Below are 70,773 nucleotides of genomic sequence, written 5' to 3'. Positions count from 1 at the left end.
GGTCCTTACAGCATACTCCTTTGGTGGGAAGCGGGGCTGAAGGGGTTTTTGTTGTTATCGCCTCATTTTGAAATAATTAGAAATGCATAGAAAAGCATAATGTAATGTCCAGGGATGTCCCCAGAGCTCTTGCCAACGATGCTCAGTCATTGCCATGTGTCCCAGTGTGCTTTTCATTGCTGTGAGGATGCCTGCGACCCAAAGGGACTTGGGGAGGAAAGGGTTGATCTGGCTTAGAGTTCCCACTCCCAGCCTGGCACTGAGGGAAGTGAAGGCTAGACCACATGGCAGCCACTGGAATGGAGGAATGGAGAAACATTGCCTACTGATTGGCTTCTCATGCCTTGTTCAATTTGCTTCCTGTATCACCCAGGACCACCTTCCCACAGGTGGCGCTGCCTACAGAGGGCTGGGCCCTCCTACATCTATCATTAATCAAGAAAATGCCTCCACAGACTTGCCCATAGGCAACTTGATAGAGGCACTTCTCTCAATTGAGATTCCCTCTTGCCATGCGAATTGACCTTGTCAAGATAGCAACATACATACATACACAAATACATACATACATACATACATACATACATACATACATATGAAAACAAAACTAACCAGCATACCATGGTACAGTCAAAACTAGAAATGGACACTTGTACAATCTCGAGTATATCTTGATTTTACAGGACATACATGCCTGTTCACTTCATTCTCTGTCTGTCTGTCTCTCTCTGTGTGTGCACCTCATTCTCTGTCTCTGTCTCTCTGCTCTCTTTCTCTCTGTCTCTCTCTCTCTCTGTGTCTCTCTCTGTCTCTGCCTCTCTCTCTCTCTCTCTCTCTCTCTCTCTCTCTCTCTCTCTCTCTCTCTCTCTCTCTCTCTCTCTGTGATTTTTTTTAAATATGTTCGCTCGATGTAGTCCTGGCTGGCCTGGATATGCTTGCTTAGGCTGACTTCAATCTTCAGAATCCTCCCAACTACTATGATATAGCTAGCTCTTAGCAGTTCTATAATATGCATAGGTTTGTCTTTGATCCTTTTAAACAGGGCCTTTTGCAGACTGGTTTCCATCTTTAGAAGTGTGTGTATTCATGTGTATGTTGACAAAGAGGAGGAAGGAAGGAGGAGTGAGCAGGGGAGTCAGGTCACCATCACCAACTGGACCAGTCTCCAGGTTGGCAGTGGGATTCAGAAGCACAGGGTGATGGCCCCTGTGTCTCCCTGCCGAAGTGCAAGCTCTGTCTCTCTCTTTCTCCATCTCTGTCTGTCTGTCTCTGGGTTCCTATTTTGTTCTCTTCACTAGGATAACCGGAGGGAGTGATGTCACCATTCACCCAGACTGGCCACCAGTAAAAATCCACTTCCCTAAGTGGCAAGTACTGCTTAGCCCAGGAGAATCCCTTCTAATGCTAGACCAAGGAACACTCTGCTGGGAACTGCAGATCTCAGCTAGACCACATATAAAGGATACAGAAAATAGGGTTCAGGAAAGAGGGAAGGCAAATCCAGGCCTCATGATTGTTGCCTGACTTTTCTATTGCTTTGACAAAACACAATGCCTGAGGCAACTTATAACATAAAGCATTTAGTTTGGGGTCTCATGGTTTTAGAAGATTAGAGTCCATGTCCATCATGGCAGGGAACATGGCAGCAGGAAGGCAGGCTCAGTTGCTGGAGCAGTAGCTGAGAGCTTGTATCTGATTTACTAGCAGGAGGCAGAAAGGGAGAGGTAAGTGGGAAGACCATGGGCTTTAGAAACCTCAAGGCCACCCCAGTACCATACCTCCTTCAACACGGCCACGCCCCCTAATCCTTCCCAAACAGTTTCAGCAGCTGAAGACCAAGTATTCAAGCACAAGCGTCCATGGGGGGCCATGCTCATTCAGCCTGCCAGGAGCATTCTATTTTGCTTTCTATTGCTGTAAGAAAGACTATGACCAAGACAATTTTGGGAGGAAAGGGTTTTATTGTTGTTGTTTTGTGTTGTTTTTTCACCTCCTAGATTATAGTCTAGCACTGAGGGAAGTCAGGACAGGAACCCAGAGGCAGGATCTGAAGCTGAAGCCATGAAGGATTCCCTGCTTACTGGCTTTCTCCCCATGGCATGTTCAACCTGCTCTTATACCATCCAGGACTACCTGCCTTGGGGATTTCCCTGTTCACAGTGGGCTCCTTGCCCCCAACCAATCTTTAATCAAGAAAATATCCTACAGGCTTGCTCACAGGCTAATATGATAGAGGCATTTTTCTCAGTTGAGGTTTTGCCTCCCAGAAAACCCAGGGTGATGGTTTGAATGATAAAGGCTTCCATAGTCTCATATATTTGAAAGCTTGGTCCCCAGGTGGTGGAACTGTTTAGAAAGAATTAGAAGGCATGGTCTTGTTGGAGATGTGTCACTCTGAGGTTTCAAAAGCCCACACCAAATCCAGTCTCTCTCTGTCTCTGTCTCTCTGTCTCTCCCTCTCTCTGCCTGCCTGTGTATCAGAGCTCTCAGCTACTGTTCCAGTGTCATGTCTGTCTGTTTTCTACCATGAGGATCTTGTTCTAACCCTCTAAAACTATAAACAAGACCCAAATCTTCTATAAGAGTTGTCTTGGCCATGGTGTCTCTTCACAGTAATAGAACAGTAACTAAGACACTATAGCTTGTATCCAGTTGAAAAATAAAACAAAACAAAACAAAACAAAACAAAACAACCCTACCAGGATAATGAGCATTTGTGAGACTGCTCATTGGCAAAATGCTTAGGAAACTTCTGTCATTGATGAGAATCCACTGACACACATCAGCTGTACTAAGCAAGAACCTACTGTAGAGAATGGGCTCCTCTGGATAAATGTTGGTTGTTATGAGAGAAACCCAAAGCTTCCCAGATTTTATCCCCATCACAGCACACAGAGATGATGACAGTAATTGTAAAGCTCACTGAGTGTGCTGGCTAGTTTCTATGTCAACTTGACACAGCTAAGGTCATATGGGCAGAAGGAATCTTAATTGAGAAAAGTCCTTCATGGGACTGGCAGGTAGGCATGTCAGTGGGGGCATCTTCTTGATTTGTAAAGGATGTAGGAGGGCCCAGATTGCTGAGTGGCGCCATCTCTGGGATGGTGGTCCTGGATGGTATCACAAGATCACAAGCAAGCAAGCCAGTAAGCAGCAGTGCAGCAGCCCTCCACAGCCTCAGCCTCAGCTCCCACCTTGAGTTCCCTCCCTGACTACCCTGGATGAGGAACTATAAGCTGTAAAATGAAATTAACCCATTCCTTCTCAAGATGCTTGGGCAATAGAAGTGCTAAGACACTGTAATAAAGAACACAGGTGTGTCTTAGTCTATTAGAGCGGCTTAAAAAAACAAACAAACAAACAACTCTATAATAGAAGGTTATTTCTGACAGTCCTGGAAGCTGAGGAGTCCCATTGAGAACTGGGATGTAGTGCAGGGGTAGTGCACTTGGTTAGCTTTCAGGAATCCCTGGATTCAATCCCTAGCATTTTGAGAACAAAACGATGCCAGCGTTATCGGGAGGAGGGAGGAGAAGGGAGGAAGAGGAGGAGGAAGAGGAGGAGGAGAAAGAAGTAGGAGGGGGAAGAGGAAGCAGCAACAGAAGAAGGAGAAGAAGGAGGGGGAGAGGAAGGGGAAGAAGAAGAAGAAGAAGAAGAAGAAGAAGAAGAAGAAGAAGAAGAAGAAGAAGAAGAAGAAGAAGAAGAAGAAGAAGAAGAAGAAGAAGAAGGAGGAGGAGGAGGAGGAGGAGGAGGGGGAGGGGGGAAGGGGGAGGGGGGAAGGGGGAGGGGGAGGGGGAGGGGGAGGGGGGAGGGGGGAGGGGGAGGGGGAGGGGGGAGGGGGAGGGGGAGGGGGGAGGGGGAGGGGGAGGGGAAGGGGGAGGGGAAGGGGAAGGGGAAGGGGAAGGGGAAGGGGAAGGGGAAGGGGAAGGGGAAGGGGAAGGGGAAGGGGAAGGGCAGTGTACTATTGTATCAGCGGCTTTGGAGCCTGCTGAGGACCTGCTTTCTAGTTCATGGATGGCATCTTATTGCTGCATCCTCAGATGGTGAAAGAGGGAACATCTGGCCCCTTCACGCACACCCCTAGAAATACACTAAATCATTCATGAATGCTCTCCTCTCATCTCCTAATCACATCACGTCGGTTTTAGCACACGAATGTGAAAGAGACACAAACACAAACAAAAATCTCTATGGTAAGCTGCTGGAGTGTAGACCACTAGCCCAGGACAGAGGATACAGTTTCACACATCTGTAGCACACCACAGAGGCTCCAATTTGGCTTTGAAGGGCTGGCTTAATTAATATGGAGATTTACTTACCTTTCATATAGAAATCTGACCTATTACTCTGCCCTGCTCTATGATGTCATCAAAGGTCCAGACTCGGACCATGTTGTTGCTCCTCCATCTCCAGCATATTATCCTCATCTTTAAGAGGCAAGATGGCCCAAGACATATCATCCATCCATCCAGAGGGCAAAAGGGAAGGGATGGGCCACCCAGTCCTTCCAGAACACACATCAGTTGTCCTATTAGATCAAATATTAGCAAAACTTACTTGTTAAAACCGATAAGCACGCCGTTTCTGTGGGTCAGGAATCTGAACGCATCCAGGATGACTGCCTTTAGCATGCGTGACTGGGGTGTGAGCTTTGCTTTTAAAGTGCTGGCTGAGGCAGAAAACCTCAATCCCTTGTACATGGGCCAGGCAGTAGGACTGCTTCAGAGATGTCATGACTTTCCAAGTGGCTCTTTCCAGGTGACAGTAAGCTGTCACAGTCATGATGCTATTCAACCTGCATGTTTTTTATCCACCCATACTCTATGAGCAATCCCCAAACTACCAGGGATCAGAAGTATGTTTTTATCTCTGTGGTAGTTTGAATGAGTACAGCTCTCCATAGGCTCATCTGTTTGAATGCTTGATCCCTAGTGAGTCAGATGTAAGCTCTTAGCTACTGCTCAGCACAATGCCTGCCTGCCTGCTACCATACTTCCTGCCATGATGGTCATGGACTCATCCTCGGAAACTGTAAGCCAGCCTCTAATGAAATGCTTCCTTTTACAAGTCACCTTGGCCATGGTGTTTTTCCACAGCTAGAACAGTGACTAAGACACTCTCCTAGAGGGTAAACCCTACTCTACCTGACTTTTCTCTCCTTCCACCTTCCCCTTTTCCCCACCCTTCTAGCACAGCTATATTTTTTCTTCTTCTGAGGCAGCAAGTACAATCATGTCTCATTTTCTCTCACATAGAACAGACTTTTAGCCAGGCTTACACCATGTAATAGATAACTGTCCTAGATTCATTTCTGTGTCTATGAACCTGTCAGCTCCAAGGCATGCTAAGTGCAAGGGAGTCAGGAGGGGCAGGGTTAGACAGGGCCTGGTTAGACAGGATAAACCAGCCGACACAGTAGCGAGGCATGAAATTACAGCTGGGAGCTGGAGTGATGGCTCAGAGGTTAAGAGCACTTGCTGCTCTTTCAGAGAATGGGAGTTCAGTTCATAACGCCCACATGAGGTGGCTCACAACCGCCTGTAACTCCAGCTCCAGGGAATCTAATGTCTTCTTTTCTCTCCTGTGGGCAACTCCCCCCACCCATCACATATACATATATAAAAGATAAGAATAAATTAAAAAAAAAGAAGAAGAAGGAAGAAAGAGTTGGGGAGGGGCCATAGTAGGACCATGAGAACTGAAGTAGAGGCTGGAGGGCCAAGCCGAAAGCAGAGTGAGCCTAGTGGTACCCAGAGGAGGCATGGGCCTACACCAGGAAAGGCTTAATCTCAGTACTCAGGCAGAGTCCTGGTCCTGATTCTAAGGCCCTCTAAGGTCTGGGGGGTAGGGTGTTTCCAGAAAGTTCTCTTGGCCTCAGTGATAAAATCTAACGAAGATATTGACCGTAGTCGCCTACTCAGAAAGGAGCAGTAAGGGGTTTAGGGGCTGGGGGTGTAGCTTATTCAGTTGAGCACATGTGACTCTCTGAATTAGATTCCAAGTACCAGATAAAGTACCAAACCCAGTACTCAGAAGGTCAAGACAGATCAGAAGTTCAAGGTCAACTCTGGCTACATATCAAGTTCAAGGTCAGCCTGGGATAGGAGAGACTCAGTCTCAAAAAAAAGGATTAAAAGAAAGTGGTTGATTAGTGATGCCTGCCAGGGCATGGGCGGATGATGTGGTAGGTGAGCAGCACACAATGTCTGGAACTCTTCCTTTTTCCACAAGTGATTCACCTCCATCTCCTTTTTCCCCACTTGGATGCCCCATATAGAAGAAAAATTTATCCACGACTCCACCCTTGTCATTTTGGCTGACCCACTGCTAGACTATACACCAGGAGCTTTTTTTTTTTTTAAGCAGCTGTAATCAAAAGGTAGGTCTTAATTGTAAATGCTTTTTCCACTTGGCAAGACAGCACAGGTCTTTCCTATGATTGTTCCTTAATGTGATTTTTTTTTTAAAGCAACACAATCCCATAATAGAGAACTAATAAAGAAGAAGAAACCACTTTAGGGGCTGGGGAAGCAGCTCACTTTGCTCAGTGAAGCCCTGGGTTTGATCACTAGGTCCCATAAACAGGGTGTGATGGCAATATACCTGCACCCCAGGCTGGTACTTGGGAGGCAGAAGCATAAAGGTTGAGAGTTCAAGGTCGTCCTCAGCTGCAAGGTAAGACCGTCCTGAGCTGTGTGAGAGTTTCTCAGAAAGTAAACCAAACCTTGGAGACACTTTCCTTCTAAAGTCTATCAGGGAACGTGTCAGGCAGGAGAAAACCAGGAGCATTCTCCTGCTAGAGCAACAGTTCTGGAACTTTCCTTAAGTGTCAGAATTATCTGTAACCTCATTTTAAAAGCCACTCCCCCCCTTTCAAAAAGACAGGCAAAAGCTATGAGCAAGGCCAGGGACAGAAACGGAAGTTTAAGTGCTCAGTAAGCACCAGAGAATGTTCTATTACTCAGAAAAATAGGAGTTGAAACAACAAGGTGTTGGTCCCATTCCCTGGTGTGGGAAGCCACATGTGCCATTGCAGAGTGGCGCAGGCTACTGCTGGCCACCACGCATAAGTTTGGGCAAACAACCAATGCTTACTTATGCAGTAAAGTTTTTCGCCAAAACACTGCCTGGCCCGGGCATGATAATGAGGCTCTGCAAAGTACTGAGAGAATAACCAATCAGATGTGAGACATGCAAATGAGGTATGTTAATGAGGTACTGTGAGATACTGAGAAAGAGTAGCCAATCAGATGAAGAACATGCAAATGAGGCATAGTGCATAACCAATCCGGGTGTGAGACACGCCTCTCCTAGGCCTATATAAGCAGCACCAGTTCTGGGCTCGGGGTCTCTTCGCCTCTACAATCAAGCTCTCCCAATAAACGTGTGCAGAAGAATCCTGTCGCAGCATCATTCTTGCTGGTCGAGTCAGGCGCACGCAAGACCCTGGAAGACTGGCAAAAATCCAAGTGTGATAAGGTCTAGATACAGCGAGGCACAATGGCGACAACCTCTTGGGAGACTCATCTGGGGTTGTTGATGAACATTTAGCATGTTCTGTGCCGACAATCCAGACACAGCCCACGTCCAGGTAAAACACTGGAACACGAAGACACGGGAACTCATTTGTTCAGTGGATACTTGTTAATCAGCACTATGAGCCACACACATTTGGATGCCAGGGAGACAGCAGAGAACAAAACAAACCCAAATCCTGACTCCAGACAAGTTTACCTAGTAGGAGGAAACATTGGCGAATTACCGAATCACGGGAGTAGATGGGGGCGGGACTTAAGTGTGTGAGGGAAAGCCTACTGGAGAAAACCCGTGTTGGGTACTTTTTTCGTTGCTACGACAAAAGTAACTTAAGGGTCATAATTTTAGCTCCAGCATCAACCTGACACTAATCTAGGGTCGCCAGGAAAGAGAGACTCAAATAAAAAACGGACCTATGAGCATTTTCTTGATTGCTAATTGGTGTAGGGTGGCCGAGGTGGGTGTTACTATTCATGGATAGGTGGGGCTAGGCTGCGTAAGGAAGAAAGCCGATTGTGGAGCTAAAGCAAAACAGTAAGCTGGGTTCCTTCATGCTCTCTGTGCCAGCTTCTTACCTGGCTTCCCTCCGTGATGCATTGCTACCTCTAATATGAACGACGCCATTTCCTCCCCACGTTGCTTTTGGTCATGGTGTTTATCACAGTAACAAAAAGCAAACTAAGAGAGGAAGGGGGTGTATTGGGGGCTACAACTTGAGGGCACAGTCCGTCACCATAGGGAAGGCTTGGAGGCAGGGATGTGAGGCAGCCAATCACACTGAGTTCACATTCAGAAATCTGAGCGAGAGGGATGCTGCTTCTCAGCCCACTTCTCCTCTTCATTCATTTTAGCATCTCAGCCCAGGGGATGGTGCTGCCCACTTTCAAGGTGGATCTTCATCCCTAGTTAACCCTCCCTGGAGATGCTTTCAGAACTACACCCAGAGATGTGTCTTCTGTGTGATTCTAAAATCCATCTGGCTGACAAGATTCAACATCACAAAAAGCACTTAATCAGAGATTAGAAGATGAGGGAGCTAGCTAGCCACTGGAACATCGGAGGCTGTCTTGGTTAGTGCTTCTATTGCTGTGATAAACCACCATGACCATAATCTACTTGAGGGGGGAAAGGGTTTATTCCGAATGGTCATTTCTTAGTCACACTCCATTGTTGAGGGAAGTGAGGGCAAGGCAGGAGCTGATGCAAAAGATGTGGAGGATGGCTGCTCCCCGAGGCTGGCTCATCCTGCTCTCTTTTAGCATCTGAGTTCTGCAGGCCAGGCGTGTCATTGCTCACAGTGAGCTGAGCTCTCCCACACCAATAATCAATCATGAAAACGCACTGCAGACTTGCCTACAGGCCAGTCTGACGGACTCCCTCTTCTCAGATGACTCTAGCTTGTGTCAAGTGAACATAAAACTGACCAGCACAGAGCATCCCGAACAATAAGGACAGATAATGCAAAAGCTTACAGGTAACCTGGGACTCGGGCGTCAAAAAAAGCATACAGTGGAGGAGACTGGAGCTCGGTTGCTAGAGCGCTTGCCCAGCGTGTGCGAACACCGCCTCTGTCAGATCCTCAGCACCATATAAACCAGGTATGGTAGGGAAAGACTGCAATCTCAGCACTTGGCAGGCAGAGGAAAGGGGATCAGAAACTTGTGGTAATCCTTGGATATAGTCAGAGTTCAGGGCCAGCCTGGGCAACAGGAGACCTTATCTTAAAACACACACACACACACACACACACACACACGGGGGGGGGGGGGAGAGGGGGGGAGAGAGAGAAAGAGGTGATATTAGCATATGATAAGTGTTAGGAAGGACAAGAAGCAAATGGCCCAGGGCCCTGGGGGAATCACAGTAAAGACACAGCTTTACTCTGAATATATCCAGGCAGTGTCTGGGATGGGATTCAGAGCCAAGTTAAAGGAGTTGAGCTCCTTCACACATCAGAAGGAGAGGGAAGGCCGGGAGGCCGCAGATCCACAGAAGGACTTCCATCCCAGTGGGTGGGCACCGTGTTCTTCCCTCCAGGAGGGAAGCCGAAAGGGCTCTGAGAGCAAGAGGGCAGCAGGTGACAGCCTGGGGCAGCTGCACATGGCAGCTGTCTCTCTGGAACAATGCGATGCCCTGTGTCCTTTCTTGCTTTCCAGAGGCCTCTCACCCAGGGCCAGGACAAAGCAGGTCCCTTTGTTAATTAAGTCTCCACCAGGGCAAACCAGTGCTCACTGACCAGGGCTCCAGCCAGAGGAAGCAGCAAGGCGACTAGTTCACACGCTGGCTCCCGGGAACACAACTTGGAAGAGGAAGACCGTCCCCCTGACTTAAGGGTTGGGCCAGAGGAAGGACACAGGCCTGGGAGGGGCTGGGGAGAGGCCAGGCCAGATGAGGCCAGCGTTGAGTGGAAAAGCAGACGGAGCAAAATGCCTCTTCCTTCCTTGCTGGGGTGCCTGGCAGGGCAAGCACAATTTGTGAACTTAGGGCGAGGAGTCGGCAGATGCTACCTAATGAGATACATGAAGCAAGACTTTACCTTCCTGTTTCCCCGAGGGTGAAACTGAGGCTCAGACAGGGTCTAATTTGCCCAGGGTCACCCAAACCACTAGGCCTCTGACACCCATGACATCCCACAGCTGCCAACATCTACACACTTAGGGGGCCTAGGCTGTGAGAGTGAGGCAGGACCCAAACAAGGTAAAATGGTTCCAGATGGAGGAAGAGGAAGAGATAGAGGCCTGGCCCTGAGGAGGGTGGGCACCTGGGGGGGGGGGGGTGGCTGTGGTGGGAAGAGCTCCAACCAGGTTGCAGGAGGAAGTTAAGTTAGGGGAGAAGGTAGGCCTGGAGATCAGCCTCTGGCCCTAGGAAGAATGGCTGCCTCTCCCCTGCCCCCCAACCCCCCATCTCACCCTCGGAGCAGTTTTGGACTGAAGAAGAACAATACTTCCTGTGTTTCCCTTTGCTGTGCTGAGACGGTTTCTAGGGGCTCCTTCGTTTTGTGTCTAGAATGTAACATACTCCATCCTCTGCCATGAATCTCCACCATGGCTCTGGAGAACAACCAAGGCCAGGAGTGAGGTGGGCAGGATCCTATAGGCACATGGCTCAGCCCCCTACCATGGCAGAGAGCAGGGGGTGACTTGGCTTTCAGGCCCTGAGCCTCTCCCCACGCTATGGGGAGACAAGCCAGGTGCATTTCTTCTTCCTGCCTAGTCTGCCTGGCTGAGACAGAAAGAGAGACTCATAAGTCACTGTGCTGTGAACAAGGAGAGGGTCCAGGAAGGCCCAGAGAGTATGAAGGTGAGGTCTAGCCTCTAAGGAGGTGGCTTTCTTTTAAAATTATCCTATTTAAAAAAAAAATTATTAGGAAGATGGGCTTTTTGTTTTGTTTTGAGTCAAGGTTTTTCTATGCAGCGCTGGCTGTCCTGGAACTGACTCTGTAGACCAGGCTGGCCCTGAACTCAGAGATCTGCCTGTATATGTCTCCTGAGTACTGGGATTAAAGGCATGTACCACCACTATCTTAACAAGAGGTTTTTTTTTTGTTGTTGTTGTTTTTTTCTCTCCCTCCACCAGGTGCAACTCAGGGATGCAATTCAGGTCAAGCTTGACCTGCTAAGCCATTCACTGGTCTGGTGAACTCTTCCTTTTTGTTTTAACATCTCTAGATACCCTCCCTTTCCCTCCCTCTCCCTCCCTTCCCCTTTCCCCCACCCTCCTCCTCTTTCTTTGTCTCTCTTTGTCTCTGTGTCTGTCTCTATCCTCTCCCTCCTCCTCCCCCTCTTCTTCCTTGTCCAAACCACAGGAGCGAACAAGCTGCCTCTTGAGAAGTGGTGGCCTCTGACACCATGGCTTACTAGTGCCATGTTGGGAGTTTTAATGAGTCCAGAACAAGAAAAAGACATTTAAAAGATCTGGATGGGACATCAATTGGCTTAGGAGGGGGATCCCAGAGGTCATGAGGATCCCACTTATGCTCAAGAGGGTCAGTCACCATGGTCTGACTAGGATGAAACCAGCCCCTCGGGATCCCGGAAGGACCTAGATTGGTCTCATGACACCGGAGCCTCTTCTGGATGTCTTCTCACTTTCCAGAGGGCCATGGTGTCTCCCAAGGGACCCTTATCCCTTTCGTCTCCATGTGTGCTCCCACAAAGGGCTCGATGGGAGAGGTGCCGACAGGGATAGTCACTAACACAGCTGTAGCATTAGAATGCTGCAGGAGAGCTGCAACCTCTTGGCCAGCTGCTTCCTCAGATTTGGCTCCCGGGTCTCGCCCCACAAACCAAGGAAGGTAACCCTGAAAGATCACTCCAGAGCTGAGCTGCCAGGACCAGCAGTACCAAGTGTCCCATGGGATCTGAAGACATGATGCTAGGCAAGTACCCTAACCACTGAGCACCATCCCCAGCCTCACAGGAGAGTTTGTTTGTGAAAAGATTGTCTGCTTATGTAGGCTTGAGGGGTGCTCTGTTCACAAAGTCAAAGGTCTCTCCTGCAGGACTTTCAGAGCCTTAGTGAAGGGCTGTGGTCCCAGGAGATTGGACCATGGAGTCTTATAGTCTTAAAAGGCCTAAGTCATCTTAGTGCTGCTTGCCAAATACAGTATTTGGCTTCTTGGCTTTATCTCACACCCTGAACAGGCACTGAGATCTTTGTGAACGCGTGCTCTGACTTTTATTTTGAAAATAAGGAACGGCATTACTGTTCTAGGTGTTCAAAAGGAAACATTGAGATGCCTGTATTTAGTGGCTGGAAGCATCTCGTGGGTACGTCTCCAAGGCCCAGGCTTGTCTCTAACTCACTGCCCAGCCTAGGATGACCTTGGACTTCTGTTCCTCTTTCCTCCCCACGCTGGGGAGATGGGATTACAAGCAGGAACTACCTCATCAGTGTTATGTGTTGCTGGGGGCCTAACCCCAGGCATCATGGGTGCTAGACAAACACTCTACCAAATGAGCTCTCTCCCAGACCCTTACACCTTTGTTACTATTTCCAGAAAAGTATGTGTGGGGGCTTTAGAGATAGCTTAGTGGTTAGGGAAGCTTACTGTGCAAGCATGAGGGCTGAAATTTGGACCCCAGCACCCATAAAATGTTGAGCATGGCCTGGTGTGCCTTGAACACCAGCACTGAGTGGGACAGACAGGAAGACATTGGGACTGAAAGTTCCAGGTTCACAGGGAGGCCCTGCAATAAAGAAACAATGTGGACAGTGGTATAGAACATGCAACTCTCTCCTCAGGGCTCCCCACACACCTGCACATACACATTTACCATGCACACATACATATACACACATGTACACATATACTGTGTACATATGCATACATGAACATATATACATGCACAGAGGCACATGTGTACACACACACTCACACACATACATACACACACACCACACACGTGTGGTTCATATTCCATGCCTGTGTGTGTATGTAAGGGGAATTTTCTGGGAACTTCTGGTTGTATGGCTGGAAATGCAATTCCAGAAGATGAAAGCATACTTACTGTCTGTGGGCCAGATGGCTTTAAAGATGGTTTGAGGCATGGTCTTGCGTGTTGGGGAGGGGTATCCTTTGCCCTGTCCTTTCCTTTCCTCTGTGGTCCATCTGCTACCTCTGAACCAGTCCTCGGGTACAGGGTACCCAGGGATGAGACTGTTGCTGATCCAGAGAGAGTATCAATCCTCCTGGCACAAGACCCGGGACCCCACTCAGATGAGGCAGAGGACTAGCCATGCTAGCTACCCTCCAACACCTCACGGCCCATCCACTGGTCACCATACATTATAGTTCTAGTGATGTGGGTCTGAAAGGAACATCAGAATGAAGGAAAAGACAAGCAGCTGAAAGACAACCTAGGGTGAGTCAGAGCCCAGAAACGCATCGTCAGGAGAGTTACAACTGCTGGAAATACAATAAATGGGGACATCAAGATGATGCTCTGCTCGCTGCGATTCGTGAGTGTTGTAAACTGTATCGCAAACAGCAAAAGCTAAAGGCTTTCCACGCTGCTCCCTTGTATGGGCCCTGTTTCTGGGGCACAAGGTAGAGAAGGACTTGGCCAGGAGAGGTAGCTGAAGAAGAGGACACAGGAAGCTGATTGAAGAGACCAAAGGCAGAGATTTTGAGATGTTGGTCCCCTGAGAATTGTCGGGGATCTGGGATTTGAGTGGGCTGTGCCTGTTTCCCTAGGACACTGGGTGGGGTGATGTTTTTATCTGTATGTGAAAGGAGGCTTGTATCCCGTGACAGAAGGGGGTGCACCTAGGTCATCCTGCTGCATGAGTCCAACCCCTCAGCCCCAGGGGCTGGCTCAAGAAGACTAGAATTCCCGGGGGAGCCAGAGACCCGGCGGCAGACAGTGCACAGAGTTAGAACTGAAAGGAACTGTTTCCAGTGTCGCAAGCACAGGGCTCCAGAAAGGGACCTTGTTCTGTGGGAAACCACAGAAAAAGAGACGGGTGTGATTGAGGAGGAAGGACTGTTGGTCTTGGGATGGGACTCCACACTCCAGCCAGAATGGGAGCAATAGACTGGGTAGAGGGTATAGACTTCAGCGATGTCGGAGCAGCCGGCAGCATGCCTGTCCCTTTTATCCCTTCTCGTAAAGATTTCTTTTCTTTGAAATTATGTGTCTCTGTGTGGGTATGCGTGTGTGAGTATGGATGCCTGCAGACACCCTGGATTCCCTGATTTTGAAGTTACAGGCTGCTGTGAGTTGCCCAGTGTGGGTACTGAGAACCTAACTTGGGTCTTCTGCAAGAACAGCAAGTGCTCCTAACCACAGTCATCTCTCCAAGCCCAGCAGGCCTGTCCTAACCTACGCAGTTGTACCCCATCTGTGGCCAGGACCACAGGCAAGTGCTTGTGCCCTGTTCTCCTGCAGCAACTAGGACGGCCCTAGCCGTGGCTCTGTTACTCAGTGTCTGGTCCTGGAGCTGAGTGTGACAAAGGGACGCCCACTATCAGAACACCTCAGGTCCACGGTACTCTCCCCCCATGCACTCCCTGACACCCCAACAGTCCTTCCCTATTTAAGTGTAGTTTCTTCCCCTCTCCTTTCTCTATCCTAGAATGACCCACAAAATAAAGACAAGTAACAAGGCCACCCAAAAACATTGTGCTGGGACTGGGAAGGACTTGAGAACAGAGGGCTTGGAGCCAGGCCATCCTGATTCAAGGACTGTCTCTGCCGATGACTGACCCTGTCAGTCCCTCATCCTGGGGCCTTGTTTCCCTCATCTGGAAAATGACATTAATAGTGATCATTAATTAATAGTGATTGGTCTCACATAACTTGTGGTGGGCGCTAAGTGAAGGGTGAAACAGAGATAGTGTCTCCTGTGTGAACTGGGCCAGCCAGCCTGAGGCCATGGTGGGGAAATCCCTCGACAACATGGAGACTGAAGGACTCCCCGTGCCTCCCTCACAATCCCCAGCTAGTGACCGCCCAGTGTCCTGCTCACCCCCGAGTCCATTCACCACACACGAGCCCTTTATATGTTGCCGCTTTTACTTCAATTTGAAGCAGATGGTTGCACACAGATGTGAACAGCTTTGGCCTCTGGAGCACAAGGAGCAGGCCTTGGCTTTGAATGTGCCCCTTCCCCCACATCCTGGCCCATTCCCCTGGTCCCTTCCTCCCTAAGTCCTCCTGCCTGTCCTGTCCACAGGCAGCTGCTCTCCAGCAGAGTGCTAACTTAAGTGTTAGCCTGAACCTGACCACTGGTGAGGCCCACCTGCTGGGCAGGGGCTGGGAGCAAGGACCTTCAGAAGATTTCCTTGGGGCATGTCCCAGGTGGGGTATGGGGCAATATTGCTTCTTTAGTCCCCCCCCCCCTTTCCTCCTCTCTCAGGAGGCTTGGTGTCCAAGAAGGAGCCAGGACCCAAAGAGTATCGGGAACAGGAGTCAGAGGTCTGGGTAGCTGATGGGAAGGGCCAAGGATCTCGGGCCCCACCTTCCACCAGCAGCCTGCTTGTCGTGGCTCTAGGAAGCTTAGGGCCCAGCACAGAGCGAGCACTGGCTTGGAGGGTTAAGTGCTTCTGATGGTCACCAGATGCCCACTGCTTGCATGGGTTCCTAGCAGAAGTGCTAATCCATCTTTGGCTTGAGGTGGACTTGGTAGGGCAGCAATGGTGTGGTTTTGTGCTGTTGGGGCTTCATCCATAATTTCCTTGGACGATCTCTGTAGAATCTTTGGCAATAGCCCGCCCCACCAGGCAGAAGGCAAAATCTGAAGTAACCCTGGATGGCAGGAGACGGAGAGGGAGGCCGGCGGCCCTTGTGCTGGTCCTAAGTGACCCTGAGAGATGGTGCACGGGCTGAGTATCTGGCAGCATCTTGAGGAAGACAAGGAATGAGGCTGGTCGTCTCCTGGTGGTCCCAGCTTTCTCCTCAGGCCCAACTGGGAAGAGACTCACAGTGGTGTCTGTGGTCTAGCCTGTGGCAGGTCACTCCTGAAAAGAAAAATATATCAGCATTATTCCTGTTCCTCCTGAGTTGGATGCTAACACTCACAGGACATTCTCTCAATTGTCATGGCTGCCCACAACGGGACATTAGATTTATATTGCCCAGCCAATGTTTCAGTCAAACAATAGGGCCAGATTTAGACCCAAGACTAGCAATCCCCATAGCATACACTGTCCTCTTTCTCCCCACTGAATTCTGCTGCCTTGAGGATACCAAACCCCTTTAATCCCAGGGACACCTGATGCTGATATCATGAACTCCAGAGTCACACCTCCAAGGTATATCAAAGTCAGCTCTCTACTGGGGGGTGCTGGAATGGGGGGAACAGCAGGGCTTCCCTGCAGGTTGGTTGGTTCCCATGGAATAATTGCCTGTTTGTCACTTTTACCATCTCCTCACCCTGTTCAGACAAGAGCACGTCATCACAAGTTCTGAGGCCTACTATAGCGGTGGCCTGTCACCTGCCAGCTGGGACACCTGGCACAGTCACATCTTAGGTGTCTTCCTCTGACAAGATGGCTCAGATGAAGGAAACCAATGATTCAATCCCTCCTTCATCAGAAATGAGAACGGGTCTGTAGAATCCTCACCCAGAAAACAACAGAATTCTGTGTATCTGAACATCACGAGGTGGAGACACAGAGGGCCCGGAGTCCCTACTGTGTTGCCTTCCCTGAGACATCTTGAGAATGGTGAGTTAGTGGGTCAGGCCGTCTCTATGTTCCAAGCTTCCAAGAAGGGACAGGCGAAGACGGCAAGCCAAGGGCACGCTGGGGGACCAGCCCTAGAGGATGGGGGATGGTCAGAATGAGTGCGGAGACTCATGAGGGATCCAAGGATCCATGCCAAAAGTACTCATAGACCTCGGTACCGCACACCCCTTGGTTCTGCAAGAATCCCGAGCAAGCCGTTCCTGTTGATGCTAAAGCAAAGCAGCTTTCAGGCACCGCTGTCATGCCAGGGCCCTTCTCACACGTCAAGGGTGAGCCACTGGAGGCAAAGTGGGAAGTGAGTGCTTCACACCGGCAATGCCAGGAGTTGAACCCAGATCATCCCTGCTTCTCCTGCCCACAGAAGCTGCTCCTGCTGAAGACTGCCTTTAAACAGCAAGGGAGCAGGAGCCAAACCATGAGGCTGGAGGGCTGCTAACCACAGACCTTTGTATGTCTGGCCTTGGAGGCCCCATGACACTGACAGGAGCATAGCCAAGATGTGGTCCAAGATCCAAAATAAGAGGTTGGAGCCAGGCTGCATACAGGGTCCAAGCAGGGTAAGTGAGCCAGGCCATGGGGGAGGAAGGCTGGTCCTGCTAATAGTGGCTAAGCAGGGGGAAAGGAAAAGTGAGAGGCCAGCAGGATCTTGATGTGGTTAATCCCAGGCTTATATTCTCCTGGCCCATTGGACATGGCTGGCCCCCACAGAGATCTGCTTTTTGTTACTGAGTCTGAGAAGAAGGATTAAGAAGCAGAAGGCAGGCCCCCGGGGATGGCACTGGGTCTGTGGTCCACAGCATGGTTTACAGCCACGTCATCCAGCTGACTGCCTGGGTGGACCCTGCCATGGACCGGAGCTGGAGCTCCTTCCTCATCTAGCTTGACTATGGTCTGGAGAAGGAGTGGAAGGCCGGGACCATTCTCCTGGCCCACACTGTGAAGGTGGCCAGGGCAGTCTGGCTCCAGCTACAAATCCAGCCAGTTCTCAAGACTGAGCTCACAATTGATGCCCAGCTCCCGGTATGCCCCAGACCAGCAAAGGAAGCTGACACTAGCTAGCTTCAGTGTTTAGTTGGTTTCTTCCTCTGGACCAATCAGTTGAGGCAGAAGGCAAGAAAGCAAATGCAATGGCATATTGTTGCTTTTGGCTCTTCTGGCAGGCCTGGTTTGATTGTTGTGATCCGATCAGTATAGCAGAATGAATGAGATCATCACAAACAAAGGTTACCCTTCCACCTGTCTCCTCATCTGGGGTCAGAACACCAGCCCCACGGGGGCCAGTGGATGCTCTGTTCACTGCTGTAGCCCAGAGCCCAGCACAACTCCAGCTGCGCTCTGTATTGACTGAGAACAACCCTCCTCAGTTGCACACGTCAGCTCACTGCAGCTCTCTCTTACCACAGGACATTCCTCCACTCTGGGGTGGAACTGTGTAACTGTGTAACTGTGTAACTGTGTAACTGTGACTGTCCTTTAGATAGGTTTCCCCCTGTGACCCTGAGCAACCTCAGCCTGCTCACTTGTCCCCTTTGTTGGCTTCTCCTTCTCCCCTCCTCTGACCGTGCATCTCTGCCCTTAAGTCCTTTCCTCTCTTCTCTTGACCACTAGTGTCAGGACCACTTTGGGGACATTAAAAATTAACTAAGCCAGGGAGATGGCACAAAGAAAAAAGGGGCTTGCCACCAAGCCTCGTGACCAACTTAAGTCTATCCCTGAAACCACACAGTGGAAAGAGCAGTGACTTTCGCAGGTTGTCCTCTGACCTTCATGTATGCACCTTTGCACACACATGTACACACATGTCTGCACACAAAATAAATAATTCCTATGTGAACATTTTGCCTGCATGCATGTTGGTGCACCACATGCATGCCTGGTGCTTACAGAGGCCAGAAGGAGGCACCGTTGCAGACTGGAGTTGCAGACTGTTGTGGTGCTAAGAACCAAACGCAGGTCCTCTGTGGGGGCATCCAGTGCTCTTAACCACGGAGCCATCTCTCCCGTCTCCATCTACCTCCTAAGTTTAAAAAGAATTCATTGTTCATCTTCTATGTCTACTTTAACCTACGTAATCTTCCCCCCCAACACACACTCTTTTCAACCTGTCCATTTTCCTAGCAATCTAGACAGTCTTCAACAGTCGAGAAAAGAGAGACCTAGGGAGTTTGAAATCTGGTCTGTGATTTTTTTTTTTAATTATTATACCTCCAAAACAGCAGGCAGGTTTCAGGCATCTTTTAAAAACTAAAATGCAATAGAAAAGCGGAGAGGTGAGAGAATTCCCTTGAGAGCTACCCTGGTCTGGCCCCCAGCCTTCCATGTTGGCTGCTGCTGCTGGAGTCAGGTGGACTGCAGGGCCTGGGCAGGCCAGTTAAGCTCTCCAACTAAGCCTCGCTTTCCTCATTTACAAATGTTACTTATTTGTGTGGGGGAGGCAGGGAGGGGGTGCACCACAGGGCCCGGGTGGCAGCCAGAAGACAACTTGCAGAAGCTGGGTCTCTCCTTCCTCCTGCGGTGGAACCTGGGTTCTAAGGCTTAGAGGCAACCCACCGGGAATGCTGAGCCATCTCGCTCGCTGCAGAAGTCAGAGAGCAACTGTTGCTGAGCCGGGACTTACAGATTTGTTCTCAGTCCAGGAGCTTCTGGCCTCCAAATTTCCCAGGGAACTGGAAACAGGCAAGAGTCAACCCATCTCCAGCCACTCTGTCCTACCCAACCTGGGCACCATGAAGCAGACAGAGAATTCAGGAGCAGGATGTGACACAGGACGCCTATCACGTCTGTGTGAAGGGGCACTGCCTGAGACGCCCTGATCTTCCCATGGCCTGGCAGGGAAGTGGGGGATTGAGGCTCAGTGCTGTCATTTTGAGAAAAGTGGCCATGTGCCAGGAACCTCACTTCATTCCATTGCTCACACTGACAAGAGACAAGCCTTGGGAAGTGTGTGTCACTGCATCCATTCGGCAGACGAAGACACAGAAGCCTGCATGGTCCACCCTGTGCTGTGGACAGAGCCTAGCCACTGGCCGCTCTGACATGCCAGTTTCCGACACTTGCCATCTTTGGGCCAATTAAGCAGCTAGTGACAGTGACGAACAGAAAGAGACTTATTAAAGGTGCAAAGAGGAATGAAAAACAGGTTCCGTGGCCCCCAAAGGGCCCTGACATGAAGTTTGGGTTTAAATAGAGAGGGCTGGGGGTGAACATAACAGATCAGTCCTGTGCAATCTGTGGTCCAGTCATCACCGTTACCTCAGCTCTATTCTCTCTTGGAAAAGTGCTCTGACAAGCTGTCAGAACTATGTGAAATCTCTTCCTGGGAGACAAGACTCCAGCCTTTTCCTTCTCCTGGCTGGGAGCTCAAGAGGCCTGGCACACCCAAAGTTAGGACCAGAGCCTACCAGGAGCCCCCAGGGCCCGCAGAGGACAGCCACGCCACGCTGACGTCTCTTCTCTGGCTGCCGATCTGTTGCTCTCTCAGAGCTCTGCCTGTGTCTCCTGAGCCAATTCTTTCTTGGCTTCTTCTATGTTTGTCTCTCTGTGTCTGTCAGTCTATCTGTCTTTCTTGGTACGGTGCCCTGCAAGGGCAGGGCTGGTCCAGGCAAGGCTATGGGGCCTAGCAGCTGCAGCTTCCCACTTTTCTCCAGTCCTGCAGCCCCCATCAGGACTGTTCCCTGAGGCACCAGGCTGGAGAGAAGCAGAGCTGGGTGGACAGAGCCCAGACTAGCGGGAAAGCCCCAGTCCTCAGTCTCCCCAAGTGGGCCTGACCCCACAGACACTCCATATACCTATGTACACCCTAATCCCTTTCTTTCTCCCAGTGGGAGACAACTGGGGAAATTCCAATTTCATGGGACTCAGTATTTTTACAGTCTGCCAGATAAAGGGAGGGTTACGGTGTCTCCTTGGAGACAGCCATCACTGTCAGATCAGTTACTTCTCTTGCCTCACATCATGGTTCTAGGGTACAGCAGACCCTAAGCCTGACCTACAGACACTCATCTCTTCACTAGTGAGCAGGACGTCAGGTCCCTGAGCCATCTGCCTGAGATGGCAATTACTGTGACTGCATCTCTCAACACCTCCCCTTCATAATCCTTCTCGCCAAGTGTCAGCAGGGGCAAGGAGGCAACGCCAGATAAACCAATCCATGCTGGCCAGAAGGCCTCTGCAAAGATCTCAGTCTGTACCCAAAAGATGCATGAGGGAGCCTGCCAGGCATAAAGCAGCACCAATGGGGCATGCATGTGTGCTTCTGCCAGTGTGTGTGTGTGTGTGTGCACCAGTGTGTTCGTGCCTGTGTGTGCATGTGTGTCTCTGTGTGTGTGTTGCAGTTGGGAAAAGCCAGGATCCCCAAGCAGCCCAAATAATCAGATGATTTCAGCAGAAGCAGTTGGAGTTCCATGCAAACACAGGGGGTTTGTTTGGGGCGGGCGAGGAGTCACTTCCTTAATTATTTAGTTTTTGAGACAGGCTCTCTCACTAATAGTCTTTGGTAGCCTCAAACTTGCTATATAGCAGAGAATGGCACTGAACTTTTGTTCCTCCTGCCTCTATCTCCCAATTGCAGGTATGAGTCAAGACTCCTTTTTCTGTGATGCTGGGTGTCAAACTCGGAGTTTTCTGCATGTTAGACAAACACTACTGACCGAACTACCCCTAGCTTGAAAATGCAGTTTTAACAAGATACCCTTTTTCTTGTCTCGTCTAAATACACCCACGCCTTAGCGAGAATCTGGAGCCGCTGTGGGATGTGGGTACCGGTAGGGTCATCTTCTCATTAAGGCTTTTTATTCCCTGACTCTTTATCAATTACACCGTAAAAGGAGGCTCCAACGACACTAAGGAAAGGTTGAGAATGAGATGAGGGAAGTGACTCTTTCCTTCCTTTCATAGATGTCCGTGTGTGTGTGTGTGTGTGTGTGTGTGTGTGTGTGTGTGTGTGTCAGAGAGCAGGGGAGGGGGAGGGACCTGCCCAGCAGGCAATACAATATAGAGGTTAACGGTGCCAAGCAGTGGCATCAGAAAGTCTGTGTTTGAATTCTGAGATCCATTCGACTACCTGTACCTAAGCAAGTCAGCTGACTCTTCCTGGGCAAGTCAAGGTCAAGGCCATGAGCATCACCCGTCTGCACAGGTCCCTTGGTCCCTGCCCCTTATGGGACTCTTTGCCCTAACACTAAACGGACTCTGCTTCTGGGCTCTTCACCATTACCATTCTCCTTCTTCCCTGGCTGTGTGGCCCTGGTCACCTCTGTCCCTGCTCCCAGAGCTGGCCTTGCTGCAACAGGTTGTTTCTGTGTCACTGCATCAATCCCAGGCACCTGGGAGTCCAGGTCACAAGGTCTGCATCTACGACAAACTCCTGTCCAGGAGAGCCCTCCTCTGCATTGTTAGATATCACTTTTGTGTCATTTAGCTCTGATCGCCAGGGTGGGGCCTCTGTTTTTTTGTTTTTTGTTTTTTGTTTTTTAATTCACTGAAGTATTCCTAGAACCAAACCCAGCAGAGCAGGGCACTTACTTAGGTTTAAATAAAGTGCAGGGCCCTTTTGGTCATCTTCATCATTCTCTACATAGGGATCTAATAAGACTGAAGTAAAAATTTTATGGGCTGGTCCTATAGCTCAGTAAGCAAGCGCTTGCCTAGCATGTACAAAGCCCCAGTCCCATGCCCAGCATGGCAGAAACCGGCTGGATTGGAACTGTCTGTAATCTCAGCTCTAGGGAGACGAAGACAGGAGGTCATACTCCACCAGACAGCAAGTTTGGAGTTACATGGTTCAAAATGTAAATACGTATAAGTTAAAATTAACACGTGCAGGTGGAGGAAGGTACAAAGTGGTCCACCCTTTGCAAAGAATCCTTCTGGTACCAACCCATGTCCTTCCTGTTCAGGGTGTTAGGGGCCAGGAGAGCATCAGCACCTGGGGTGGTGGGAGGGGGACTCCCAGAAGTGGCTGTCACCACTCCAAGGTGGGCTCTGAATGCCTTGTTCCTTGTGGTGGCACTCATGTGTCTCTGTCCTCCCTGCCACCGTGCAGCCATTTCTAAGGCCCCTGATGGACGGAGGGCTTATAAAACCATCAGTCAGGAAACCTCCATCTGATCCTGACAGATGTGCCGCACATCTGGCATGGACACACACACACACACACAGAGAGAGAGAGAGAGAGAGAGAGAGAGAGAGAGAGAGAGAGAGAGAGAGAGAGTGCACTATCACACTATCAACAAAGAGAAAGTTGGACTTGAGTTTTCTTCCTCTATCAGAATCAAGTTCTTGGGAAACACCCCAGGCTAGTCTGACACTTGGCTTCTGGTCACTTTTCAGATGGAGCAGCCATGCCCTCCAGGGCCCCTTCTGATTTGCATTTCAGAAAATCTTTTTCACAGCCCTTGTGCCCTCCTGGCCCCCTGGTCTCTGGGCAGCTGTATCTGCATTTTGGGAGGAAGGTGCTGCCTGCTGAAGGCAAGAACCAGAGCTCAGGGCATGCACAAACAGCTGTGCTGAAATACAGGCTCCTAGCCCCGGAACGAACACTGCTAGGTGGTCCAAAGAGAGGAGTGTATCAAGGGTGGCAGTAACCTGGTGTAGCACCCTGCGTAAGTCCTGCCCAGCCCTACCCTGTGGAGACCACGGGGAAGATTGTGTCATCTTGAGCCTGCAAACAATAGAAATCTCAAAGGGTGGTGGGACTTAAAAAAATGTGAGAGGATTTGGCAAACTGTAAACAAGTATCACTATCTGTAAAGAGCCACGAGGTCCCTGGGGAGCTGGCCACCCACGTTTGAGGGACCTGAATGTCACCAGCGGAAAATGGGGCTGTGGCACCAGCTTTGTAAGGACACAGGTAAGATTAAAGAAGCCAGGGAAACAGTTTTCTGTCACTGTGGCCGGGACTGTAACACTGGTTGGCTCCACAAAGAAGAAAAACACCCTGTCACAACTGGAGTCAACTCTCCTGGGCTGGGCTATGTGGGGTCTGCTCGGCTGCCCTCCCAGCAGACAAGTCCGGATGCTTTTCTCAGGTTCAATGGGAACAACTCCTCAGGGAAGGAGGGATCTATCTAGGACAGACTGCACTAATGAAAAGAAGCCGTCATTCTGGTCCTGTTGAGAATGAAGTGCCTTGAAACTATGGCAGCCACTGTGTAAGTCATGGGGAGCAAAGGAAAAGAAGCCTGGATTCCCAGAGCAGGACAGGCTGTTCTCCAGGACTCATGAAGAAACTGGAGGAGAGGTGGGGGGGGGGGCTTCCCAGAGGAACTGAGCCTTCCTCAATGGGTCAAAGTAAGGCAGAGTGAGATCAAATGGCTGGGAACACAGTTATAATAAACAAGCAAGCATGTGCACGAAGCAGGAGCTCTTGGCCAGGCGCTCTGTGAACACTGAGATACAAGGGACAGCCAGGTGGCTGTGTCTGGGTCAACAGGGGTCAGGGTATGGACAGTAGGGTGTTCTGTTGAGTCTGACCTATGCCTATGGAGAATATGTGGGGGCTGTGGATTGAACCCTGGCCCTCTGGAAGATGAGCCAGTGCTCTTAACCTCTGAAACCACTCTCCAGCCAAGCCTGAGACTCTTGAACAAGATCTCATGGTCCCCAAAGCACCACTGAGACCCCGACACCCCCTCCCCCAGAAGCCACACAGGGAGGGCCCAAGGGCTGGCGCCAAGCCTCTCTGGACATGAGATTAATGACCCTGAAATTATGATAAAATAAACGTTTGGTCCTGCCCTGTCTGCCCAAGTGAAGGTGGGTGGAAAACAGTGGGAAAGACAGGAAGAAAGGGGTGAGGGCTTTGAAGAAAGCACAGAAGAAATGGGACCCAAATGGGAGGTTTGGGGAAAGCAAGCCACTGGCAGTCACTTCGTACTGCTAAGTGAGGGGCCTGCTAGCTCTGGGGTCTGAAGGGACAGCAGGAAGGGAGCTAATGACAGAGAAATGCAGGGACCTGAGGAAGGAAAACCCTGTCCCCTGTCCCCTGTCCCCTGCCCCAAACCCATCACAGCACTAATACCAGAAGCACACTCTGGCCATCCACTCTGAGGCAGTCTTGACCCCATTCCCTGTCCCGAGGGGTACCAGAAAGACAGGAATCCCTCCTTGCTTCTCTTTCTTTTTATCCCAGCTGCCAGTTCTGCCCCAGGATCCCACAGCCCAGGACAGGCCACCTGGTGACTGTTCCCAGAAGGTGCCCAGATTCTGAGCAGACATGTCCCAGAAGCCTTTGGCGACAGTGGCGGCAGCCGGTTCTTTAAAAAGGCCTCACGTCATGCCTCAGTCAGCTGTGGGGGCCCAGGCACTGGGGTGTTTACGGCTACCACTGTTCTCCCAAAAGCTCCTCTGTGCCGCCCCTCTGATGAGCCAATGGATGTGTCTCTGTCTCTCCCTCCTCTGTCTTCTGCAGGTCTCACCCCAGCCCCTGCAGACACAGTGCTTGCTTCTTCTGGAAGCTGGGGTCAGTCAGGGTAACAGTGGGATGACTTTGCAGCTCAATGCTACTATTTGGTTAGAACTCCAACCATGACAAGTTAGGACCAGGCCACACTTTTGAAGATGACCTCAGCAATTACAGGTCAGGACCTGGCCACGCTGATCCAGACACACATCCAGACAGACACACGTGCACGTACACAAAGACAAAAGTTAACATTAGAGTATCTTCCTCACTTACCTCTGGACAATATTTCCTTTCTTTTTGAGACAGGGTTTCTCCCTGAACCTTGTCATTTCATTGTCACATGCTGCCACACTCAGTTTTTTATGAGTCTACTGGGGTGGGAACGCTGGTCCTCACCTTTTCATAGCAAGCCCTTTACCCATTGAACCACCTCCTTAGCTACTGTCCTCCCATTAGACTCCCTGACCCTCTTGCTTGCCTGTCTCTTCCAGCTCAGAGGAAAACAGTCCACTATTCCCAGGATTAACAGCTTTGAGCTTTAAAAAAAAAAAAGCTGTCAGTATCCTAAGAACTAATTAGGTGGCCTTCAGGTACTCCAAAGAAGTAAGAAATGACACCTGGTGTCAAAAGAGGAAGAAACAAACACTGAAAGCAAACAAGGGGGTGGCGGTGGGGGTGGGGGTGGGATAAAAACCAGAGATACAAAGTCAAGAGCAAACAGCGGCGCCTGAGAAACACGAACTGCAGCCGCCAAGTTTTACGGCATCCAGCCCTGTTATTCATAAGCGAGTTTCCTCTCTCACAAAGAACCTTTTGCACGGTTTTCGCTGCTGCCTCCAAACCAGCTGCTCGCGCTGTTGTATCCTGAGTGATGATGAGGTTCTGAAAGGGCTTTCTGGGAACAGATGGCCAGGGGAGAGCTGGGGAATGTGCCAGCGGAGGGCTGGGCGAGCTGCCAAGGCCTGCGGTGACTGAGTTCTTGGGCTTCCAGCTCGCGTGCTTTCCCTGCCCTCTGCCCTCCGTGGCGCCAGCAGGCCTTCCCAGCGAGCGCTCGGAACATCTGGAGTCTGGGGTTGCCAGGAGGGGGGGCGGACGGCCTGGGAGGGGGGACCCGCTGTTCCTGCGGAGCTCCCATAGACTTGCAGGCAGGCAGGCCTCTCCCAGCAGCTAATCAAAACCACAGCACCGAATGGGAACCAGGCGGCGCTCCCAGCTGCAGCCGGAGGCCGCCAGGCGACTTAACCCGGTGTCAGGCCTCACTGGCGGCGCAGCCCTGGGGGTACTCGGAGCTGATGACACCCCCTCCCCCGCCCCGAATCCAGGCCCACCCCACTCCTTGCCACCACCAGCGGGCTATTGGCTCCCTGCAGCTAAATGGAACCTCCACGTGCTGCAGATGCCTATTTACATAAGGGCTCCAAGTGGGTATAGCACAGGACATAGAGTGCAGGCTGGGGGGTGGGGGTGGGGGGCACTCCTGGGCAATCTTCAGGGGAAAAAGAGCTTGCGGGTTTTCAACCAAAGAAAGGGAAACCTAGTTCCTAACCCTAAGGCACATGGCTTTCTCTTGGCCTCAGTTTCCCTTCTGTGCAATGGGGGTCAGGGGGCACTGCTTCAGGAGTATTACTGACAAGGGGTAGAGATGGTAGATACAGTGCTTGGTGCACACTATACCTCACCATATGGTTGGTGTCTGTTGATGGCGGTCTGTTTATTGGCATTCTTTTGAGCCAAATGTTGCCTAGATTTCTTGATATAGATCCACGCCCTTTGAAATCGAGGATTTATGGACTGGCTGCTTGCTGGCCTCACTTTAAAGGGCAGGATCAGCGCTTCAGATTCAAGTGCTAGAGATTCAAGAATCCCTAACCTGAAAGATCCCCATCTGTCCACCCTGGGTACCTTCCCTTTCTTGAGATGTTCCTTCCTGGGGCTAAATATGAACTTGTCATTTTGTGGCTGTACATTCAGAGATTCCCTTTCTGAGAAAAGGGAAACCCCTTCTGACACAGGGTTTTGTTTAATCTCTTCAGCAAGGCAGAAAGGAAGGTATGATGTTCCTGCTTTATGGGGGAGACCTTTGGTCCTGGGGACCAAAGAGGTTAAGTAACAAATCCAGAGTCACCAAGAAGGAAGTACGAATGCCAGGATTTAACACCTTGTCCCGTCCCCAAATCCTGTTTTGTTTACTTCACAATTAAGCATGCCAGAGAAGGCAGCACCCATGAGAGGTGTAGAGCTCTGGGGGGGGAGGGGTGCGGGGGGGGCGTTTCACTCCAACTCTACACAGCCTCCTCCTGAAGCATCCATATCCTAAGTACAGTGAGTCCTTGCAACAGAGCCGGGTCTCGTGTCTGGGCATGCAGGGCAGTTGCTTTTTTTTCTTGCCCAAGGCTCTGAGTCTCTCTATTCACACCCAGCACTACAGGGTGAAAGGCAGAGTTCTGATCCACAGAGCTGGGGTAGCAGCACCCCAGCCTCTACCCGACCTCAGACCACCCAAGTAACATCACAGGCCACTGCAAGGAAAGCCGGCCAGAGCTCACCTGGGAGGCTTCCCAGCTAATGATCCCTCCAAGCCAGGCCTTGCCAGACTTGTGGCCTAACGGTGTCAAATGTGAGAGAAGAAACAGCAGCTGAGAGGAGGCTCCATGTTGGAACAGCTGGCGACAAACATCTATGTAATTGGAATGCCAGAAAAAATAAATTGCATCCATTTTTATGACTGGAAGGGAATTGGGTGGTAGTTTCCCACCCACCTCTCTCTCTCTCTCTCTCTCTCTCTCTCTCCCCAGCATAGATGGACTCCACAGACTTTGAGAGCGAATGGCATTTAACTCAATGACTTAGCCTAGAGGATCTGGACTTGAGAGCTCGCTGGCATGCCTGAGTTCCATGTGGGTAGTAATCAGTGCCTTACAGAGGGGGACAGCCAGGCACAGCATCAGTGACCACTCATGTGGCAGGCTGGGGTAGACTAAGCTAGGCCAGTGCCCCCAGTGGAGAGCTGGACCCAGGCTAGGAGGGGCTTCTTGAGACTCTGTCACACACCTGCCACACACCTTCAGGCTCTGTGAACAGCCCACAAAACCCATGGTCCAGAGCTTAGCCACCTAGACACGAAGCAGCCCTGGAGGAGCAAAGCTTACACTAACTCTCCTCTCTTCCCCACTGACAACCCCCCCCCCATCATCTGCCCTTGGTCTGTTCCCAGAATTGATATTACACGGCTCTATTATTGAGACGACGGTCTTTCAGAGGACAGAGTCTGGTGCCCCACCTGCTATCTCTTTAAAGAGCTTCCCTCTTCTCCCAGATGGCAGTAAACAGCAGAAGGATTAAAGCTTTGCCTGCTTAAGAGGTCACAGATGCCAGGGCACCCACACTCAAGAGACTCCTCCCCATTTCCTTAGCCCTACAGGCTACACAGGCAGGCTGGCACCCTGAGTTCCTCAATGGAGTGAGGGCTACTTACCCTACCATCCCACCCCACCCCTCTGCTGTGAGCAACTAAGGCAGGGCCTCAATGGTACTTCATTACCAAGACTCAAAAAAAACTCTTATCGAGGTCAGCAGGAGACAATGTTACTGAGTTACTTGTAATCTCTGGAAGAAAATGTTCTAGACTAAGGATACAGGCTCTCCTATTCCCATAGGAGGAGGAAGATGCACAGAGACCAGTTATGAAGGGACAGGTCTGTCCCCCTTCCAGTTCTCCACCCTCCTCCTTCTGAGAGGCCCCCAGAAACTGCCACCAGAGAGACAGAAGCTACGGGAGTGTGGCGCAGGGCCAGGTGCTTAGCTGCTCTTCTCTCCAGCACAGCAGACTTGGGACAGTTACTCCACAGAGCCTTTCCTCCCCCAGTCCTATCTCTCTGCTGAAGGGCCTCTGACAAGGCTCTCAGCACTGCTAAGGCTTATGCATTGGGTGAGAACTCGAAGCTAAACAGGAAGAGTGGCTGATGAAGGGCTGTGATGGATAGAGACTGAGGCCTGGGGAGTGAGCAAAACTCGGTGCTGATTCTGGTCTTAATACAGACAGTGGCAGGGTGGCTCATGGGGTGGGTGGGTCAGGAGCCCTGGACTCAGGCTCTCAAACCGATATCCTGAAGGAGGATCACCCAGCCCCCGTCTTGGGGACATGTTTGCTCATAGAGTCATCTCCCAGTTCAAACTGTCACCAGTCACGTTGGCCAGGACCTCCAGCATCTCAGGCAGAGCTGACATCTGCTCTCAGGCACAGCAGTCTCCATCCAGGGCCCCTCAGCCTTACTCAGCCTCTTGCTGTCCTTCCTGGTGGTCTCACATCTTAACTATTCTTTCCACTTAAGGCTTTGGGGGGCCGGGGGGCTCACTCTGTAGCCAGGGTTGGCCTGAAATTCTTGGCAATCCTCCTGCCTCAGCTCCCAGAGTGCTGAGCTGGGATTACAGGTATGAGCCATCTTGCTAGACACCACGTGAGCCTTTAAACATGAGCTGAGTCAGGCGGCCCGTGAGACCACTCAGAGGGTAGAGGCACTTGCTACCAAGCCTGATGAACTGAGTTTAGTCCCTGGACTTTATGTGGGAGTAAAGGAAGAACCAGCAAGCTGTCCTCTGTTGACCTCCACGTGCATAGCACAGTCCCTCCCCGCCTCTGTGAATTAATTTTCTAAATGCAAATGAATGGTAATGGGATTTCAACATGTGCCCTCAATTACATGTATTGGAAACTCAACTCCAAATCTCATGTGCCAATAATATGGAGGCAGGGACTTGTGGGAGTTAATTATATGTCATGAGGTCATCAAGGTGGATACCTCGGGACAGTACTGGCTTTGTAAGTGGGAGAGAAACTTGATCTAGCATGCTTGCTATCTGACTGTGTGATCCCCTTGACCAGGCAAGATAGATAAAACAAGAAAGTCCATATCAGAAACCAACACTGGACTGACTATTGAACTACCCAGCTCCAGAACCAAGAGCTAAAGAAACTTCTGTTCGTCAGAAACTACCCAGCCTCCAGTACAGGGACAAAGGCAGAGGGTAACTGTGAAGCCCAAGGGACATGAAAGGGCAGACAAACAGCCATGACTTGGCCTTGGTAGGAAGGGGCTGGGAGGTGAGTGTAGCCTGAGATGGTCAGCTCGTTTTCCACGGAGGAACAGCAAGGGCCCCTCGTGTTTCTGAGCTGCCCATAAGCCAAGTGGAGGGCATACTTTCCTGATGTCACTCAGTACTTGACAAATAGGGCCATGACTCTATCCCAGAGCCTTCTGGGGGCTGATGCTCATAACAAGCCCAGGCCATGGAGGACTACTCCAGTCCCAAAAAGGGCAAAGCAGACACCTGCACGCAAAGTTCCAGATCTTACCCCTGTACTCTAAGGCCTGACAGGGCTCTGAGCAAGTCTTCCCAATCCTCCCACCTGCTGAACAGACTCAACTATATCCATCCCTGGCTTCCTGGTGTCCTCTGATGGCTGAGAAGAACAAGAATTCTTCCTTAAATGTTGTCTTTTTAATTCTGATTATTCTTGGCTTCCAAATCCTCCAACCACAATGTCCTGTTGCCACTAGGTGGCAGGGACAGTGTGGCAAACTATTTTGCATCTATACCCCCATGTCTGTCACAAAAGAGGGTCCTGTACAGGGAGTAGGTATACAGAGAAAGACTTTAAGATCCCTTCCATCCCATGTTTAAGGACTCCTGCAGTGGTCACATGCCCTAGAGAGGTGCTGTATATACCCGCTGAAGCAGGAAGTGTCCTTTGGAGCCTGCCAATGTCCCAGGCTGTGACAATGTCCCTGGAGCTGAATCACAGCCTCTGTCCCCTTTTGCCACATGAGGCTTTTCAACGAGGTAGTTCTGCACATAAGAAGGGGGAAGTTGGGCCTGGGAAGCACACCCTGGAGGCCACGAGAGCCAAGGAGACCAGTGAGGGTCATTACTTTAAGTGGATAGGGCATATCTAAAGATGCGTTCCTGTTCAGACCTTTGCAAACCGCTCCCCATCCCCCACCCCAACCCCTACCCCTACCCCAGAGCAAAGGGAAGGCCCCCTTCAACCAGTCACCAAGCAGGCAGGTCCGCCCTCCTTTTGGCGACCCATGAACACAACATTTTATCTTTCAGGTGGCCCTAAGTGGGTGCCCCACTAGTTGCAGCTGTCAAGGAAGCTGGACAAGTCAGGAAATAGGTCTCAACTGCTAGGTGACAGACAGGGCTGTCAGATAACTCCATCTCCTCATTTACACCACAGGGAGGTCTCTATGGTTTCTTAGCCTTGAGGTGATTTCCCAGGGCTCCAAATGCTTGGCTCTGTGGGGCATCCTCACTGCTGTCCTTTCATCCCTGGTTCTCTGGCTGGGGCTGGAGTGTCCTGTCTACTCCAGTCAAAGGACCAGCGGAGGGAGGGGCCTGGTGCTGCCTCAGAGTAGACTGTGGAGGGGTGTAAAGAGGTGAGGAGGGGAGAGAGGAAGGGAAGGAGCCTGCCCAGGCTGCCTAGCTGCACCACTAAGGGACACACACCAACAGCTGAATGCCAGGGGAGTTCACCAAGAGTTTACCAACCTCCTTTGTCACAGAGCACGCGGCGTGGAGCCATCAATCAGGCCTTCATTTACCCATGTCACTCTCCCAAGGAAAGCAGGAAAGCTGGCCCCGGAGTGGCCGGTGGCGCTTCCTCTCTCACCCACTTGATGAGGGCCTCTCCTAATTGGCCCTGCTAAATCACTCCCAGGAATGCACTGTGCAATTAGGGCTGGTAGCACCCCCTAAGGAGGGCCTCCCTGGCTGGGGCCTCAGTGGCCTCTGGGAAATCAGGGCAAGCTATAGGTTCCCTGGGGGGGAGGGGCAGGCCAAAAGGATGGAAGCAGGGAAGGATTGGATGAAGGGCACCAGAGTTCCCTGGACCTCTTGAGCATCTCAGACAGAGTGCATCCCACTGTCTTTCTCCATGCATTTCAGGGGAACAGATCCAGAGAGCTACAGCCACTCTGCTAAGTACTGGACCCTGATTGGGTATCTGGAAGCACCAAGCGGGTAGGAAACTATGGTTATGCCCAACCCTTTTTCTCCTCCACAAATTTCCTTAAATGTATCAGGCTTAATGCAGGCTGTCTGCTCCACCCACCCCCAGTGATGTCCCTGCTTCGTCTGCCTGGCAGCCTCTTAGCTGTCCCACTGGTCCCAGCCCAAATGCCACTTCCAACAAGATGTTCTGCCCAGCTCCCCTGGGCAGGAGAATTACTGTGAATCTTCCATCTGGCCTTCCCACACCCCAGGAGAGTCCACACTATCCCTTCCGCTTGGTCGTACAGGATAGCTTTCTGACCACCCTATCAATACTGCGTGGCAAGTTCATACCCCTGCCCAACTTTCTCAGTGAATCTCTCCCTACTGAATAAATACCATCCTTCGCCCTCGTGCCCAGCTTCATACGACTCCCCAGACAAAACCACATTCCCCAAACCCACAGATAGCCTCTCCTGGGCTACCACCTATTTGGGGACATCTCATCCTGACAGAACATCTGTCAGGGCCACACAGATCATTTAAGCCTCACATCACATAGGAACAGGAAGGGCTTCAAAGATGGACCATTTCCTCATTTAAGGAAAAAGCAAACCCAAACCTGGAAACTCCAGGGTATCGAAGGTCACCCAGCAGCCTTATGCTCATGATCCTACCCATGTCCCCTGGGATGTGAGGATTCCTGGGTCCGAGGTATCTACCGGAACATTCCAAGAGGCTGGTCTCTCAGGCCTCTTAGGTATATCTCCCTCCCCGTGGTGTCCCCGACTCCCCTAAGGTTGCTGCCCCAGTGCAGGTAAATACCTTCCGCTTCTTGGCTCGCCCTTCTGCCTGCAGGGTGCGGGTGCAGCGCTGCACACACTCGGAGAAGCTGAGGTTGCTGTGGTCGGCACTGTAGTCCAGGTCAGCCAGCCGTGCCAGGGACAGGATGTAGTTACAGGCAATCCTCAGGATGGCCAGTTTGGAGAGCTTCTGCCCATAGGAGTAGCACGGCACCTGAGCATGCAGGGAGAGGGCATTAGAACAGCAGCAGGGGCCTCTGGGCGGAGCATCACCCCTCCACACCCGCCTCGGCTGGCAGGGCAGTGGAGGTAGCCTATCTAAGTGTGTGTCTGGGCACACCTGACTTTACCACCTCTAACTAAGCACCTGAGGTTTACACACCCACATCCTGCTCAGCTATTCCCACACTCGAGGGTGTGTCCAAATTCCCATTTGACAGAGGAGACAATGAGGCTGGACTCACACCCAAGCACCAGCTGTAGTAACACACAGATCTGCACCCTACAGATCTGCACCCTGTCCTCCTGACGCTGGGGGAGGGGCAGACATTCTTTCTACCTCTGAGGCTTCTTCCATATGCTCACTCATTGACTGACACTAATTTAGTTGGATACTTGAGGGCTCAACAATTAAAACACTTTTTTTTTTGAGATAGGGTCTCACTATGTAGTCCTGACTGGGCTGAAACTCATGATACAGACCAGGCTGGCCTCTAACTCATCGAGACCTGCCTGCCTCTGCCTCCTGAGTGTTGCGATTAAAAGCATGTGCCACCATACCCTGCAAAAATTTGACTCCTATGGGCCTGGTAGTATATACCTATAATCCTAGCACTTTGGGAGGTAGAGGCAGGGGGTGGTCAGGAATTCAAAATCAGTCTCACTTATACAGCAAGTTCAAAGATACCTAAATTGTGACCCTGTCTCAAAACATTTTCAAAAGTAAATTTAAAATAAAAACACAATGCCTAGCCAGGTAGTGGTGGCACACGCCTTTAATCCCAGCACTAGGGAGGCAGAGGCAGACTGATCTACATATTGAGTTCCAGGACAACCAGGGCTACACAGAGAAACCCTGTCTCGGAAACCAAACCAAACCATGATTCTTAGCCAAATGTGGAGGTGCACACCTAGAATCACAGCATTCGGGGAGCTGAGGCAGGAGGACTACTATGAGCTGGAAGCCATCTTCAGCTACATAGTGAGTACCAGACTAGCTAGGGCCACAGAACAAAATCCAGCCTGAAAATAGGCCAACAAATAAACTTCAACTCCTACCTTCAAAGAACTTAGACCCAAGAATAATGGCGGAGCTGGAGTGCCGGCTTCGTGGGAAAGACCTCCATGCAACCCTCCCAATCAGAGGTCAAGCCTGGAAATCCATGTCGAGGTGGACAGAGAAAACAGTCTATAAATCAGCCCTCTGTACCTCTCGTGTGCTGGGGCACACACCATGTGCACACATACACTTAGCAATAAAGAATATTTTTTTTAAAAGATACCCTTCATTCTCTTGGGACCCTGGAGATTTCCAGGGGAACAGGGCAGATACTCAGACACAAAAAACATGATGTTTTCTTCTTTCTTCACTTTCTCTATGCCCTCTAGACCTGGGTTACTGCTGAGCATGGCACACAACAGGTGGGTGATAAATACCAACAGCCCCAACTTGATTCACTTGTCTGTGTTGTTAGCAGCTTATCACTCACTAATTGTGGGAGATGGGTAGGGCCTCTGCCTCCTTAGCACTGGTCTTCCTACACGTGTGCTATGCAAGCCATCAAAGAGCTAAGACCACAGCACAATGTAACTGAGTGTGGTGTTCTAACACGAATGGAACTCCTTGTAATCTACCTGACAACTATAAACCCATCAACCTGTTCTTTACCTGCATTCTTCATCCAAACAGCTAAAATGTCCCCACTGGCAAGCTCTGCTCCCATCTATGGCTCTTTGGCATCTATACACATCGTCAGTGTCACCCCACCGAGTGTGGGGCCTGCACAGAACTGCCACAGTCATATTAAGGGAGCATATTCATGGGCCAGGAACTCTTTGAAGCCAGTATTTTGAACAAGGGATGATTCTAGCCCTCGAGGGATAGATGGTAAGGTCTGGGGCCATTCCTAGTTGTCACAATAGAGGAGCACCAGGGTTTGGAAGGAGGTGGCATGCTGCTGAACATCACACCGTGTACAGGACCCTCAATGCTACACACACAGCAGCTCAAAACTTCCCGTAACTCTAGTTCCAGGGGATCCAATGCCCTCTTTCAACCTCTTTGGGTATCAGCAAAGAAGTCCTAGGCCACAAAGCTCAGTAATACCAAGATTGGCTGCCCCAGGTCTGTGGACCCTCAGTACATCATTACATCATCCACTTTAACCAGCACTTCACCTAGGAACTTTCTCTGATTTCTCATGCCTGCCCCACACCAAGGAGCAGCCTGTGCCTAATGGTGCTGTAATGGACCTATCGACCTTTAAGTCTCATTTTTGCTCCTACCCTAAGTGTCCGGTATTCCCTCATACAATGGGGGAAGGCTCACAGCTGCAGAGTATAGTCCATGTCTGGCCCAGAGCAGGTTTCAAAAGCAGCAGGCTGGTTAAATAAGGCTGTGAGTGAACTAACTCCAGGGTACTTTGAATCTAGTTCTAAACACATATTTTGGGCACTGGAGAGATGGCCCAGCAGTTAAGGCAGCGTGCTGACCTTGCAGGCAACCAAAACTGTGTTCCCAGCAGCCAAACAGAGCAGCTTACAGCTGCCTATTAACTCCAGAAACATGGGACCCCAGGCCCTCAGACACTGCACTAGTGCACAAACCCACACTCAGACATGTATACTCATAATTAAAAATAAAGTGAGATGGCCCAGTGGTTAAGGGTACGTACTGGCTGTTCTTCCAGAGAACCTGGGCTTGGGTCCTAGCACTCACACAGCAGCTCAAAACTTCCCGTAACTCTAGTTCCAGGGGATCCAATGCCCTCTTTCAATCTCTTTGGCTATCAGGCACTCACGTGATATGCAGACATATATGCAGGCAAAACACTCATATCCATATAGTAAATAAATATTTTATAAGAAGATAAAAGAAAAAAACTGGGCTGGGAAAATAGTTTAATCAGTATGCCTTGCAAAATGTAGAACCTGAGTTCAATCCTTAGAACACATGTTAAAAGTGTCCAGCATGGCTGGGCAGTGGTGGTGCACGCCTTTAATCCCAGCACTTGGGAAGCAGAGGTAGGCAGATTTCTGAGTTCGAGGCCAGCCTGGTCTACAAAATGAGTTCCAAGACAGCCCGGGCTACACAGAGAAACCCTGTCTCAGAAAAAAAAAAAAAAGTGTCCAGCATGGTAGCATGTGCTTTACAATCTCAGCACTCGGAAGGTAGAATTAGAAGCATTGTAGAGCATGTTAGCTAACCTGCCTGGACTACTTGGTCAGTTCTGGATCAATGAGAGGAGAGAACCTTACCACAGACACACAGACACACACACACACACACAGAGCAAGAGCGAGAGAGGTGCAGTTTTGAACACAAATGCCATCTCTCTGAGGATGAACAAACAACTTACCTTTGTCTCCTGGGTTCAATGCCTGGCTCTGACTCTGCCCAGCGTACGTCCCAGTGAATGACATAGTCACTCAGCCCTTGTACACTGGGCACAAAACTGACCTCACAAGGGAGTGGGGACTCAGTTGATGGCAGGCATTGTACACAGCAAGCCTAGCAGAGGTCAGGAAAATGATGGCATTCAGTATTGCACAAGGTCCCGAGACAGGCTCCAGAGAGGGTGAGAAACCTGGACACAGAAGCTAAGCACCCCTCATCCTGTACAAAGATGCTAAGTACCTCTCATTCTGAGCACAGAAGTTAAGCACCCCTCATCTGAGCACAGAAGCTAAGTACCCCTCATCCTGGACAAAGATGCTAAGTACCTCTCATCCTGAGCACAGAAGCTAAGTACCTCCATCCTGGACATAGATGCTAAGCACCCCTCATCCTGGGCACAGAAGCTAAGCATCCCTCATTCTGGGCACAGAAGCTAAGCACCCCTCATCCTGGACACAGATGCTAAGTACCTCTCATCCTGGGCACAAAGGCTAAGCACCCCTCATCCTGGGCCTGGTAGCTAAGTACTCCTTATTCTATACAAGCCAGGAGTCTAGAAAACCAAGGCACAGGGTCAGGAAAGGCAGAAAAGCAAGCAACTCTCCTGAACCTCCAGCTCCCACCTACGTGCCCACCCCCCACCTATGTGCCCACCCCACCTGCGTGCCCATCCCCACCTACTTGCCCACCCCCCACCTACTTGCCCACCCTCCACCTATGTGCCCACCCCCCACCTGCGTGCCCACCCCCCACCTGCGTGCCCACCCCCCACCTGCGTGCCCACCCCCCACCTACGTGCCCACCCCCCACCTACGTGCCCACCCCCCACCTACGTGCCCACCCCCCACCTACGTGCCCACCCTCCACCTACATGCCCATCCCCCACCTACATGCCCATCCTCCTTCTCCCCCCACCCTGCTCTCCCATCCCCAGCCACAGCACCAAATCCATCCAAGAAAAGCTGGCAGAACAAGGCTATTCGCCTGTTTCCAGTCAGAGTCCAGAAAACCCTGTTATCAGTTTGAACAAACAAACAAGATCTGGGCCAGGGAAGGGGTCTCAGGGTCAGGCCCAGCACCTCTGTGCTCCTTGACCCAGGAGGTGGTGTCTGCCTGCGGGGTGGGGGAATCTGGGAGCACAGGACTGTGTCACTTCCAGACTACTCGGGAAATCTCCCTTCAACAGACAACTCTGCACCCGGGCCCCCAAACAGCTGGGCTTCTAGGAGGCAGTGAGAGTTCGAGAAATGTCTGTGTGCTGGACCCAGACTGGCAGGTGAAGCCAAGGCCAACCCAGGCACACCGTGCCAGGCTCTGGGGCAGTCTGTTCTAGATACGTCACTTTGAGCCACTGCTTGGGTCCAGCTCCTTCCTGGTCAACAAAAGACAACCATGGACAGCCCTTGTCTTCCTAGCATGACCAGCGACCTTCCACAGCATTATTCTATCTGAGATCTACCTCAAGTAAAGATAAACGTCCCGTATGCACATGAGGAAAATGGGTGAGTGCCATTCTGAGCCTCAGCTCAGTCAGCTGAGCCCTGGATGGAGCCAGCAGTTTATCTACCCAGCACCCGAGGAAGGCACACTCAACAGGACATTCTGCTACCAGGGTGGACACATGGGGCAACAATGGCTCTTCCTGGTGGCTTGTCCCTTCTCCTCTCCTACCCCAAGGTTGGCTCTCTGTAAGGCTCCTTCAGAGTCTCTTAGTGACAAGGCTAGTTGTTAAGAGTGCCTGCCTAGCATACCTTGATACCCTGGATTCAGTCCCCAGCACGGCACCAACCAGGAGAAGTGGGGCACACTTGTAATCCCAGCACATGGGAGATAAAAGCAGGAGGGTCAGAAGTTTGAAATTATCCTCAGCTATGTACTGAGTGTGAGGCTAGCCTTGACTACATTAGACCCTGTCACAAACATAAAGCATACATACCACCCACAACAAACACCAAACACCAAAACCCACAAACCACTACTATGCACTCTCCTAAAGCCCACGCATCCTTTGGCCCCCAACAGCCCAGCTTCACCCTAGCATGGAGACGCCTTGGCCCAGCTGCCACCATAAAGTTCCAAGCACTTGCAATAGCATAATTTAGAGCAAATCCCTTCAGCTCTCTGAGCCTCTGTTTCCTACTTGAGAGGGCAGAGACAGCAACCCTTGTGTTCCTCACGGAATCTTGAGAATATTTATTGGTGTTGCAAAAGGTCCCCAAAAGCTGCCTCCTTCAAAGCTCATGGGCAAGGGCATTCTGAATGCATTAGCTATCCCCATCTCTTCAGCAGTGCACTGAGGAAAAGCAATGGCGTCCACTCCACGAAGATGCACTTGTCTCCCAGCTGCGTAGTCTCCCTATGCCTCCAGCTGCAGAGAGATGTGTTGGGTTTTCAAGTCATGGCCCCACCAGGGCTCCTTCCAATTAGCTTAAGGTGGGCATGCATAGCTTTAAGATAGTTTTAGGCTAGGGATCCCCAAAGACTCCAGATTTGTACATTACCTCTTTGAGTATCCAGAACAAGTCACGAGCCCCATCCATACCCCATCCGGCTGCCTGCACGGGACCCTAACTTGTGAAAGAACTGATGCTGAAGTAGATATGGCCACCTGTCTCCCACTCCCTACCTGAATTTTCCAGCTTCTGGAATAGTAAAGTCGCCTCCCTCAGATTCATCTATAAAGTCTAGCTTAAAGGACTAGCTAAAGACACGTGTCTGTGCACAAATATCTTTGCTGGGATACATGCATCAGTTCAAGCACACACATGAAGGCTAGACATCAGTATCTTCCTCCATCACTCTCCGTCTTGATTTTGGAGACAAGTTCTCTCCTGAGCCAGAAGCCCCCTGACTCAGCTAGGTTGGCAGGTTGGCTGGGTCTAAAGCCCCAGAGATCCTCAGGTTTGTCCCTTCCCGGTGCTGGGGTGACGGATGCATGCCAACGTTCCTGACTTTTTACATGGGTAGGTGGGGATTGACCTCAGATCTTCGAGTTTGTTCAGCAAGTGTTTTACTGATGGAGCAACTTCTGCTCCTGGATTTTAAACTCCACAGAGGATCGGCTTTGGGCATTTTTACAAGGTCCTCTGGGGCCCCCAAACGTTCCACCCCTCCTCTACTGCCCAAGCTAGACCCTCCCTCGGCTCCAGCAAACACTGGCTGGGCAGCCTGAGGGCCTGGCTGTCCTCTGGACATCTTCCAGACTTTAAGGAGGACCGTGGCCTTACAGGACCCCTTTCTTCACCAGAAACGTGGGCATCCAAACAGCTGCTTCTCAGAATGGGATCACAGTGGACAAGTGTGAGGGGGGAAAAAAACAACAACAAAAACAAAATCAAGAACCTAGCAGAACATTCAGGAACGCCCTCAAAGCCTTTTGCCCTCTAACAGTCCTCAGAGACCCCCCAGGCCCACAAAGCTACAAGCACACCATGTCCCTGCACACAGTGGGTAGACTCCTTCTGCATGAAGCTATTCACTCACGTCTGCAGGACAGGACTCCTGGCATGAAGCCGCCTCATCTGGGCTGTTCAACGTCCCTTTCAGGTCTACTTAGAAAGGACTTTAAAATTCAAACTGCTTACAAAAGTGAAAGAGGACACAAGACCCAGCCATTCTCCCCTAGGGCCTAACAGATCTGGGCATAGAACCTGGCCACTTTCTGTTAAGTGACAAGTAGTTCTACAAACTTACGACCAAAGATATGTATCCACGTCATAAGAATCTCAACAAAGAGCCTCTCTTGGAACCTGGGAGCAGGGTAGGATCCTGTCACCCTCGCCAACTCTGTGGAGCTTCCAGTGTGAAGAGGTTTGCTGGTCACTACCTAAGGGAGGGGTGCACAGACACTGCTGGGGTTCCCGTCTCTTTTACCTCAGAGGATTTGGGAGCCAAAGACAGGCTAAGACCACCACCCTTAGACCCTTCTGGAATTATAGATCCCTATAATCTAGTGATGACCCTTGGAGATCCTCAAGGCACACGGGGGTGGGAGGGTAACTCGGGGCCCACTTGCTCGCTGCTAAGGGACCATCACGGTCTGCTGATGCCACTCCTCCATGGACATCAAGGGGCTTCGAGGAGGAGAACAAAGCCACCCACAGGCTAGGCATCCCAAAGGTGGGCACAGCCGGAGGGTCCTGCCAGGGAACTGAGTCCCAGAGCCCGGGCCCTTCCCTCCTCTGCCCAGTACAGCTGGCCTTTCCCATGGACCCCTCCCCCCTGGCAGGGAGCAGCCTGCACGTGGCCAGCCCAGCTGCACACACATGGCCCTCATATGGGACAGCAAGGAGGGCTCGGGTGCATCTGGGCTGGTGGCAAGTGCTGTGGTCTGACCATCTGCCCTGCACCCCCCCCATCCCCAGACGTGAGGGACTCTGTCCCACCTGCACCTCTGCCAGCAGGCACACAGCTCCCTCCCAGCTCTTCCTAGTTGAGAGGAGAGGAGATTGCAATGACTGGCAGGGGCCTAACTGTCCTCCTGATGCTGCGGTACATAAGCCAGGAAGCAAAGCCGTTAAACACTGGCCAGTGGGAAGACTCACTAACCCTGATTCAATCCAGGTTTTGTGGTGGCCACACAGCTCTGTAACTGCACAACGCCATGAACGCATTGCCAAGACCCGAGAGTGCCGACACATGGGTACAGCACAGCACAAAGCCACCGGGAGCACCACAAGACCTCAGCTAGTTCACGTAAGTTTCCTGAGACCCCAAAACCACCTTGTAAGAACTGGGACACGGGGGAGTGATGACAGCACCTATTTCACAAAGCCAACTAGAACATGGGAGGTTCTAAGCACGGAGCCTGGTGCGTTTCTGTGGTTATCATCAGAACAATGAAATGGCTGGCTGGCTCAGTGGTTGCCTGCTGCCAAGCCCAATGGCCAGAGTTTGATCCCCAAGGACCACATGGTAGAAGGAGAGAACCAATTTCTCAAGCTGTCCTCTGACCTCTACTCACACACTGTGACACACCTATATACACACACACAATATAGTTTTTAAAATCCCAAAAGAGCTGGGTGTGGTGGTATGTGCCTTTAATCTCAGCACTCAGGAGGCAGATACAAAAGCAAGGAGATTTCTATAAGTTCCAGGTTAGCCTAGTCTATATAACAAGTTTAGCTGCAGGCCAACACAGAGTACATAGAGAGACCCTGTCAAAAAAAAGGAGGAGAGGGGTATAATAAAGCATCCATACTGCTTTGTCCTGTAGAGCCCTGCCCTGCTCAGTGCCCAGGCCCCTGAAGACACACATTTGAGACTTCTTCTTCTTCCTTATGGCCCTTGTCTGCTCTTGGTGCAGAAGAGCTCAATGTAAGGTAGAGGATAACGTCATGATGCAACCTGAGCAGCCAAGGCCCACAGAGGACTGTCCACAGCCACACAGAAAGTCCAAGAGGCTGAGCTCCAGGACAGGGAGACACTCACTCCTTCCCTGGGAGTGCCTGGTGGTGGGGACAGTCTCAGCCCTTCTCTAGATCTCTGTCCTTCTCAGCCAACAAGATGTCCAATGGGACCCAGCAACCCTTTTAGGGAAAGGACAGAATGGTTAGGGCTAGGAAAAAGAAACAAGAGATGTGTGTGTGTGTGTGTGTGTGTGTGTGTGTGTGTGTGTTTGCGTGTGCATGTGTGTGTGTGTGCACACATGCGAGCGTCCTTTGGGTAGATGTATTGAACACATGTACATACATTTAACTACATCTGTGTGCACACTAAGTCTCTTTAAAAATACTTAGGCTAACCTTCATCAGGACACGTGAATTTGATGCTTATGAGCAGAACTTCCCCTACAGACAGCAGAACGAAAGGCGACCAATAGCCAACAACCTCATCTCTGAAAGTCGACAAGGGCACCACCCAGTGGGAAGACTGTAGCCACATAAACTTTCCATGAACTGTTCACTACAAGATGATCTTGGGTGAGTCTCGTACCTTCCCTGGCCTCAGTATTGCTTACGATGAAATGGGTCTATCCAATCCAGATGTTAAGATTACATAAAATAGGAGTCCTTGTAGACAGTCAGAAAAGGCACAGGACACGAGAGACACAGGCAAGCACACAGGCATGAATGCTCTCCCTAGGTAAAGTTGAAGGCAGAGGCTGGAGGCAGAGAAAAGGAGCTGAGGGAGAGGTTTGGGGCACACAACCCCCCCCCAGTTCAGGAGGGGTTCACCTCGCCACAAGCAAAACAGATATACAGGCAACTCCCTGCCCTCTGTCATCCTGTCCTGAGACAGGATCTGCAAGATACCCCACAGGCTGTCACTGCGGAGGCATGCAGGCACACGGCAGCTGGCCCAGGGTGACATGGATGGCTCCACAGCCCAGGGAACAGCTGGTGTATCTGCAGGCAGTGACAGCCACCAAACACTTCTCCCAAACTCAGGTTCAAAAGCCACTAGGGTCACTTTCTCCTAGGTGTCCCATGTCCAACTCATGGATGGACTAAGTCTCCAATGCCTGACTGTCTGAGCGAGAGAGAGAGAGAGAGAGAGAGAGAGAGAGAGAGAGAGAGAGAGAGAGAGAGAGAGAGAGAGAGAGAGAGAGAGAAAGTTTTCCGAAATGGTTTGTTACTGGCTAAAGCCCAGAGAGGTTGAGTAACTTTCCAGGAGACAAACAGCTAATCAGTGGCAGAACAAACAAACAAAAGTTCCATCCATTAAAGAAGTAACATCCACCCCTCACTCCAACCTCTTATGTGACCTGAATGAGAGGGCCCATCCCACACCCTTTGCAGATCTTACTCCTCTCTAAGAAAGTGAGAAACCAGAGAGTTCTGGGGAAGAACCAAGCTTATCTTAAGTGGAACTGTCAGCTGCCCCCTCTGCCATGGTAATTCTCCAGTCAAATGTTCCTTAGTTTTCCCAATAGATGCTGTCAGGTGAGGGCAGTCTGCCCCCAGTAACTAAAGAGGAGCCCCCTGGCTTATCCAGAGCTCGGCTCTATTGGCTCCACCCCGACCCCGGAGAGAATCCCCAGCAGACTCCTGGGCCCCCAGGAGGTGACTGGTGTGAAGAGGAAGGGCAGTGGTGGGCAAGATCTCCCGGGAAAGTTCCTGAAGCTGTTCTTGAAAGAACCACAGCCTTGTAGCCCGAGTCATAACGGACTCCGGGAACTAGGTAAAGCGTGCAGAGATCCTAGAAGCAAGCTGAAGTGACCATGGAAACAGGACAAGCCCCACCCCCTACCCCTACCCCCCACCCCCCACCCCGCCTCCTCGCCCTTTACATTCCAGGGCCCCCAGGAGCGCACCTCTGTGGTGCTGTGTGCTTCGGTGACACCAACAGGGGGCCGAGACCCCAAGCATGCCAAGTGCACAGAGCGGAAAGGTCATGCTCTGTTCCCTTCCCCTGCCAGGGGAAGATTCCCACATCTCCCCCCCCCCCACCCCCGTATTCCCCACCAAGCCCAAGGGACCAGAAGACAAATACTCGCTGCCATACAAGTCAACTACAAGACCTGAGGTCAGACGCGGTTGCTCCTGGGGAACAGGGGCGTGTCTAGGCCAGAGATCCTTAGCTTTCGCCCACTTTACAAACTAAAAAGTTGCAACAATGATAACTCCAATCTGCCTGCCTTGTGGGATTCCTTTTTATCCTAACTCCGACCCTGGGGCCACCCACCTACCCACTCCTGCCACTCTAACCCCGCGGCGGTTAGTGAGTACCTGCTTCCTCAGCGCCTCGAAGGCTGCGCTGATGGTGTGCACCCGCGTCCGCTCCCTGGCGTTGGCCAGAAGCCTCCGGGTCTGCTGCAGGGCTTTGATCTCCGTGGAGGCGGCGGTCGCTTCGCCTGGCCGTTTCCTAGGCGACGCGGAAGAATCCGGGTGGTTATTGTAAATTACGTGTGAAATTGACGAGTAGGAACTTTCCCCCGGGCGCGTGGGGGGCGCAGGGCGCACAGGGGACTCTTGTGGCCCCGCTGGGGGTGCGAGAGGCGCGGATTGTGTGGGACGCGCGGGAGGGGCGCACAGCAAGATGCGGGGACGCAGAGCCTGCTCGCGGAAGGGGTGCGCCTCGGGATCCCCTGGTGCCAAGCTCTGAGATGCGGGAGGCGGCGTTGGCGTGGGTAGTCCCGGTCCCACTGTGCCCAGAGCAAAACCGCGTTTGCGCGCGTCAGAGACCTCAGGCGCTCTGATGCCCCGGAATTCCCTGGCTGTGTCTGTGCCTCCACCTGGAGGAACCGCCGGCGCCACTGAGGCTGGTACTGGGGTCGCGATCGGGAACGGTTGTGTCCTGTCCCGAAACCCGTTGGTGGCGGCCGTGGTGCTGGCTGTGGCGCCGAGCTCGGGAGCTTCCAAGTCCAATCGGAAAGTTTTATAGCCATTCGCGCGCCGCACCGGCTCCTTGCCTTTCCGCTTGAGCTTCTTGAGGCCGTTCAGTTCTTTCACGCACACAGTCTTCCACGGCCCGTCCTCGAGGACCGGGATGTGCTTCATGGCGAGGACGGCGTGAGGCCGGGGCGTGGGACTGCCTGGGACGCGCGCCCGCAGCGATCACCCTGCACGCCGCGCGCCTGGCTGTGCCGGGTGGCCGCCGCGCTGAGCGCCGCCTTGTCGCCGCGCTCTCTCCTCCTACCCTCCCTCCCCGGGTCCCTCCCTCGCACCCCCACTCCCGGGGCAGCTGCGCCTCCGGCTCCGTGAAGCCTTGGAGGCTGCCCGTTCCCCGGGAGAGCTCAGAGTGTCATCTGAAGTCGCTGCCGCCCTGCCAGCATTTCTGCAGAACGCCCGCTGCGCTCCATCTGTGTTTGTTTAGCCTCAGTTTACACAGAAGCCCAGTTCGCAAGATCACTCAGCGCCGCCCGCCCGGAGAGGAGGCAGCTCCCGCCGCCGCCGCTGCCGCCTCCCGAGCCCAGGCCGCCCGAGCCGCGAGCGCCTTTAAAGAAACAGGAAGCATTTTTCAAAACAGCTGGGCTGAGGGCCGCCTCCTTTGTCCGCGTGCTCTCGGCCTCCCCCCACCCCTCATGCCTTCTTGTGCCGGAACCTGCCTCCTCCTGCTCGCCCTCTCTGCCCCCTACCCAAGTTGGGGGCGCGCCTTCTCTCTCCAAAGACAGTCCGCACTGTCCACTACAGTCCCGAGCACGTGGCTGCTAACCGCTGTGGCCCTTCATTGCCCAGTCTTGTTGGCCTGGGGTGGGGGTGGGGGGTGACGCAGCGCCGACCTTTCCCATCCAGAACCTTCCCTTCTACCTCCCACCCGAACTGTCCAACAGAGGGAGAAATCCCAGAGCTTCTGGGAGGGAAAGATAAGTGGGAGAGAAGAACCCCAGAGTGGCTGGTCATTGTCATCCAACTGCAACAAGGCCTTCTCCCTTCTTGCCTCTATTTGCTGGGGCAGAGGCCTTAGGAACAGAACACCAGACATTGGGAAACTGAGAGATGCAAATGTCTGGTTTAGCAGATGTAACGTCGGTGAAGATCTTAAGTCATCTCACCCGAGGCGCCCTGCTAAACCCAGATTTACTCATCTATGAAATGAGGAATCTGGAGAACACCCATGCTTGTCACAGCCTGGCTGTGAAAGCCGCCGCACAGGAGGTGCCAGGTCATCAGTAGCTGCGCTAATGTTATCAGCCAGGGCAGGACAGCTCCTCAAGCAGACAGAATTCTTAGGTCTCGGAGCTCAAGGTTACCATTTACTGAGCGACCTTGGCCTTCGTCATGCCGCCCCTCAGCACCTCTGGCTCCTTATGCCCAGGATAGGGGTCATAGCCACACCTTCCTCCTGGGAATGATAACGATTGATTGAGCACAGAGCCTGATGCCAATGGTAAGGAGGTAGAGTCCACTCTCCAGACCCCCAGGCCTCCATTCCACTGGAGATCCTACTAGAAAGAAGAGGCTGACGGGGAGACCCTCTTGGGACCCTCTGCACACACCTTCCCCTGTGCTGTCACATAGGGTTGCTCACTTCACCGAGCCTTCCTCCAATGGTCTCCTTTGAGGCAAGTGTCATTAAAAGGATGAAAGGAGATCGCATATGGCATTTGATTGGTGACCCTTGACACACTTGTGTAGTGAAACTATAGCTCAGGGCTTAGCTAGAGTTGGGCAGAGTCACAGGCTGGGTTGCCCATGGCAGTTAGTGTGTTAGAAGCCTCCACGTGAGTGGATGCCATTCCTAACAACGGGCTCCATGAAAGCTGAACCCCAGCCCTTTTCTAATGTCTTCCAAAAGAAGGGAAAGACCACTGTAATTCGTCGGAATGGAAGGAAAGAGAGCAGTGATAGGGATGACATCTGTGTTGGGTAGACACACCCGCCACCCCCACTTCTCCCTTTGGGCAACTTGAGGATCTGAACTTGGCAGTCACAGGATGGAAGGGTGTTCTGAGGAACAGAAGAGAAATGTAAGTAGCCTAATTGATGGGAAGAATGCCTGTGACTGCCATTCTCAGCTTACCAGGCCACAGATTTCAGGCCGAGGCCAGCTGAATGCAAACCAGGTCTCTCCCGGTACTCCGATTCCCCTTAGCTTCCTTGAGAAGCTGGACAGAAACCAGCTGGGCAGCGCCCCCTGGTGGTATAAAACTTAGGAGACTCAACCCCCACTGACTTCTCTCAAGGAACTGAGCTGGTTTGGGGATGCATGAGTGGCCCTATAAAGACAGCATTAAGAATTTCACAAAGCCATGGAGGTGCTGGGATAAAAAGGCTCTCAGTTCTCATAGCAGCTCCATCTTTGCTTTGTATGAAATGGCACAGATACACTCCAAGAAAATCCACTCCTTTAGTAAAACCTCCCCAACTGAGACAACTTTTTGAGGTTACGCTGGATGAACATAGCAGTGCCTCTGGAAGGTTCCATACCCTCTGAATGGCTGTACCATGGCTCAGGAGTGAAGCTGGGAAAGGAAGGGAAGGCCAATGCTTAGAACTTAGTCTACAGTAAAGACATGCTGGGCAGCCAGGGGCGGAGAATTACCACTACATAGGGAGTGACCACATACATTTTTTATCTTTCATCTTTATGACAATTCAGGGAGGCAAATCCACTCTGCCCACAAGAGAACCGAAACTTCTGGTGGGAGAAAGTAGCCAGCAGAAGGGAGTGAGAGAAAAGCTGTTTGAATCCATACCAACTGAGTCTGAAGCCTGAGTCTGAACTATCCTGCTCCCTCTAACTCTTGAGAGCCCGGCAGCTCGTTAGCACACGAAGATGAGGGACTGGACCGTCAGTGGGACTGGGTTGGTTCATTGGTTTGTCTGTTTGTTTTGACTGCTGGCTGTCTCTGCTCTTCTAACCTGAGAAGCTAAAGCCACAGGTCTCCCTCAGCCCAGCCTGGTGTCTGCCAGGTTCCTTCCAGATCAGAATCAAATGACAGGACTCCTTGGGCAGCCAGGAGTCTCAGGCCGAAAGGGCCCGAATCATGGTGGCTGTGAACTACTGTTTTCTCTCTGCTGCAGAGCAGAGCCTGCCCCATGGGTCCTGGGTATGCAAGCACAACCTGTGAGGACTGGTCAGGACTAGGTCAGCTCTTCAGGATGGAGCTGTGAGTTCTGTCTTCTTGGCCAGATGAGGAGGAGCCTTATATACTTACTGCATGAAGTTCTACATTCTGAAACATGGAGTCTATTTCTGGCCGTTCAGATTGTCCCAAAGTGCCTGTGCCCCATTAGAGAAACTGGGGAAGAGTAAGAATTAGGCAGGTGCAAACAGAATTCAGTGAGAGCATCACCCTTTTCCATTGTGCTCACAGCAGCCCTGCATAGGGCCAGCTGGGTGGGAAAGAGAGAGCAGGAAACCTAGTCCCATGAGAGCCCCTCTCTGCCGGCTAGCCAGGGATGAGGGACTGGCGCTATAGCCCCCAGGACACTGGATCTAGGGATGAGATGTCTTTCTTCCTTCCTGCACCCTGGTGGCTAACCCAGTTATGGAAAACTGAGAGTCTTGGGGATAGGACGGAGTGAATAGGGCTCAGCAGAAAGGGAAGCCTCTCTGAGATCCTGTGGTTTATCTTTGCTCTGAGTGTGTTCTGCCCGTAGTGGAACAGTGTCCTAGATACAGAAAAGGGCTATGTCGGTCTGTGGGATGGGGTGAGGTGGAGTGGGGTGGGGTGGAGTGGGGTGGAGGGTTTACTCCTGACTCTGAAGTTCAGATAACAAACAGAAGGAGTATGCGCAGTTCTGTAGTTCTGTAGTAGAGTGCCTGTTTACCAGGCACAAGGCTCTGGGTAGGATACTTTGTGTCCTCTCGGCTTCGCAAACCTTTCCAGTAACTTCACTTAGCTCCCATGTGTTACAGGCTTCCGTAGAGTCCTTCTCTCTGTGTATTCCTAGAGAGACGAAACAGCAAGTCTGAGCTGCCCTGTGATTCTTTTGGCTAATGGAGCCTTGGAAATGGAGGCGTGCTCTACAGGGGCTGGCTGCATCAGCTTCCTGCCAGTTGGAACCCTTCGTCGCCAAGGTAGAGAGGCCCCTGTGATTCTGCTGGGGGAGACAGAGGAGCACCACACTCACTGCCTCTAAGATCTTCCCTGGTAAGAGAAACTGAGCAGGAGACAATGGTTCAGATCAGTAGCCATTCATACCTCGGAAGGTCCGGACAGGTGCCTTGGTGGCACTGGGTAAATTTGATGAGGTTCTTGCTGTTGGGAGCCCACATTGGATGGTAGCTCTCATCCATTCCCCTAAGCATCTGTAGTGCTGGGAGGTTGCTCTCAAGGCTGGGGATGCATCACTGAATAGAGAAAAAAACAAAAAAACAAAACAAAACAAAAAAAAATCCTGACCTTAATAACCTACCATTCAGCCGGGCATGGTGGCGCACGCCTTTAATCCCAGCACTCGGGAGGCAGAGGCAGGCGGATTTCTGAGTTCGAGGCCAGCCTGGTCTACAAAGTGAGCTCCAGGACAGCCAGAGCTATAAAGAGAAACCGTGTCTCAAAAAACAAAACAAAACAAAAAACAAAAAACAACAACAACAAAAACAAACAAACAAACAACAACAACAAAAAACCAACCTACCATTCTAGTACAGAGAGAGTGTCCGGGAGGAAGGCTGGGTCTAACCCTGTGCAAAATGACAGGTGCTTCGGGCAGAGTTGAGGAAGTAGAATGGGATGGGATAGATCTGGGGTGCTTCTTAGAAGAAGGGATGTTTAAACCAGGAAGGAGGTAAGGTTTGCCTAGAGGACCCACCCTCTGGCTTGCTCCCTCTCTTCCTTCATGCCTGTTCTGTTCTGTCCCGTGATCACAGAGGTATCATCTCTCCATTCATTTGCAACTGGAGTCCTTTTTAGTGTCACCTCCTCCAGTGTGCGCTTTTCTTGTACAACAAATTTCATGGGCTTTTCTCCCGGTTCACCAGTAGGAAGAAGCAGATAGGAGCGCTGTCTGAGGTAAACAAAGTCCCACAAAGCAGGGTGCAGCTCCAACAATTGAGAAAGGATGGGATGGCTTTAGCCATCTCTGCCCAGAGCCGGCCCATTGTCAGCCAAGAAGCCTTTTGGCAGATGAAGAGAGAGCAGCCAAGTCTCCAGGCACCTAGTTTCCCTTGGCATGCCTTGCCCTCATCCTGCCCTGACCTCATTGTTAAAGTGTGGGGCTCACTCTGCATTCCTCTTTCTAGGGGTCAACAAGGGGGAGGCCCAGCAGGGTGCAGGCAGAAAGGCTATCTGCTCTTGCCATCTGTTTACCTAGGGGGCTCTGTTTCAACCAGGTGATAGAATCTATCTCAGTCACTTAATGTGGCCAGTAGGAATATTGGACATCTATGTTTGTGTTGGGGGAGGCGGGGGCAGGCAGAGAGGTGATGACTCAGTAGTTAAGAGCACTTCAGAGGACTCAGATTCCGTTATGCCTGCTGTTCAGCACCTCCTATAATTCCAGTTACTGGGGATCCAAGGCCCGCTTTCTGCTCTCCTCCGGGACCTGTGCACACATAGTGCATACACACCCACAGGTATACACACGTGCAGGCAAAATAGTAAACATTTTAAAAGAAAGAAAGAAAAGACATAGAGGATGATAATTCAGGGCTGGGGTTGGCTGGCTCAGTTGATAGAGCGCTTGCTTAGCACACCTGAAGGCCCAAGTTCCATCCCAGTACTGCATAAGCTAGGCACGAGGGTGCACACCTGTCAGCCCAGCCCTCGGGGTGTAGGAAGGAGGATGGAAACCACGGAGCCATTCTCAGCTACCCAGGAATACATGAGACCCTGTCTCAAAAATGGGGGGAAAAAGAGCTGGAGAGATGGCTCAGCCGTGAAGCGCATACGGATCATCCAGAAGACCAGGGTTTGAGTCTCAGCACCGCCAGTGTCACTGAAAGTTTAGGGAATCTGACATCCTCTTCTGGCCTCTGAGAACACTACATAACTGTACTCCCACACACATGGAAACATAGTTTAAAATCTTTAAAATGGGGACTAGAGAGATGGCTCAGAGGTTAGGAGCACTTGCTGTTCTTGAAGAGTCCTGGAGTCCCAGGTGACCCAGATCATCAGTAGCTCCAGCTCCAAAAGACCCCAGACCCTCTCCTGACATCCTGGGCATACACCAGGCACACACACACATATGCCATATACAAACACTTGGGAAAAAACACTCATACAGATCAAATAAATCTAAAACATAATTTTTTAAATAAAACCTTTTATTTTTTAAGAAAAAAAAAAAGTCTAATTCAGATCCAGGAGTTTGGGACACTGTTTGCCCCAGCTTCATGCAAGCTAAGGGACTCTGAGAGGCATCCTCTTCCCAAGACTGGTTTGCACCCAGTACTGGCCCCCTGCAAGGCTCTGCTCTTCTTCTGCAAATGGAGAAGCAGCAGGAGGATATGGAACCACAGACCTCAAACTCCCAGAGCTCTAGCAAATGAGGATTTGTGCTAAACCTCCTCCCACCACAGAGCGAGGCACTGGCACCGTGGAGAAGAACTGAGTCTCCGCTCTGAGACAGAAGCCCCAGCAGCCTCCTCCATAGGCAGTGAAGGCTCAGGGCCCTGGGAAATAAGGAGAATCAGCCAGGGAGGCAGACAGGGAGCCAGCAAGTGGCTCTCCAAGGCTGTGAGCATCAGGACCTAGTTGTCAACAGCCTGACAAGGCTGGGCTTCAGCCACCATCCTCCTGGGACTGTTACCAGTCCCCACAGCCATGCTCAAGGACTGTGTGGGAAACCAGTGTGATAGCCGCTTCTTTTTCATCTTCTTGCTTAAGGAAAACAACTTTCAGTTCCCCGTGGAGTGCATTCCTTCATTGTGAAGTCTTTCTTCCCTAACCCATCTCCCCCAGTCCCTCAGAAAGAAGGGGGAGGGTGCCTGGCTGCTTCTTCAGTGAGACTTCTAAAAAAGTCTCTGCTGATGGCGGCAGTCGGAGAACATGAGGGGGCAGAAGAGAGCTGACGTAATCTACATTTATTAGCGGTGAGGAAAATTAATAAGGCGTACCAGAGCAAGGCCCTCTCGGTAGACCTGGGAAACCCCAGCGACAGCTGGAGATCTGGTAGTCTCCACCCCAGCTGAGTCTTCAAAATACCTAATCAGTTGTGATCCTAGATCACCACAGCTGGAGAGAGGCTCCACCTTGACCACCATCTACTGTCCCAAGGACAAATGTTTTTTATCACGCATGCCAGATCTAATTGATTGGTAGGGGTGGCCTGAAGTTCGGTGTTGAAAGGGATTCTGAGGTTTCTGGGTCCCTTGGGGGAGAGCAGCTGAAATTGATTAGCAAATGTCTGCCATGGGTAAAAGAGCTGGGGAACGTCAGGGTGCCATGTGCTGGCCTTGCCTTACTGTAGTCTGACCCTCCCACTTTATTGATGGGGAGACTGAGTCCCAAAGCTCGTCGACAGGATTCCTGCCCCCATCCCCCAGTCTTTTCAGGAAGCTAGCTGCTTTGTATAAGTCACCCTGTCCTGATCTCAGTATCAGAGATGTCAGATCCAAGGACTGTCTCCAAGAAGCAAAAGCAGCCACTGGCTTGGGTTAGCTAGGATAGTTGCCTGTTTCCTGAAAATAATTGGTTGATCCAGTTATCTCGCTGAACTGAGCAGCTGGCTCAACGAATACAGGTGATGCGGCAGGCCTTCACAGTCGACCTAAGACTAGGGGTCACTTTGGTCAGAACAGGATCTGTGGGTGAGATCAACGAAATGTTCAGCCCAGCAAATAAAATCCCCAAGTAGTCAATGGAGTTGTCCAATGGGATGAATCACTGTCCAGCGTATTAGGTTGAGCAGGCCTAGCTGCTCTACGCATGACCCCACCTCTCTTGTGCCATCTCCTCACGCCCTGCCAGGCCAGCTCACTCCCTTCCCTCTTCAGCCTTGCTTCTCTTGGCTGAGAGGCCTTCTGTGGTGTGCTGGGTACTTCAGACAAGCCTTCCTGGCCCCACCACACCTGCTGATCAGTTCCACTATCCAAAGTCTGCCACAGTAAAAACACCAGCCTGGCCACTTCTCATAAAACTGGGGACCCTGGGGCTGGAGAGGAGAAAGAGCTCACCTGGTATCACATGGGGGTGACAGATCCTGGGCCCTGATCCTGACTCCAGGTAAGTATCTCCTACAGAGTATGAACCCCACTTTCATCCCAGGGAAGGTGGACCTGAGCAAAGGTCTGGGTGGCCAAGAACTTGGCACATGAAGGGAGTCTGCCGAGAGTGTGAGGTGGGGTACTGGACGGTAGCCAGGCGATAGGAAAGAACCCCTGTAACAGAAAATGCAGGAGGAGTGGCCAGAGGTCCAGTCACCACCTCCTAGGCCCATCTCTCATCTCCAGACAACTCGTTCCAAGACCCTAGGAAGTGCAACCACCTCCCTAGGAAGCGCAGCCACCTCCCTACGTCCTTATCATCTCTCATTTTGAGCTAAGGTGCTAGAGGAGAAAGTAGCTCCTACCTAGGAAATGTGTGGGTGTACAAAAGGATGCTCATGTACAAAAAAGGATGGTCAGTGCTGCGAGGAGAGTCACCACTTACAACCTAGCCAATAGGCCACGTTTCCAGACTTCTCTGGGCCTCTGTTTTCTCACCTGCCAAGTCAGGACTGAAAGATGACTGACATCACAAGGTTGTGGTGAGAATTAGGTCAGGGCTAGGGGTGTGGTAGCTAGCATACACAAAGCCTTGGGTTCAGTCAGAGCACCATACACACCGGGTATGGTGATGCATTGCTGCAATCCTGGCACTGAGGAGGTGGAGGCAGGAGGATTAGAAGTTTAAAGCCATCCTCAGCTACATAAGGAGTTTGAGGCTAGCGTAAGTATGGGATACCCAGTATCAAAAAAGGAGAAAAATAGCCAGGCAGTGGTGATGCACGCCTTTAATCCCAGCACTTGGGAGGCAGAAGCAGGCGGATTTCTGAGTTGGAGGCCAGCCTGGTCCAGGACAGCCAGGGCTACATAGAGAAACCCTGTCTCGAAAAACAAACAAACAAACAAAAAAAAGGAAGGGAGGAAGGAGAGAAAGAAAGAGAAAGGAGAAAAAAGGGATTAAGATTATTTATGAAAGAGGCTTGGCAAATAGTCACCACTAGCAGGCGATCAAAAGAATCTTTCCTTATAGTGCAATGTATCTTCCACGCCTCCTCCAGGAAGCCCCCCTGAACACCTGAGTCCATTCACACACCCTGCTCTGGGGGAGGGGGCCTTCCAAGAAAAGTTGCCTGTGCCTGTACTGGGAGGCTTCTTTCTCAGTCACAGGGTCCCCCACTCTCTCCCACCAGTGTGCCCCTCCACCTTTGAGCCAAGGACTCAATGGGTACAGAACAACGTGGCTAAGAGGATCTTGCCCCTTAACCAGCTCCACCCATTTTACCCACCCCCTTCTTTCCAGCCCCTTGTCTACTTGTTCCTAGTGCTTCTGTCTCCACATCTCTGGGGCTCTGTTTGCATGAAGGGGAAAAATAGTCTTCATGCACACACAGAGCCCAGAAAGCATCCAGTTGCTCCCGGGCCGCCTGCCAGCAATTGAGTGACCTGCAGCTTCCTCCCCAAATCACATTCCACTGGCACGGATCTTGCCCCGCCTGACGCCAGCCTCCGAACTCGCCCCCAGAGCAAACATTTCCAGTTGGCAGCCTGGCCTTGTTTTTCTGAGGCCCTAATTCAGTCTCCCTTGTAGAAAACAGAAAACAAAACTCCGTGGGACCAAAAACTGCAACAAAATAAACTTTTAGAGTTAGGGGGCTGGAGGGCGAGAGCTGTGCTCCAAGGCATACAGAAAAATATAAGCTTCAGGGGGTGCAAAGAGTTTTAAGAAGCAAACCCACATGCTGCCCAGCACCCCGCCTCTCCTGCTGGCTTGGAGGCTGAGACCAATTCATTCAGGCTTCTGCTAAAGATGACTCTGTTCTCATTCATAGCCGAGCTGGGAGGACAGGAGAGAAAGATGAGGAGAGACTGGAGACTGTGAGGAGAGGGTGGTCGGGCTTCAACACTGGTGTTTGTTCCAAAGGGGAAATTACAGGAAGAAAAGTAAACTCAGCCAGCCAGATTTGAAGGCCAGTGCGTGCAGCGTCGGGGCGCTAGAGGGACGGGGTATGTGAGCGCGTGTGCTAGCGTGTGTACATGCCTGTGGGCACCGTTGGGTTTGCTGTCTCAAAATATGGGCTGCTCAGTGGAAAGATGTCATAAGCCAAACTTGGGCAGCCAGGGGATGGGCCAGCCAGGGAGGGCTGAGCCTGGCGCCCAGGCCTGCTCATGAGGTCAGGCAAAGGCCAGGTGTCAGAGCAAGGGAGTGTCGCCAAGGCCTGTTAGCCAAGGGCCAGGGCGTGTGGGAACAGAATTCTGAAGGTCAGGCTCCATGGGGGTCCTTCCTCAGGGAAGAGATGGGTTCACAGCTTCACTGATGGACTTGGTCTGGGGGCTTTGTGCTTAGATCAGTTTAGAGGATGGCCTTGGAGCTAAATGACCCCCTATCTGTACAAGGACAGAGAGCAGAGAGAGGTGGTCAGCAGGCAGCAGGATGAGGACAGACAGACTCAGATGCCATCAACACACAGATGAGCAGAACAGCTAAAAGTACTATGGTCAGGAACTGGAGTGCTGGGAGCAGCCTAGACACTCAGGTGGGGGTTGCCTCCCCTCCATCCAAGCCAGAAAGTTTGCCAGACACTAGGGATCAGGGACTCTGAGAAGCTGAGCTGCTTCAGAGAGCTGGAAAACTGTAAGGGAGGGTTGAGAGTAAACACTCCCTGGGTAGGTAGCTTCTTTGACTGTTGCTATGGTGCAAGCTCCCCACAGAGAGGACCCTGCACCTGATGGAGAACTAGCAAGATGAATGAGGTCTCAGGGTGAGGGGCTTGACAGAGTTCTAAGTGGCTGACAGTAGGGACTGAGTGGTGACAGACAGGGTTGCTGAAACAGAAATTCATTCACAGAAAGAGAAAAGCCAATGTTGCCCAGAGGGAGACCATGACAGGGCCACCTAGGATGTCATCGGATGTGTCTCCCTGCCACACTCATCAGCTGGATCGAACTTGATCTGACTGGCTCCTGAGAAGGTGAATCTCAGATGGCTAGCCTGGATGGTTCTCTTAGTCCAGGGTAAGGAATACCTCCTCTAGAAAAGGTTGGGAGGTTCTTTGGCCCTTGGCCCTTCTCCAGTGACTCTCTCCTCACAATCTTCAAGCAAAGTTGTCTTCAACCTTGTCCAAAGGATATTTTTACCCAAATTCAAGACATGCCTTATGCTAAAGAAATGAGAGTCTACTAGCGCAGAGGGGGTGGTTTTGGAGGTAACCCCAGGAAGTTGGTCACCTAGTTTTCAAGTTCACTGTATTGTTGGGAGCCCCTAAGGACTATGTTTGTAAAATATCCCCTTCCGGTTAATTTATCAGGTCTTAGGATGGCATGTCTCTCTAAACAGCCTCTAACACTTTTTAAAGTGTTGTGGATGTGTGTGTGCATGCGTGTGAGCATGTGGAGGCGGGAAGTCAACGCTGGCTTCTCCCTTGGCCCATCTCTCTCCACCCTCGTTTTTTGAGACAGTTGTCTCTCTCAGAAACAGGAAGTCACTGATTTAGCTCGGCTAACTGGCTAGCCAGTCCCAGGGACCTGACTGTGTCTGCCTCCCCAGTGAGCCTCAGGAACTGTCCTTTTGTTATTGCCCCTGCCTTGTGCTTTCTGAGGATTTGAACTCAAGTCTTCATGTTTCTGTGGCAGCTATGTTACCAGCCGAGCCATCTCCCCTCTTCCCAAATGCCTCAGTATTAGCATTTTGATCTCGAGGATGTTCAATATGCAGATAGTTCCATTTGTCCAGTGGGACCTCCTCCAGGTTGGGCCCTGAATCCTGCCATGGCTCTGGTGCTGAGAGATGCCTTTCTTGCTTTCTAGTACATGATGACGTGAGCTTATACACTGACCTGGAAATCGGCAATTCTCTAGGAAGTTCATTTCTTCCTGTAGGAGACCATACTTAGAGACCATAACTGGGGCATTACAAGCACTCTGTGTGTTTTCTCTGCTTCTTGGTTTTCTCCAAGAAGAACTTGAGTTCGGGGCATAACGCAGCTAAGTAGAACTCTCCCAGATCCAAGGCTGTCTCAGTCTTGAGAGGTAAGCTTTGCCTGGTTGAAGCCACTTCCTTCCTTCTCCCATTCCCAGAGACTAACCTCAGCCCCTGGGTTGGCTGCCATGTGCCACCTCTTTGGATAATGTGCAGTATGAGGGGCTCATTCACTAAATTACAAATCCTAGGAGTGAAGCTTCTAAGCCACAGCTCTTCCAACAGCAATGAGAGAGTATTTTCTAATACTACATTTTTATTACGAAATATTTATTATTTTATGTGTGTTAATGTTTTGCCTAAATGTATGTGTATGCACATTCCTGGTACTCATCAGAAGAGGGGTTCAGATCTCCTGGAACTGGAGTTATAGAGAATTTTGAGTAGCCATATGGTGCTGGCAATCAAATCCAGGTCCTCCACAAATAAATGGTCTTACACTGAGCCATCTCTCCAGCCCTGCATTATGCGTGTGTGTGTGTGTGTGTGTGTGTGTGTGTGTGTCCACTTGTGCCAGAGCATGCTTCTGGGGCTCAGAGGACAATTTGCTGGAGGCAGTTCTCGCCTTCCAACCTATGGGTCCTGGGAATCGAACTCTGATCACAAGCAAGGCAGGAAGTGCTTTTACCTGCTGAGCCATCTCACGGGCCCAAGGTGTCTTAAATGATGTATGTCAGGCAACATCTAGGCAAACAGAAAGCACTCAGAAATGGAACTGCTCCATGCCGTTGCCTGTCTGGAGGAGACATCTTTGTGATTGTGAAGTTTCTAGCAGCCGTCCTCCAAATCCTGTCTTTGTGACATCCTCAATACCCACTCAGCTATAAAACAGAGTCAGGGCTATGTGTGGTAACAATGCCTGTAATTCCAGCATGGTGACTAAGACAAGGGGGCTGTGAGTTCCCCAGACGTCTGTGCAGTCTCTCTCTGCAGTCTCTCTCCCCTCCCCCACCTCTTTCTCTTTCTCTCTTTCTCTTTCTCTTTCTCTTTCTCTTTCTCTTTCTCTTTCTCTTTCTCTTTCTCTTTCTCTTTCTCTTTCTCTTTCTCTTTCTCTTTCTCTTTCTCTGCCTATATTTGTGGTCACCTGCATCCTCTCTTTTCCCTGAACGCTAGGACCGTTTGGTCTCTTCATTTGTCTCTCCTTTTGGTTTCTGTTCCCACAGTATTGTTGCTTGTTCCACATGGGCTAAGCTCTGCTGTGCAGCCCAGCCTCTGCACATACCTCAAGGTAGATACTCACAAACCTCTGGCCATAGCCACTGTGCTGGAGAGGCAAAGGAAGACCCTGGGCTCTTGTTTCATGCAACATGGGTTATCCAGCAGCCACCTGAGCTGTCGTTCTGTGCTAAGTATGGATCCCAAAAGAGCTTGGGTGAAGGAGACAAAGAAGGAGCGGTATTACATGATACAAAACCTAGCACCTGCTCCAGGATGTGGCCAGGCCTGGCCACCTGAAAGATGCTAGGGGTAAGCATACCCTAGACTCCCTACCCCGTCCCAGAGCAACAGAGATGGAAAGGATACGGGATGCATTTGGTTAAGCATTAGATCACGTTAACCTCTCATTCCTGAGATGCTAAACATCTGGCCGAAACAAGAGCAGTGTAACGGAACATCTGGATACTCACTCTGCACAGCGTGGAACAGCTGCACGCTTGGCAGCATCTGTGTGAGTAACTGATGGGGGTCTCTTCTGTGTGCTTAACATCACATTCATGCTTCCCTTCGCCTTGTAACCAAAAACCAGGCCCAAACTGGTTTAAATTTTAAAAGGGAAATGCTTAGCTGACTGGGTGAGGAGCTGCAGGACAAGGTTGGCTCTGGTAGGTGTTAATCTAGCAGCTGAGTGGAGTCCCTGTGGACTCTGTCTCTTTGTTTTCTGCTCTGACCATTACCTTTGCCCCACCTCTCGCCCCAGACAAGGTCCCCTGGGTGGTCTCTCCAAGGGCCACCAGAAGCCTGTTTCTATCAGGAAAGTGGGATCATAATTGTCTTTGCAAAAGTCTCAACACCTATTCTGATTGCACAGGACTGGGTTGCACGTTCCCAAGGATCCAGGTTCTGTTATCAGAGCGTAGTGGATGCTGGCTTAGTGGCCTGTTTCCCTTGAGAAGCCAGCATCTTCAGATTTCAGGATCAAGCTGAAGAGAGACCAGGGAAAGGCACAGCTCCTGCCAGGCATGGGGGTGAGACTAAGACGAGGGAGGAACGGAGGGCACGATTAAAAAACACCTTCACCCATCCGAGGCCATGAGCTGACTCTGCCCTTATTATTTTTGAATTCTGAATTTTTATTTGGTTATTTAGTTGGTCTGTGGTCAGGCCTGTGGCACACACAGTACATGTGTGGAGATCAGATGACAACTCTTAAGAGTTGGTCCTCTGTCCACATGTGGGACCTGGGGATTAACTCAGGTCACCTGACCTGGTAACAAGTGCCTTTATCCACTACAGCATCTCGCAGTCAGGCCTGACCCTGGCCGTCTACAGCCCCGAGTGGTGCCTCTCCTTCTGCTGCACACCCTATCTTCCATTTGCTTCCTCTGGGCCAGCCCTGACACACAGCAGACTACACGAGATTTTCTGACTTGAGCAAGAAGCATTGGTTGTGTGGCGGTTTCTGTAGACCCGGGATCTGAGAGCGCTTTAGCTGGGGGAACTGGCTTGGGGTCTGTCCTGACGTGAAGTCCAGATGTCAGCAGGGGCTTTAGTCATCTGAAGGCTTCACTGGGCTGGAAAATCTATTTCCAAAATGGCTTTTGATGGACGCTCCTGGTCCTACCCTAAAGAGCTACGCATAACATATATCTCATGGCCTTGTAGATGGCTCCCCCAGAGCAAATGGTCTGAAAGAAGAAGAAGAGGAGGGGGAGAGGAGGAAGGAGAAGGAGGAGAAGGAGGAGGAAGAGGAGGAGGAGGAAGAGGAGAAAAAGAGAAGTCATATTGTCTTTTTTGCCTCTTAAAAGTCACACTCTGAAGCCGGGCGTGGTGGCACACTCCTTTAATCCCAGCACTTGGGAGGCAGAGGCAGGCGGATTTCTGAGTTCGAGGCCAGCAGGGTCTACAAAGTGAGTTCCAGGACAGCCAGGGCTATACAGAGAAACCTTGTCTCAAAAAACAAAAAAAGTCCCACTCTGTCACTCTGCTGCTGTCACTTAGGAATGAGTCACTATAGCCAGGTATAATTCACCTTCTGAAAGAAACACAAGGAATTTGTAGACTTCAAGGCACCACATGAGGAAGTTACAAAATGGGTGAAGCGCTATAGGTGCCATGACAACATGGTAGTACATACATGTCATCTGAGCAGGACCTGGGAAATGGAATGATTGCAAGTTCAAAGCCAGACTGGGCTACACGGTAAAAGCCTGCTTCAGAACGGGAGGGGAGGGGCTGGGGTTGTAGCTCATTAAGTTGTAGAATGCGTGTCCAGCATATGAAAGGCTCTGAGCTCACCCCTTCAGCACTATAAAAACAAAACTCTCAACTATTTGAATTATGGCTTCTTTTACTTCATTTACTGTTTAAGGCCTAGATAACACATTTTGATTCTTTGCTCGAGATTTATTTATTTTTACTTTAACTATGTGGGTGTTTTGCCTGCATGTATCTGTCTGTGCATGCCTAGTACCCAGGGAGACTGGACAAGGACTGTAGAGCCTTTGCACTGGGATTATAAGCAGTCGTGATCCACCATAGGGGTGCTGGGAATTGAACCCAGGTCCTCAGGAAAAGCAGTCAGCATTCTTAACCAGTAAGGCACATCTCCATCCTGTTTTCATTTTGTGAGTCAACTATTTGACTGCTAGTGACTGAGCAAATGCTGTGATTGATTATTAATGTCTGCCCTCAACCAAGCCAACAGCCATTGTTCTCTGGTTCTTTGATAACGGAATCTGGCCTTGCTCATGATCCAGCCTTAATGTGTTCAGAGAAAGTGGGTCCTGGATGATGCTTCATGACCTGACTAAACCATCTACGCCATGGGAGAGGGTAGGCCCATTCATTCTTACCTGTGGTGACTTAGGGATGAAGATGTATCTCATCTAGCCAAGATAGGAGAGTCCTGGTGTAAATGTCCAGGGAGAGGAATACTCTCCAGATAAAATAAAAGCGGTGAGAATACTTCCTTTGAAAGCAATTTGGGGCAGACGCGGCAGCAGGTAATAGCATTCAAGGCAGAAGAAGCAGGATTCTTCTGCCCCAAAACATAAAGAAAACTGTAAGTTGGCATAGTTGGTAAACTGTTTGCCATTCAAGCATGAGGACCTGAGTTCAGTTCCCCTAAAATCTAAGCATGGTGGTGTGCACTGTAGTCTCAGCACTGAAGTGGAAGGGGCAGGAGGTGCTTGTTGGCCAGCCAAGCTAGCTTAATTTGCAAGTTCTAGATGTGATAAAAAGCCCAATCTAAAAAAAACTGGGTAGAGGCACTGGAGAGATGGCTCAGCAGTTAAAATCACTGGGAACCTGTGTTCAATTCCTACCTCCCACTTGGCAGCTCACAACCATTTGCAACTCAAGGTCAGGTGATCGGACACCCCTTCTGCCCTCTGAGAGGACCAGGCATACGTGTAGTGCACAGACATACATGCAGGCAAAACACTCATACACATAATAAAATTAAACAAATTAAAACTAAAAGCTAAGGTGGAGAGTGACTGAAGACTCACAATGCTAAGTTTCTCTGTGCACGAGCACACACATGTGCGAGCATAGCATGCACGGGACACATTTGTGCACACATGCAGACACTCACAACATTGAGATCCGAAGGGCTGCTGAGATGGCTTCTCGGGCAAAGGGGCTTGCTGTACAAGCTTGGCAACCTGATTTTAATCCCTGGGATCCAGGATGAAAGAAGAGAATCAGTTCCCAAAGGGTATCTTCCGACCTCACACACACACACACACACACACACACACACACACACACACACTCACACACACACACACACTCATGCCATTGCATGCAACCCCCACACATGCCATTGCATGCACCCCCACCACACACACATACTGATAGATGAAACAAAAATTAAAAAGAAAAAAAAAAGAAAATGGAAGCAGCTTTGGAAAAGCATCGTTCTTGGTGGTCTGACTTCCACCTTACGTCTAAAAGGAAGCACTGAGAATCCAGGGAGGTGGAACAGGAGCCCACACATCCAGGAGATAACTGGAGCAGCCAGTCCTGGACCTCATCCTCGGGGCTTGTTGCTTTGAGAGAAAGCAGACGCTCCCGCTGACTATTCTGGTTGGGTTTTCTATAATGTGAAGCCAACTGCAGTCTAATTGCTGCATGAAACAGTCCTGTATGGTGCGTGCACCTTCACTACCTCGAAGAAAGCCCCCCAAGGTTCTTGCTTAGATGCCAAAAATATATAATCCTATTGACATCACACCCTAGCTGTGCTCAGGAGCCCTTCCTTGGCCTAAGAGACAGTCAGACCTTGACCTCAGTCTTCTTTATTTTCATTTTACTTATAGAGTTTATTTGCATATCTATGTATGTGCTAGTTCCTGAGTGTGTGTGTGTGTGTGTGTGTGTGTGTGTGTGTTATCTGTATGCACATAGCACTGTGCTCATGAGGACAGCTCTCAGGCGTTGATAGTCACCTCCTACCCTGTGTGTCACAAGGACAGCACCCGGCCATCAGGTCAGCAGTCACCTTTACCTGCTGCGTCATCTTGCTGGCTCCTCTCTGTCATATTTTTAAAGGTAAAGTCGACCGGTGAACTTGGAGCTTGCTGCTTTGGTTAGCCCAGCTGCCAGTAGAGCTTTCTACCTCACCAGCACTGGGTATACAGCCATACCTGACCTTTTTACATAGGTGTTGAGCATAAAAGGCAGGTCTCCGTATTAACACAGTAAGCATTTTACTGACTGAACCATCTCCCCAGCTGCTTCGTTTGGTCTTCCCTCTTAGTGTTAGACATAGACCTTTCCTGGAAAAAAAAAAACTCACCCAAAAGAGCCCACAGCCCACTTCCATGAGTACATAGCAGGTTTAACAATCTCTGGATAATGGGAAAAATCCAGACTCCAAAGATTTTATCCATGGCAGACCCCAGGCCTTAGTCATCCTCGAGTGAGAGTCGGGAGGGCTGATGGTCAGGCCTGACAAGGCTGCTTGGTTGTCCTTGCTTCCTACGAGTTCTCCTTCGTCCCAGTTTCTGTTCTCTTCGTTTTCATTGAGGTTTTTATTCTGGATCTGTGAATGTCCAGAAGAAAAGATTACATTGCCCAGGCTCCTTTGCTACAGTAAGAAATATTCTGCCCAGTGATGAGGCTAAGGGAGTTGGGTGTTAGCTCACACGTGGGTCCTTAAAGTTAGGATTGTACCCCTGCCTTCCTCTAACCAGCTGCTTAAAATAGGGTCTGAGCATGGTGGCACATGCCTTTCATGCCAGTACCGAGGAGACAGAGGAGAGGCAGGCAGATCTCCATGAGTTAAAGGCCAGCCAGATCTACAAAGTGAGTTCTAGTTTAGTTAGGAGCCACACCACCAGACTGTCTTAAAAAAAAAAAAAAGAAGAAAGAAAGAAAGAAACAAAAGAAGGGCTGGAGAGATGGCTCAGTGGTTAAGAGCACTGGCTGTTCTTCCAGAGATCCTGAGCTCAAGTCCCAGCAACCACGTGGTGGCTCACAACCATCTGTAATGCAATCTGGTGACCTCTTCTGGTGTGTCTGAAGAGAGCAACAGTGCACTCACATACATAAAATAAATCTTATCTTAGGGTCTGGAGTTAACTGTAACCCAACCCTATTTTCCAGTCCTGCTCCTTCTCCTTCGCTCCCCTCTTCTGTTGTCTGGTTTCCTCTCCACTCCTTCCTCTTCTTCATTCTCCTCCTGATTCTCAGACTCCCCCACCTCTTACTTCTGTTTATTCTGCAGCTCCCTGACCCCTTGATAAAGTGGCAGGTGGCAAGATTGTCTTCTGAGGACACAGGTAGGCCTTCTGCTCTCCAGCCTGTATGCACATGTCCCTGTCCCAAGGACTCTGCCCTGCCAGGGATGTGTCTCCACCTACAGGAGTCCCAGACCAGATTCAGCTATGTGCCCTGACGGTGCCCTCTTCCCTGGGAGGGAACAGAGAGCCAGCCAAAGTGCTAACCCAAGGCAGCTTGTCCTGTGGCTGATGCCAGTGCCCAACCATGCCTATGGTTCTGTGGTGACTGTGGAGATGCCTGGAACTGGCTGCTACCCTCGGCTGAAGACCATCTGGCTGTGTCCTCTGGCTTCCTCAGAAGAGAACTCTCTTAAATGTCTGGGCAGCTGACGCCAGCCGGAGCTGGAAGCTGACCACTGCTGTTATCCTTCAGTTCCAAGGTGCCCAGGTGGCAGGAGATAGGCAAAGAGGGTCATCCCACAAACCACAGTGCAGGCCACCATGACTTGCCCTCCTAACCTCCCCCCCTCCCCGCCAGCCTTCTGTCCCTGATCAGGTCTCACAGTGACAGATGGTGCCTTGAAGCCAAGCCCTGGGCTGGAGCCCAGGGGGACCATGTCAGCTGTGACGGGGTTCCCCTTTCATCCTCCGGCCTAGGTTTGGGGCGGCCCCAGCTCTTCACCTGGCTCAACAGGGCTTAGCAGGCCTGGGGTTGAAGTGCCGAAAGCCACATGGCAGAGTGGCAGCAGCCCTTTGGAAATGGAGGCCTGGCGGAGAGAGGAGAGCTGACAAGACTCTGGGCTGAGTTGGAGAACACCGAGCAGCCATCCAGAGTCTCTCTTCCAGCTAGCAGCATCGATGACAGGCTGGGCTCCCGTCCTTGGGAACAGATGAAGGGCACTTGTTCACATCCAGCTTGGCCTCAGAGCCAGTCTGGGTGCCTAGAAGGCCTCTATTGCGACCACCCCTTGATTGTATATACTATTCCCACCCCAGCCCCCACCTCAGCAAGCCAAGGTCCCTGATCTGGGCTGGCTTAGGGAGTGGGGGGGATGGTTTCAGGCGACTACTGGGACTACTGGGAAGCACGGCACAGCCTGTGCAGTGTCGGGTGCTGTGATGTCACCTCAAAATTCTCCAAAGGCTTTCCATCTGGAGTCAACACCACCCTCACAGCTGCTCCCTGCGTGGTGGCCCTTGCCAGTCTTGGGCTGGATCGAGTGACTGTCCCTCTGGAAGCCAAGCCTGGGACCGGTTTGCGATGAAGAGATTCAAAGATAACTTTTCTCATAGAAGAAGCTGAGGGGGGGGATGGTACTTGTGGGGTGAAAGAGAAGCATGGGATAAGTCGTTTCCCTTCCCTACCCCCATCTCTGTCTCTCTCTCTTTCCCCACACTGTCTGCTGTATACTATGGCTTCTGTGTCTTTAAGCTTTACGGCATCATGAATGACCTCTGTCCACCTGGTAAATTCTAGTTAGCCTTCAAGAAGCCAGCTCAGATCTCCCTGTCACTGGCCTCATGTGCTGCCTCTCTCCTCACAAACAGATTCATTAAAGCCCCCAGCAGCTCCACACACAGGCATGGCTTGCCCACTGCTGAGTTAGCAGATGGCCTCATAGCCACCTGTCTCTCAACCCTGCCAGCCAGCAGGGGCTCAAGGGCAACCGAGGTGGTCGGACAGAGCCCAGGAATGGCTTGTCCTCTTTAGACATGTGACCGCCAGGGCCTGTCCTTAGGGGTTACAGACAGGTATGAGTATATCACCCTGGTGACGTGTTTGTCCTTGCTGAGGATACATTTGGGACATTGGAATGCATTGAAATCGGCCTTTATTTGGCAAGGGATGTAGCTCCTTGGTAGAGCTCTACTCAGCATTGATCCTCAGGTTTTAGGTCCCAAGTCAAGCATAAAACTAGGTAGCACTTGGGAGGTAGATGAAGGAGAATCAGAACTTTAGGTTACAGAATCAGAACTTTTGGCTACATAGCGCATTCAAGATCAGCCCACGCTACAGGAGATTCCATCTCAAAAATAAACATTTTCTAAAAGATATTTATTTATCATAGTCTCTCTACAACTCTCCATCCATTAGAACATCTCACAAGGTCATGGAGTCATTTGAAGTTGATCTTAGTTAATAGAGGGAGAAATATAAAAGTATTAAAAATCAAATTGTTCTTTTGGAACCAAAAATTTCTGAATAGTTTCTGTCCCTAGGAAGCCAGGGAAGAGAGCAAGACCAGGGGACCCATTTTTATCCTTTGGTTCTTGAGAAGATCTGTGACAATAAAATGTGTGGTTGTTTTTAAAAGAGAGAGAGAGAGAGAGAGAGAGAGAGAGAGAGAGGTGACAGGTGACAAAGTGATTAACAAGAAAATATAGCACAGCAGTGAGCTAGGGTCACATTATGCCCAGTTCCAGAAAACCAGTGTTGGCAAAAACGGCCTGAAGGAGTTCTGTGAAATCACCACCTGTGAGCGAAGGTGAAAGCAGCCCGGGCCAAGGATTGAATGAGCACGTGTGGTGTGCCCATGAGGCTGTTTTGAAGAGTTCTAGTGGCACTGGGGAGATGGCTCCGCAGCTGAGCACCTGCTGTACTTCCAGAGGACTTGGGTTCGATCCCCAGCAGCGCCATGGCGGCTTACAACTGGCAACTCTAACGCCTGGCACCCTCGTATAGACACACGGGCAAATAAAACACCAGTGCACATAAAATAAATGACTTTTTAAAAAAAGAGTTCTGTTGCCTAACTTTTCTTGAGGAGACATGAACTCATGTCTGATCACCCCAAATAGGGCATCAGTGAGAGAGCAAGGAAGCAGTTCTGGGCCAGGGAGGTGGCTCAGTGTGTAAATCAAGGTGCTTGCTGCCAAGCCCGATGACCTGAGTTCAATACCCAGAACCCACTGTGTGGAAGACACGACCTGAGTCCTGAAAATTGTCCTTTGACCTGGAAAGAGTGTCATGACAACAGGCCTTCCTCCCACATATACACACACGTGGGCAAGTACGCACATACACATATAAACAAATGTTGTAAAGAATAAAAGAAAATTCCAACCTTGGGAGACAATGCGTTCGTTGTGCTTACAGGAGCACAGTGAGAGATTGCTTACAGCAGTATGAACGATTCCAAAGTCAGCCGCATCACCAATCCCGCTATGTCCCTCCTCTATACCCCAGCATCACCGTGTGCAGCTGGGTTGGGGGTTGGGTGCAGGAGGATGTGAGAACCGGGTCTCAGGTGAGAGTCTGATGACCTTTGACCCCTTCCATGAGGAAATACTAGCAAGCGTCTGATCTCACAGCGGTGACAGCAACCCTGTGTCTGGAGCAAGTTCTTACCCCAGGTATTCAAACCTTCACATGTACCTCAGATGGCCCTGTTTCACTAGAGTGTTCCTACGGACTAGAACAGAGCCCCTGGACATTTTAGGTGACCAGAAAAGGGTTTCAGGTGGGAAAAACCCCAAAATAACTCCTAACAAGCAGGACTCCACCCTGCATGAGGGGAGCGCAAAGCCAAGGCCAAGTGTCACAATTTTTCTGGGACTGCAGTTATTTATCCCAAAGGCATTCAGAGGATGAAAATTACCCACAAGAGTTCTCCTCAATCGGACTAGAGAGATGGCTCAGCAGTTAAGAGAACTTTGTGTTTCTCCGGAGGACCCAAGTTTGGTTCTCAGCACCCATATCAGGTTCACAACCACCTACAACACAAGCTGCAGGGTGATCTGACATCTCTGGCCTCTGAGAGCTTGTGCACTTATATGTCATACACACATACACATAATTTAAAATTTTAAAAAAGAATTTTCCTCCTTCTAAGTTACATATCTTTTATTTTCATTTTTCACCATTTTTTTAAAAAATCTGAGTGCATTGAGATGATGCAGTTTTTCAATGATTTGCATATCTTGTTCCTCCAGAACAAGTGTGTGCGTGTTTGCATGCATGCATGTATGTGTCCCACATACAGGCCCCATGGAAGATGACATCAGATCCCCTGGAGCTAGAGTTACTGGTAGTTCTGAGATGCTCACTGCAGGTTTGGGAAAATGATCTCGGGTCCTGTGGAAGAGCAGCAAATGCTTTTAATTGTCGAGCCATTTCTCCAGCCCCTGCCAGCCTCAGATCTGTTACATACCCAAGGATGGTCTTAAGTGTTTATGTCTCTTGCCTCTACCCTCTGAGTTCTAAGATTATAGGTGTGTACCGCCACGGTTGGTTTATGAGGTACTGGAGAGCTATCCCAGAATTTCATGCGTGTTAGCCAAGCAGTGTATCAAAAGACGACAGCCACAGTCCCTGCAATTGACACCGTCTCCAAAGTGTGAAAATAAACCGGTGTTCTAACTTATTTTAAATGGAACTGAAAGTCATTTAAGAGAGTAGGCTTGGGTTTTTTGTTGTTGTTTCTGGTTTTGGTTTTTGGTTGTGTTTGTTTGTTTGTTTGCTAAAATCTGCAAGGACACGCTAAAAAGCAGAATTCCAAGTGAAGATTGACTTTTTAAAGTTATTTATTTTTAATTTTCATGTACCAGTGGTTTGCTTACAAGTATATATATGCATACTGTGTGGGCCTGGAGCCCGGAGGCTTTGAGCAACCTTGTGGGAGCTGGAAATCAAACCTGGTCCTTTGCAAAAGCAGCAAGTGTGTGCTGTTAACCTCTGAGACGCTCTCCAGCCCCCAGGAACACAAGGGCTGGGGGCTGGGTGTGGTGCTGAGACTACACCTTTCGTCTCAGCACTGGGGAGGTAGAGGCAGGCAGATCTGTAAGAGTTGAAGGCCAGCCTGGTCTATGTAGTGAGTTCCAGGTCCAGGTCAGCCAAGACTGCAGAGTGAGACTCTGTCTCACCCTCCCACACCACTGAACCCCACAAAAAAGTGGGGGTTGGAGGGAAGGGGTGGACCGGAGAGCTGGCTCAGCAGTTGAGAGTGTGTAACTCTTCCCCCCAGAGAACATGAGTCTGACTTCAGAATTCATGTTAGACTGCTCACACAGCCTATAAGTTCAGCTCCAGTGTGTCTGACCAATACCTCTGCCCTCTGCAGGTATCTACATTTCATGTGCATCTACCTACATATACACCCGAACACAAACACAATTAAAAATAAAATAAAAATATTTATTAAGAGGTAGGGGGATTGAAAGGGGGGGAAAAGAGGATGGAAAAGAGGAAGAAAAGGAAAAACCTAAAAGATTTGTAAAGTGCTCTGCTTGAGGTGTGGCCATAGCACGTGAGCCCAGGGCCAGCCCCACCTCTCTCCCTTGTGATTGACTACCTCAGGATGAACTTTGCGGGTAGACGCCTAACATCACCCTCTTGGACTAGCATGCCCAAAGAGAAGTGGCTGGTGCTAAAATTAACTATTGGCATAGCAGAGGTGACCCACGCATATGACACTAGCAACTGTCTGGTTCTGGGACACACCTGTTAATGATGCCCGAGAAGTGGGCAGTCCCAAAGGTTGCTGGGCTACAGTGAGCATGTGGAGACATGGCAGCATCTCCAGTGATGCCTCCATCCCCACACTCCGTCCCCTTCTGGGCCAGTCCTGGGCATGCCCAGAGCTTCACAGACCACACAGGGTTTCAGCCAAGAATGAGGAGGGCAGGTGTGGAGGAGTTACCTCATCTAGCCAGGGCTGTTCCAGACTTCATGTGGGGAGATAGAATAGGGAATTGAGAGGAGACCAGGAATCCAGCTGGGGCAGTCCTGGCTGGGAAAAGTGTAAGAGCCTCGGTCCCTGTGCTGGGGAAAGAACCCAGGCAGGGGCACACTTCTGATATCCTTGCTGGAGAAGGACTGGATCGGCTGTGGGTCTGCAGCAAAGAATGCAAGCAAGGCTGACCTGGACACTGGATGTGTAATCCTTGCCACCGCCCTGTCTTTGCCATCTCCTGCTGGATGCCTGCCACAGCTTTCCCAGATTTGTGTGTGTGTGTGTGTGTGTGTGTGTGTGTGTGTGTCATTGACGTTGAGTTGTCTTTCACAATCACTTCCTACCTTTTATACTGAGTCAGGGTCTCATCTCACCCCAGAGCTTGCTGGTTCAGCTAACCAGGTTACCCCAGGAATCCTCTGTGTCCATCTCCTGAGCCCTGCAGTTACAGGAAGGCCACCATGCCCAGCAAGCAGTATTTAAATATGTGTTGAGAATCCAAAGTTCAGTCTTTAAGCTTGCCTGGAAATCCCTTTACCTATCCCCGTGTTCCTGGCCCTTGTTTGTTGTTTCGTTCCGTTTTAGACAGGGTCTCGTGTAGCTTATGTACCCTCCTTATCTATCGAAATAGCTGAGGATGGCCTTGAACTCTTCTGTTGATCCTTTTGCATGCTGGGATTGCAGGTGAGCATCACCATGCTCAGTTTATGGGGTGCTAAAGCTCAAACCCAGGCCTTCAGCCACGCAGGCAGGCTACACTCTACCAACTGAGTCATATCCCCAGCCCCATCTCTAGATGCTTCACCCACTCGTGCTACCTGCTGCTCTTCAACCTGGGGCTCCTTACCCAACAGCTTTTAGCATGGGCCTCTTTCTCTGCCATGGCCCATTTTAAAGAGAACACCCATTGCAGCTCAACTTTGGTACTCAGATCAAGTATAACAAGGACATCCACAAACAGACACGGGATCTGGGGGCACCTCGGAGCCAGCCTGTAATAATAATTCCGCTCTTCTTTCCCCAACGTTGTGCGGGAATGAAATCTCAACAGTCTGTCGTTGGACTTTCTAACACTGTACCTTGGCTGTTGGTTTAGGTGTCCGTCTCCCCCAGGGGCGTGCCATAGGTCTTTTTATTTCACTGATATCTGTGGCTCCAGGCCCCAGTCAGCATCTAACATACCATCTCAGGGAAGCTTGCGGATCTGGCCCACG

The 70,773-nt window shown here is 50.8% G+C and overlaps 1 protein-coding gene and 2 long non-coding RNA genes across 3 annotated transcripts in view; 1 reads left to right on the top strand and 2 right to left on the bottom strand.

The window, feature by feature from the left end:
* Positions 1-15,035: 15,035 nt before the first annotated feature.
* On the bottom strand, positions 15,036-45,360 carry Atoh8 (atonal bHLH transcription factor 8). The gene is made up of 3 exons (XM_021164863.2): positions 44,216-45,360; positions 32,949-33,140; positions 15,036-15,997 (listed from the first exon to the last, which is right to left on the bottom strand). Exons 1-3 carry the CDS (start codon positions 44,984-44,986, stop codon positions 15,992-15,994), a joined length of 969 nt encoding a protein of 322 aa, XP_021020522.1. The 5' UTR covers positions 44,987-45,360; the 3' UTR covers positions 15,036-15,991.
* LOC147003951 (uncharacterized) lies at positions 37,713-42,986 on the top strand. The gene is made up of 3 exons (XR_015047512.1): positions 37,713-38,044; positions 41,106-41,237; positions 42,284-42,986. It is a non-coding gene; the product is annotated as an uncharacterized LOC147003951 (long non-coding RNA).
* A 23,640-nt stretch (positions 45,361-69,000) lies between the features above and the next one.
* The window catches only part of LOC115031329 (uncharacterized), a 13,032-nt gene continuing 11,259 nt past the window's right edge, over positions 69,001-70,773 (bottom strand). The window contains exon 4 of the long non-coding RNA XR_003836954.2: positions 69,001-70,773. This exon is cut by the window's right edge and continues 6 nt beyond it. This is a non-coding gene — a long non-coding RNA (uncharacterized LOC115031329).

This window comes from Mus caroli, unplaced genomic scaffold (genome assembly GCF_978045245.1).
Source record: "Mus caroli unplaced genomic scaffold, Mus_caroli_1 scaffold_7, whole genome shotgun sequence".
NCBI lineage: Eukaryota > Metazoa > Chordata > Mammalia > Rodentia > Muridae > Mus > Mus caroli.
The sequence above is the reverse complement of the archived record's forward strand: the minus strand, read 5'-3'. Positions and strand labels throughout refer to the sequence as shown.

Excerpts from the sequence above, each read along its gene's own strand:
- Atoh8 (XM_021164863.2), bottom strand. The coding sequence starts at position 44,986 with ATGAAGCACATCCCGGTCCTCGAGGACGGGCCGTGGAAGACTGTGTGC. Across the intron at positions 33,141-44,215 it reads TCGAGGCGCTGAGGAAGCAG|GTGCCGTGCTACTCCTATGG; the intron begins GTACTCACTAAC and ends CTGCATGCTCAG.